This window comes from Anolis carolinensis, chromosome 6 (genome assembly GCF_035594765.1).
Source record: "Anolis carolinensis isolate JA03-04 chromosome 6, rAnoCar3.1.pri, whole genome shotgun sequence".
Lineage (NCBI taxonomy): Eukaryota > Metazoa > Chordata > Lepidosauria > Squamata > Dactyloidae > Anolis > Anolis carolinensis.
The window spans coordinates 4,389,821-4,461,909 of record NC_085846.1 but is presented as its reverse complement, the minus strand read 5'-3'; the positions used below and the strand labels follow the sequence as shown (position 1 = coordinate 4,461,909).

The 72,089-nt window shown below is 43.1% G+C and overlaps 3 protein-coding genes across 3 annotated transcripts in view; all 3 read left to right on the top strand.

Annotated features, from left to right (window-relative positions):
- Positions 1-23,937: 23,937 nt before the first annotated feature.
- Positions 23,938-45,996, top strand: LOC103281951 (asialoglycoprotein receptor 1). The gene is made up of 10 exons (XM_062957043.1): positions 23,938-24,238; positions 26,404-26,498; positions 34,928-35,053; positions 36,437-36,532; positions 37,277-37,348; positions 42,949-43,041; positions 43,264-43,415; positions 43,505-43,611; positions 45,084-45,282; positions 45,416-45,996. Exons 2-9 carry the CDS (start codon positions 26,429-26,431, stop codon positions 45,232-45,234), a joined length of 867 nt encoding a protein of 288 aa, XP_062813113.1. The 5' UTR covers positions 23,938-24,238; positions 26,404-26,428; the 3' UTR covers positions 45,235-45,282; positions 45,416-45,996.
- A 10,631-nt stretch (positions 45,997-56,627) lies between these two features.
- kctd11 (potassium channel tetramerization domain containing 11) lies at positions 56,628-67,091 on the top strand. Its single transcript, XM_062984645.1, has 3 exons — positions 56,628-56,925; positions 61,430-62,498; positions 64,693-67,091. The coding sequence occupies exon 2, from the start codon at positions 61,451-61,453 to the stop codon at positions 62,423-62,425; it is 975 nt and encodes a 324-aa protein (XP_062840715.1). The 5' UTR covers positions 56,628-56,925; positions 61,430-61,450; the 3' UTR covers positions 62,426-62,498; positions 64,693-67,091.
- Positions 67,092-71,470: 4,379 nt separating this feature from the next.
- The window catches only part of tmem95 (transmembrane protein 95), a 12,657-nt gene continuing 12,038 nt past the window's right edge, over positions 71,471-72,089 (top strand). Inside the window, exon 1 of the mRNA XM_062957734.1 lies at positions 71,471-71,745. Within this exon, the coding sequence (XP_062813804.1) occupies positions 71,502-71,745 (244 nt within the window). The 5' untranslated portion in view covers positions 71,471-71,501. The remainder of the gene's footprint in view (positions 71,746-72,089) is intronic.

The window sequence follows — 72,089 nt, the reverse complement described above, 5'->3', positions numbered from 1 at the left end:
TATCCAGATGCTTTCAAGCTGGTTTCCCGGATTACAGTCTTGCATTTCTTCTGCAACGTAACTGTTTTTGACATATAAAGCTACTCCCCCTCCTCTCCCCTTTGTTCTATTTATGTGAAAGAGGTTATAGCCCTCAATGGTTAAATTCCAGTGATGGGAGTCATCCCACCAGGTTTCAGTGATGCCTATGACATCGTATGTGTGGTGCTGTGCTAGGAGTTGGAGTTCGTCTTGCTTATTTCCCATGCTCTGAGCATTAGTGTAAAGACATGTAAGCCCCTGTGACCTCCCCTCGAACTGTTTATTTGGGATTATTGTGCTCTCTGTACTTGGTCCTTGCTGTGTTTGTGCAGCCCTCCTTTTAGCCTTTCGGCGGTTCCCTGTGGTCGTGGGTAATATAGTGTTCGCCAGGCTGTTGTTCCCCTCCCCCAGTGGATTTAGTTTAAAGTGCGCCTGATGAGGTTTGTGAGTCTGTGTGCAAAAAGATGTTTTCCTACTTGTGTGAGATGCACCCCATCGCTTGCCAGTAGTCCATCCTCTTGGAAGAGTAGACCATGGTCAAGGAAGCCAAAATGCTCCTCTTGACACCATTTTCTGAGCCAGTTATTGACCTGTACTATTTTTCCGGCCCTTGTAGAGCCATGTCCTACAACGGGGAGGAGGGATGAAAAGATCACATGTACATTATACAGTTTTAGCTTTGTTCCCAGAGCTCGAAAATCATTTGTGATCTTTTGAAAAGTATGCCTAGCGGTGTCATTGGTACCTACATGAATCAACATAAGGTGGGGAGGGTGATGGGGCTTTAGGAGCCTGCTGAGCCTCTGAGTGATATGGTGTATTTTTGCCCCCGGGAGGCAGCATGTTTCTCGAGCCATCCCATCCGGTCTGGAAATGATGGCTTCCGTTCCTCTAAGGAGGGAGTCACCTACTACCAAGACCTGTTTCCTTTGAGGATTGACAGGGTCCCTTTTGTGCAAGACAGTGTGTATGTCCCCTGAAGAGTGTTCCTGTTGAAGTGAATCATGTAGGTGTAAAGTGTTGTCCTCCTCCTCAACATCCCCAGTGCATTCATCAATGACAATCCATTGAGATACATCCGAGAGCCCATTACTCTCCCAAGGATGTTCCTGTTGCTCCTGGTCTATGATTGGGGATGGAGCATTTGCATGATTACATAAGTGTGACTGTGGTGATGCACTGTCCCCGTCAGGGCTATCCCCTGCGCATTGATCCAGGATGGTCCACTGAGTGGTATCTAAGAAACTGTGGTCCTCCACAAGATGTGTTTCCTGATTGTATGTTAATGATGTAAGAATTTCAAATCTGTTGTGTAAATGCAGCTGAGCAGAGGAGTTCTGCGGAGGCTGCCTGGTCCTGCGTCTCCTTCTATGGGTGACCTCCTTCCAAGCCTGAGGGTTGTCTACCTTTGAGTTGATCTCCCCATAAGGTTCCTGATCATGGTCTTGGTGGTGTTGGTGTGATGCAGGCTGCTGATCTACAGCAGCGTGTTGTGCAGTGTCCAAGAAGAGCTCGAGTGCCTGAATGTCCTTAAGGGTCTTAATACGGTGCTCGAGCTGTTGGATCCTCTGCTCCATCAGAGTCATCTGTTTGCATTTGGAGCAGATGTAGTTGTCTAGTTTTTGTGTGAAAAAGCGGAACATGCGACAGCTGGTGCATGTGATGGGAATGTTTTGCTTTTGTTGCATCTCTTGGTGAGCGTGGTGGCCAAGTGGGATCTTTGTACAGTTAAGTAATATGCACGCACTTTATGTGCAGACTGCAACAAACCACGTCTTTGTGTATTTGTTTATGTTGCTTTGTTTCCTGTATGTACTGCAAAGGATAGGTAGTAAAGGTGCCTTTTCTTAGCCAAATCTTAGCCAAATCCTACCTGAAGCCAGGGAGCAAAAATGTCCTCCTGCTGCCTCTGCTTCTGCGAGAACCAACTGCCCTTCTGGGATCAGGCTCTGGCAGAAACTCACACTGGCAAATAAAGCTTTCCCAGAAACTCAATTAACAGGGGACAATGCCTGCTGTCAATCAACTTAAGTACCTGGCTCTCTTTCAACACACAGTCACACAACAGTTAGACTTTGACCACAGGAGCCAAGCCCAAACTCAGTTTAAAATCTTAGCCAAATCTTAGCCAAATCCTACCTGAAGCCAGGGAGCAAAAATGTCCTCCTGCTTCCTCTGCTTCTGCGAGAACCAACTGCCCTTCTGGGATCAGGCTCTGGCAGAAACTCACACTGGCAAATAAAGCTTTCCCAGAAACTCAATTAACAGGGGACAATGCCTGCTGTCAATCAACTTAAGTACCTGGCTCTCTTTCAACACACAGTCACACAACAGTTAGACTTTGACCACAGGAGCCAAGCCCAAACTCAGTTTAAAATCTTAGCCAAATCTTAGCCAAATCCTACCTGAAGCCAGGGAGCAAAAATGTCCTCCTGCTTCCTCTGCTTCTGCGAGAACCAACTGCCCTTCTGGGATCAGGCTCTGGCAGAAACTCACACTGGCAAATAAAGCTTTCCCAGAAACTCAATTAACAGGGGACAATGCCTGCTGTCAATCAACTTAAGTACCTGGCTCTCTTTCAACACACAGTCACACAACAGTTAGACTTTGACCACAGGAGCCAAGCCCAAACTCAGTTTAAAATCTTAGCCAAATCTTAGCCAAATCCTACCTGAAGCCAGGGAGCAAAAATGTCCTCCTGCTTCCTCTGCTTCTGCGAGAACCAACTGCCCTTCTGGGATCAGGCTCTGGCAGAAACTCACACTGGCAAATAAAGCTTTCCCAGAAACTCAATTAACAGGGGACAATGCCTGCTGTCAATCAACTTAAGTACCTGGCTCTCTTTCAACACACAGTCACACAACAGTTAGACTTTGACCACAGGAGCCAAGCCCAAACTCAGTTTAAAATCTTAGCCAAATCTTAGCCAAATCCTACCTGAAGCCAGGGAGCAAAAATGTCCTCCTGCTTCCTCTGCTTCTGCGAGAACCAACTGCCCTTCTGGGATCAGGCTCTGGCAGAAACTCACACTGGCAAATAAAGCTTTCCCAGAAACTCAATTAACAGGGGACAATGCCTGCTGTCAATCAACTTAAGTACCTGGCTCTCTTTCAACACACAGTCACACAACAGTTAGACTTTGACCACAGGAGCCAAGCCCAAACTCAGTTTAAAATCTTAGCCAAATCTTAGCCAAATCCTACCTGAAGCCAGGGAGCAAAAATGTCCTCCTGCTTCCTCTGCTTCTGCGAGAACCAACTGCCCTTCTGGGATCAGGCTCTGGCAGAAACTCACACTGGCAAATAAAGCTTTCCCAGAAACTCAATTAACAGGGGACAATGCCTGCTGTCAATCAACTTAAGTACCTGGCTCTCTTTCAACACACAGTCACACAACAGTTAGACTTTGACCACAGGAGCCAAGCCCAAACTCAGTTTAAAATCTTAGCCAAATCTTAGCCAAATCCTACCTGAAGCCAGGGAGCAAAAATGTCCTCCTGCTTCCTCTGCTTCTGCGAGAACCAACTGCCCTTCTGGGATCAGGCTCTGGCAGAAACTCACACTGGCAAATAAAGCTTTCCCAGAAACTCAATTAACAGGGGACAATGCCTGCTGTCAATCAACTTAAGTACCTGGCTCTCTTTCAACACACAGTCACACAACAGTTAGACTTTGACCACAGGAGCCAAGCCCAAACTCAGTTTAAAATCTTAGCCAAATCTTAGCCAAATCCTACCTGAAGCCAGGGAGCAAAAATGTCCTCCTGCTTCCTCTGCTTCTGCGATAGATGATAGACAGACACACTGATTGATTGATTGATTGATTGATTGATTGATTGGCTGATTGATTCCTAGAGTTGGAAGAGACTCCAAGGGTGATCCAGTTCAACCTTTAATAGATAGATGATAGACAGACACACTGATTGATTGATTGATTGATTGATTAGTTGGCTGATTGATTCCTAGAGTTGGAAGAGACTCCAAGGGTGATCCAGTTCAACCTTTAATAGATAGATGATAGACAGACAGACTGACTGATTGATTGATTAGTTGGCTAATTAATTCCTAGAGTTGGAAGAGGCTCCAAGGGTCATCCAATCCGTCCTCAACCTCTGTAGATAGATAGATAGATAGATAGATAGATAGATAGATAGATAGACTCATAGCATTGAAAGAGACCCAAGGGCTATCCAGTCCAAATCCCCAAGACAGACAGACAGACAGACAGACAAGGATAGTGTTGGAAGAGACCCCAAGGACCATCTGGTCTGACCCCATTCCATGCGAATTGTATGCAATTGAAGTATATCATGTTCCCCTGTTTTAACTTCTCCACCATTTCCTTTATTCTTTTGGGGGGGGGGGGGCGGTCTCCTATGCAAGGTATACCCTCATATTGGTACAGTAGAGTCTCACTTATCCAATGTTCTGGATTATCCAACGCATTTTTGTAGTCAATGTTTTCAAAACATCGTGATTTTTTGGTACTAAATTCGTAAATACAGTAATTACTACATAGCATTACTGCGTATTGAACTACTTTTTCTGTCAAATTTGTTGTATACCATGATGTTTTGGTGCTTAATTTGTAAAATCATAACCTAATTTGATGTGTAATAGGCTTTTCCTTAATCCCTCCTTATTATCCAACATATTCACTTATCCAACATTCTGCCGGCCCGTTTATGTTGGATAAGCGAGATTCTACTGTACTTCCACCATAAAAACCCATTGAAAAGAATGCTGTTTGCTTTTATCCTTGGTTTGGTGCATCCATATGAAGTCTCCCCAACAGATACGTGGGAGTTGCAGTTTGGTAAAGCACCGGGCCTCTTTGGCAGAACAGGATAAAACCTTGTGAAACTACAAATCCCAGGGTGCCATAGTGCTGAGCCGTAGCAGTTAAACTACATTTATTCTATAGTGTAAATGGCACCCTGGACTTGCAATGGAAACGAGGCCATTTTCTGTGTCTGGAAAAGGACAAGGAACTGGGTCTCGGCAGAATGTGGGCCACAGACGGCACGGCCGCCTCCCTCCCTCCCCAGACCATCTCCCTTTTAATTAGCTCTTCCCTTACTTCCAATTAGCACTTTCTTTTTAATTAGCACCACCTGCGCCCTGGGGTTTCTTCCTGCCCAGAGCTTGCCAAAGGCACTTTTTTTGGGGACAGGCTTTTTCGTTGGTGATTGGGCAGCCCAGCCTCCAGATCAGAATAATTTGGGATTTGGGTTCTAATCTTGCAGGGACTTGGTATTGCTTTGGGTAGCCACCCGAGTTCGTGCACGGCAGTAAGTCGAAGAAGGAGGGTGTGCAAAAGGAAGATGGAAAGGGCAGCATCCCAATCCTAGGTCAAGAGGACTCCTGAGCATGTCAAGAAGGCCTCTGTTGCAAAGGCAGAGTGGACACACTGCTCCATTTCCCTGCTCATGTGTCTTTATGTGCTTCCTTTTCTTTGGATAGTTTAATGTTTCTGTGACTTCATTTTCATGGGCTCTGATGTGCAACTGATTACACTATTCAACAAAATTCCTGCCCCAGGCTTTGAAGCTGCAAGGCCATTCAATGCTAATCAAGGTGGCCAATTGCAACATCCACCATTGCCTCAAGCAGACAAGAGTTCTTTCTCCCACCCAGGACATTATTCCACAGATGTATAAACCCCACTTGCCTTGTTTCCAACAGACCTCCCAACCTCTGCCATAGATGTGGGCGAAACGTCAGGAGAGAATGCTTCAAGAACATGGCCATACAGCCTGGAAAACTCACCGCAACCCTATGTTGAAATGGATGAGACTCTATCTATGAGTTATTCATTGAGAATCTACAACAACCCCACTTGCATAGTTTCCAACAGACCTCACAACCTCTGAGGATGCCTGCCATAGATGTGGGCGAAACGTCAGGAGAGAATGCTTCTGGAACATAACCAGACAGCCCGGAAAACTCACAGCAACCCTATGTTGAAATAGATGATATTCTATGAGATATTAATTGAAAAACTATAGCAACATGTGCTGCAGGATGTCCCTCCCACACAAAACAAAGTTTTGGGAGTTTAATAAAGTTTTTCCATGTTTTTATGATAGAACCAATTAGGAAATGACATTTATAACCCAGGAGCAAAAATCATGTTACATAGTGTTAGTTGAAATATATATATATATATATATATATAGAGAGAGAGAGAGAGAGAGAGAGCCTGAGGCTGTTGGGAATGGTGGGAGTTGAAGTCCAAAACACCTGGAGGGCCAAAGTTTGCCCAGGCCTGTTTCAAATGATAGGTTTAATATTAGGAAAGGAAGACTTCCTCTATCTCCATTAGGAAAGTTGTCTTCTTTGGCGCCTGTAAATTCAGGATGTTGTTGCGTGCAGCTACTTTGTGCTTGGTGTTCATGCACTGTTTCCTATGTGTTAGTGTTCGATCTAAGGTGACACCAAGGTATTTAGGATGAAAACAGCGTTCGAGCTCTTGGTCTTCCCAAGTAACTTTCAGATTGGAAAGCACACTCTTGTGTCTTGGCAGGGTTGGGCTTCAGGTGGTTCTCTTTGTAGTCGCTGGAGAGATCTTTCAAGGCATTAGTGAGTTGGTTTTCAACTGTTTCAAAATCTTTCGCTTGTGTTGTTAGGCCAAGGCGGGGGTCCTCAAACTTTTTAAGTGGAGGGCCGGTTCATGGTCCCTCAGGCTGTTGAGGGGCCGAATTATCGTTTGGAAAAAAATACGAACAAATTCCTATGCACACTGCACATGTCTTATTTGTAGTGCAAAACAAAAAAAACCAACAACAACTATTTATTTATTTGCTACATTTATACCCCACCCTCTCTCACCCCGAAGGGGACTTAGAGCGGCTTACAAGTTGTATGTACATGCAATATATAATATTATTGGCATAGCACAATATTAGCATTATATATTACTATATTGTCCTATACCACTATACCGTAATATTATTAGTAATATTACATCTATATATATAAAAGAGTGATGGCATCAGGGCAGCGGACAAAACAACAAAACTACAGGCCCCCCAACCTCGAAATTTGACAACACAACCCATCATCCACGGCTCTAGGTTGATACAACAAAAAGTAAAAGAAAAATAAAGTCCTAATTACAGGGAGAGGAATAATCGTTTTTATCCAATTGCTGCCAGTTAGAAGGCTAAGCTCCACCCACTTGGTCTCCTAGCAACCTACTCAGCCCAGGGGACAGGCACAGTTAGGCCTCACTTAGGCCTCTTCCACAGATTATCAGATTTTAACTGGATTATATGGCAGTGTAGACTCAAGGCCCTTCCACACAGCTATATAACCCATTTAGAATCTTATATTATCTGCTTTGAACTGGATTATCTTGACTCCACACTGCCATATAATCCACTTCAGTGTGCATACTAAACATAAAGACAACCATACAACAGACATTCAATACCACCACTACCTCAACAATTTCTCACCAACACCACCAGACAACACCACAGCAACGCGTGGCCGGGCACAGCTAGTTTAATATATAATATATAATTAATATTATTATATCGTATAATTATTAGTATTATATTGTATTACATTATAATATTAGTATCAATATTATATGTATACACAATATATTCAATTATTACCATAGCACAGTATTAGTAAATGAAAGAACAATACAATATTTAAAAATAAAAACACTTTTAACCAACATATATGTCAAGGACAGAACGCCACAAGATTCAAAGTAACAGAGTTTATTAGATTACAGAACTCAAAAATGCCCGTAAAACACAAGGGCCAGGCAGTTTTTGCCTTTAGGAGCAAAAAGGGGCAAAAGTAAATGTTCAAAAGATAAACCGGATTAAACCGGAGTTTAATCCGGGTAAAAACAAACTGCTTGCTTCAGCCTGGGTATAAACGAAACGAAAGCCAAGGAACAAAAGATACAAAGAATGCAACTAATTGGCAGCAGATTCCTCTCTGCTGCCAACACTGTGCTTAGAGTAACTTGCGTCGCTCCCCCACACACACAGCAGACAGGATCTCCAACACGAGTAAATCAGCCAAGGATTGTAGCAGTTGAGTAGACCAGTTCCGTTCCGTAGATCAAAGCCAGAAGCAGACGTTTGTAGTTTTTCCAAGTCCAAGAAGGGGGGGAAGACAAGCCGTGGTCAGTTCAGTCCGAGTTCTCAAAGCAGGAGATGGCGTCCGTCAAGAAGACGACGGAAGGTCAAGCTAATAAGAGTAAGCACAGGTTTGCACAAACAAATGCCCACACAATCCCTCCCGCCGTCTGACCCTGGATTCCAATCAACTTACGTCACAGCACAGGAAAGCACACAAGTCTTCAGGGAAGCGTCCCACACACACACGGATCCCAAGCGTTTGCCCAGATTACCTTGCCCAACGCAATTTGCAATTGCTCTCAAGCCCCATTTTATGCCAGTTACAAATCTTCATCACTGTCAGCTGTCCTCCTTAACCCGGGCGTTTCCTCATCACTTTCCTCGTCAGAGCTGGAACACTTCTGACTACGCCCAACAGCATCTCCAGCTGTGGATCCCGTCCCATCCCTCCAGCTAAACCATGGGTCTAATCCTGAAGGTCCCCATTCATCTTCTGTCCCATCATGGCCAGTGGCACCCACTTCCTCCCTTACCCGAGTCCAATCCATCTCATCCTCCTCTGAGCTAACCAGCCCCTCCTCCATTCTCTCCGTAAACCCTTCGAAAGACTCCTCGTCAGATGGTGCTGCAAATATGTCTCGCAGTCTTTTTCTCTCTCGCTCCTCGAGAGTATCTGACTCTCGAGGAGTCTTACGCCCACGTCTGTCAGTAACAGAGCCATGAGGCTCAATCATAACACTATCCCCTCTCACAAAGGCCTCCTCCCCCGATGGCGGAGAAGTGGCAGTGATACCCTCCGCTATAGCACCACGACGACTAGAGGTATCAAGTTTCAACAGCGAACGATGAAAGACTGGATGGACCTTTAAACTAGACGGTAAACGCAAACGAAACGCAACAGAAGAAATCTTTTTAACGATAGGAAAGGGACCCAAATACCGAGGCGCAAACTTTCCCCCAGCCTGTTTAATATGTTTGGAAGATAACCACACCAAATCCCCTTCTTCCAACTCCTCCCCTGCCTGCCTGTGGCGGTCAGCCTGAGTCTTCTGCGTTGCCTTAGCTTCCAACAGTAAGCGACGGGCAACATCATGCAATGCAGCCATTTCCGAAGAGCGGTACACAGGGTCCGAAGAGACCACATTGGTCGACGGCGCCACACCTCCCCGTGGGTGAAAACCATAAGTTAGCTCAAATGGCGTATGCTGACTAGACGTGTGCACCGCATTGTTGTAAGCAAATTCCGCCACCGGTAACCACTTTACCCAAGCCGTGGGTTGATCTAAACAAAAACAACGCAGATACTGCTCTAAGAGCCCATTAACCCGTTCCGACTGTCCATCCGTTTGCGGATGGAAAGCTGAAGACACGTTTAACTTAGTCCCCAAACACTCATGGAAGTGTTTCCAAAAGCGTGACACAAATTGCGGAGCCCTATCTGAAATAATCACCTCGGGTGCTCCGTGCAAACGATAGATGTGCTTTGTAAATAGTAAGGCCAACGTAGGGGCCGCCGGAATGGTTGAACAAGGAATAAAATGAGCCAGTTTACTAAATAAATCCACCACCACCCAAATACAAGTATAACCCCCAGACTTAGGCAAATCTGAAATAAAATCCATGGAAATGATTTGCCATGGCCTCTCCGGAACAGGTAAAGACGATAACAACCCTCTAGGGCGCCCAACAGGCGTCTTACTCTGCTGACAAACGGCGCAGCTGTCACAAAAGCGCAGAATGTCTTGCCGCATCTTTGGCCACCAGTAGCTCCTGGTGATAAGCTGTACGGTCTTGAACCTGCCAAAGTGCCCAGCCATGGGTTCGTCATGGTGGGCTCTAATCACCTCCAACCTGAGGGTCCCTACTGGTACGTAAACCTGCCCCCTACGCACCAATACCCCGTCTTGATCCTGGAGATGCGGCAGTATGGTACGGTTACCTGCAGAGAGCAGCATCAGTTGCTCCTGAGTCCACACATCATCCTTCTGAGCCTCAAGGATCTGGTCATGTAACCCAAGCTCATTATCTACAACACACAGAGAGGCAGTAGGCAAGATGGTCTGACATACTACCTGCTCATTGGTCTTAAATTCCGGCTTGCGGGATAAAGCATCGGCCCGCAAGTTTGCCTTCCCCTCCACGAACTGCACCTTGAAGTTAAACCTGGAGAAAAACAAAGCCCAGCGGATTTGACGCTGGTTTAACTTCTTTGCTGTTTGCAAGTGCTCTAAGTTCTTGTGATCAGATCTGACCACGATCTGGTGCCGTGCCCCTTCAAGCCAGTGCCGCCACACCTCAAACGCCACCTTAATCGCCAACAACTCCTTCTCCCATATGGTATAGTTCTGCTCGAAGGGTGTTAGTTGCCGCGAGTAAAATCCACAGGGACGCAAGGTCCCTGAGGAATCCTTCTGAGACAATACAGCCCCCAACGCGTAGCTAGAAGCGTCCGCTTCTACCACGAACGGTCTGTCAACATCAGGATGGGTTAGTATGTTGTCCGATTGAAAACTAGACTTTAGTTGTAGAAACGCCTCGTGAGCTTCCCGCCCCCACACAAATGGCTGTTTCTTGCGCAGAAGCTGCGTCAAAGGTACCGTGAGCTTTGCAAAATTCGGAATAAACTCCCGGTAGTAATTAGCGAAACCCAAGAACCTTTGTACATCCTTCTTAGTCTTCAGCTCCTGCCATGAGTTGACGGCGTCAACCTTATGTGGGTCCATTTTAAGTTCCCTACCTGACACTACATGACCTAGGAACTCCACTTCAGGCACATGAAAGACGCACTTGGAAGCCTTGGCGAAAAGCCCATTAGCCCGCAGTCGGTGCAGAACCTGCTTGACATGTTGACGATGTTCTTTCTCGTCCTTAGAAAAAATCAAGATATCATCCAAATAAATCACTAAAAATTGGTCAATTAGGTCCCTGAACACATCGTTCATGAACCTCTGGAATACCGCAGGAGCATTACAAAGCCCAAAAGGCATGACTCGGAACTCGTGGCATCCGAAACACGTGTTAAATGCCGTCTTCCATTCATCCCCTTCCCGTATACGGATTAAGTTATAGGCCCCCCGCAGGTCAAGCTTGGTAAAGACCTTAGCCCCTTGCACCCTTGATAACAGTTCCGAGATTAAAGGCAGCGGGTACCTATCCCGAATGGTGTATTTGTTTAGGATCCGATAATCGCAGACCAACCTAAGTTCCCCAGTCTTTTTGGCTACAAAGAATACCGGTGCCGCAGTTGGAGAACTAGATGGGCGAATAAACCCCTTGGCTAAATTTTCATCTAGAAACTCCCGCAAAGCTTGCCTTTCCGGTACAGTCAAGGCATACAGCCTCCCTGCTGGCAGTTTCGCACCTTCTGCCAACTTGATGGCGCAATCATATGGCCTGTGCGGTGGTAATTTGTCCGCTTCTCTTTTACAAAATACATCAGAGAACTCCCCATACTCAGCAGGCACTCCCTCCATATCAGAATGAGTAACATTTAGAGTGCAACAATCCTGCCTCTTTAAGATCACTTTACGTGTTGCCCAATCTACATGTGGGTTTACTACAGCTAGCCAATCCATCCCCAGGATCACATCATATCTAGGCAAGCTCGTAATATCCCACACAAACGTTCCCGTTACTCCCTGCACCTCCCACGTTACTGCTGAGGTTTCATGGTTAACCACCCCAGTCTCCAGCAGTCTCCCATCTGCTCCTTCCACCCACACGTCGCATGCCTTGCGCACTCTAGGAATGCCATGCTTCTTAGCAAACTCAATATCTACATAGGAGACCGTAGCCCCTGAGTCCAGCAGTGCCAAAGTAGAAACAAGTTCCCTTCCCCCAACAGATAATGTAATGGGTACGAAAACATGCTTCCTCCCCTCAGTTGACTGCTTGAGGAGCCCTAGTGCGTTGGACTCACGTCGCACTAGGGCTGGCCTTTTCCCGAAAGCTGGGAAGGTTTCACATTACAATTTTTGGCAAAATGCCCAGCATTCCCACAGTACAAACACAAGCCCAGCTGCCTCCTACGGCTCTTTTCCTCTGTAGACAGCTTTTTAAAGACCCCAAGCTCCATGGGCTCTTCCCCCATCACCACAGGTGCCCTGGTTACATGCATGGGTGGCGCACACATTGCTTTTGAGTGTTTACGAGCCTCGAACCTTGCGTCTAAACGCAGCACCTTAGCTACTAAGGCGTCCCAGCTTTCAGCCGGCTCCAAGCGTGCTAATTCATCCTGGAGCATATCACTTAACCCGGCAGTAAATAAAAGCATGAATGCATTTTCCCCCCAATCCAGCTGGTGGCGATACAGGTTAAACTTATTTAAGTAATCCAAAACAGTCCCCTTTCCCTGTTTCAACCGATACAGAGCCCACCCAGCGTTCTCCGTGCGGAGAGGATCCCCAAAAGTATCAGTTAACAACTTTTTGAAATTATTCAAATTGTCCTTGACTGGGTCATTTCCCAAAATTAAATTAGTGGCCCATTGTCCTGCGGGACCGGTCAACAAACTCAAAATAAAGGCCACCTTGCTAGTGTCTGTAGGAAAAGCATGAGCACTGAGCTGAGAAAAATAAAGCTCCACTTGTGCCAAAAAGGTTGGCAACTTGCACCTGGTTCCGTCAAAGCGTTCAGGAGTCAAAACATGTCCTTTCACAGCCTGAGCTGTTTGGATAACGGTAAAAGCCGTTTGCAATTGGTCTACTTTGGCCCTTAACTCATCCATCGTCTTCCTGACGGGTTTATTGCTGCAATAAACTTTTTATAGGCGTTGGGCAATCTGTCAAGGACAGAACGCCACAAGATTCAAAGTAACAGAGTTTATTAGATTACAGAACTCAAAAATGCCCGTAAAACACAAGGGCCAGGCAGTTTTTGCCTTTAGGAGCAAAAAGGGGCAAAAGTAAATGTTCAAAAGATAAACCGGATTAAACCGGAGTTTAATCCGGGTAAAAACAAACTGCTTGCTTCAGCCTGGGTATAAACGAAACGAAAGCCAAGGAACAAAAGATACAAAGAATGCAACTAATTGGCAGCAGATTCCTCTCTGCTGCCAACACTGTGCTTAGAGTAACTTGCGTCGCTCCCCCACACACACAGCAGACAGGATCTCCAACACGAGTAAATCAGCCAAGGATTGTAGCAGTTGAGTAGACCAGTTCCGTTCCGTAGATCAAAGCCAGAAGCAGACGTTTGTAGTTTTTCCAAGTCCAAGAAGGGGGGGAAGACAAGCCGTGGTCAGTTCAGTCCGAGTTCTCAAAGCAGGAGATGGCGTCCGTCAAGAAGACGACGGAAGGTCAAGCTAATAAGAGTAAGCACAGGTTTGCACAAACAAATGCCCACACAATCCCTCCCGCCGTCTGACCCTGGATTCCAATCAACTTACGTCACAGCACAGGAAAGCACACAAGTCTTCAGGGAAGCGTCCCACACACACACGGATCCCAAGCGTTTGCCCAGATTACCTTGCCCAACGCAATTTGCAATTGCTCTCAAGCCCCATTTTATGCCAGTTACAAATCTTCATCACTGTCAGCTGTCCTCCTTAACCCGGGCGTTTCCTCATCACTTTCCTCGTCAGAGCTGGAACACCTCTGACTACGCCCAACAGCATCTCCAGCTGTGGATCCCGTCCCATCCCTCCAGCTAAACCATGGGTCTAATCCTGAAGGTCCCCATTCATCTTCTGTCCCATCATGGCCAGTGGCACCCACTTCCTCCCTTACCCGAGTCCAATCCATCTCATCCTCCTCTGAGCTAACCAGCCCCTCCTCCATTCTCTCCGTAAACCCTTCGAAAGACTCCTCGTCAGATGGTGCTGCAAATATGTCTCGCAGTCTTTTTCTCTCTCGCTCCTCGAGAGTATCTGACTCTCGAGGAGTCTTACGCCCACGTCTGTCAGTAACAGAGCCATGAGGCTCAATCATAACAATATACCTATCAGGATTTCAATGGGAAGTCTGGGCCTGCTTCTGGCCAATGAGACAGTCAAGTTAAGTAGGATTGTTGGTATTGTGTGCCTTCAAGTCATTTCAGGCTTTGGGTGAGGTGAAGTCTAAAACTAAGAGCGGGGGCCAGGTCAATGACCTTGGAGGGCCGCATCCGGCCCCCAGGCCTTAGTTTGGGGACCCCTGGGCCAAGGTCATCAGCATATATGAAGCTCTTTGTGAATGGTGGTTGTGGCTGATGGTTCGTGAAGATGTTAAACAAGGTCGGTGCAAGAACGCTGCCTTGGGATAAACCATTCTTTTGCCTCCTCCATCTGCTTTTCCGGCCCTGAAACTCCACATAGAAGCAGAGGCGGTCCAACCATAAGGCGAACTAGGCACTTGCCTGTGGCGCCATCGTCCCAGGGGCGCCATCGTCCTGGGAGGAGGACACCACTCTCCACCTCCTTCTCTTTTGGGCCTCCCGGTGCCCGTGCTGGGCTTTCCGGCCGGCGCAGACCCACCTTCGCACCACGGGAGCCCACCTTTGGGGCCTTCAGAGATTGTGAGGTCTGTGGGAACTTGGAAGCTAGGTATGTGGGGTTTATATATCTGTAGAAGGTCCAGGGTGGGAGAAAGAACTTTTCTTTGAAGCAGGTGTGAATGTTGTAACTAATCACCTTGATTAGCATTTAATGGCCCTGTGGCTTCAAGGCCTGGCTTCTTCTTGCCTGGGAGAATCTTTTTTTGGGAGGTGTTAGCTGTCCCTGATTGTTTACTGTCTGGATTTCTTCTGTTTTCAGAGTGTTGTTCTTTATTTATTGTCCTGATTTTAGAGGTTTTTTTTAATACTGAGGGCTATCTGGGTTATCTAAATCCACACTGCCCTATATCCCTGTTCAAGGTTTAGTGCTAAATTCGCAAATATAGTAATTCCTACATAACATTACCATGTATTGAACTGCTTTTTCTATTGATTTGTTGTGAAACATGATGTTTTGGTGCTTAATTTGTCAAATCATAATGTAATTTGATGTTTAATAGGCTTTTCCTTTATCTTTCCTTATTATCCAACATTTTCGCTTATCCAACGCTTTTATTTTTCAGTGATTGCTTTGGGGGGGGGGGGGGGCGCCAAAATTCTGTTCGCCTACACTTGAAAAATACCTAGGGCCGGCTCTGCATAGAAGCTGCGGTTTTCCAGCAGGGTCTGGACAGTTTTTGTAAAGTCAAAGTCCCATGTGACACTTATCCTGGTTGAAGTCCATCTCATAAAGTCCATCTCATCAGTGAAGGTCATTCTGGATCCTGGTCCCGTCCGTTAGGATATGGTCTCTCCCTCCCAGTCTGGTGTTGCCTTCAGATGGAATTAGCCTGCTCTCTATTCCATCCTCCATCCAAGCCATTGACAAAGCTTCAACACCTCGCTTGATCCTGACTCCCCCGCGCAGGTGTTATCAGAACATGACGGGAACGATACATGAATTAAACATGACGGGAGAGAAAGGTTATGCTTTGTCAGCTCTGACGGTTTCTATCCATTGAGTTTTGAGGGGGTGGCGGCGGCCCTGAATTCTAATTTCATGCCAGGAATACGCCCGTCTCCATTAAACCAGCTTCTCCTGGCAGCTTCCTGCAAAATCTTGGAAACCAAAAAGAGGAGGAAGATCACACTAGGTCACACGATTTTTGTTCCTGGGTCATAAATGTCAAAAAAAACCTCCAAAATCAGGACAGTAAATAAAAAAAAACACTCCGAAAACAGGGGAATTCCTGGCATGAAACAATCAGGGCCAGCTAGCACCTCCCAACAAATTTTATTTGTTTATTTATTTATTTGCAGTATTTATATACTCAGGGCCAGGGGTCCCCAAACTAAGGCCCGGGGGGCCGGATGCAGCCCTCCAAGGTCATTGACCTGGCCCCCGCCCTCAGTTTTCGACTTAGGCTCACCCAAAGTCTGGAATGACTTGAAGGCACACAACAACAACAATCCTAATTAACTTGACTATCTCTTTGGGCAGGAGCAGACCCACACTTCCCAATGAAATCCTGATAGGTTTGCAGTATGTTGGTTAAAATTGTTTTTATTTTTAAATATTATATTGTTCTTTCATTTACTAGTATTGTGCTATGGTAAATAATATGATATATTGTGTATACATATAATACAGTAGAGTCTCACTAATCCAAGCTAAATGGGCCGGCAGAAGCTTGGATAAGCGAATATCTTGGATAATAAGGACTGATCAAGGAAAAGCCTATTAAACATCAAATTAGGTTATGATTTTACAAATTAAGCACCAAAACTTCATGTTATACAACAAATTTGACAGAAAAAGTAGTTCAATACGCAGTAATGTTATGTTGTAATTACTGTATTTACGAATTTAGCACCAAAATATCACGATATATTGGAAACATTGACTACAAAAATGGCTTGGATTATCCAGAGGCTTGGATAAGCGAGGCTTGGATTAGTGAGACTCTACTGTATTGATAATAATATTATAATGTAATACAATATAATATTTATTTATTTATTACAGTATTTCTACCCTGCCCTTCTGACTCAATAGGGGACTCAGGACAGGTAATAATAATTATACAATATAATAATATTGTATAATATAATAATATTAATTATATATTATATATCAAATGTATAGTATAGTACCAGATAATAATATATAATGCTAATATTGTGCTATGCTAATAACATAATATATTGTATGTACATACAACTTGTAAGCCGCTCTGAGTCCCCTTCAGGGTGAGAGAGGGTGGAGTATAAATGTAGTAAATTAATTAATTAATTAATTAATTAATTAATGTTGTTGGGGTTTTGTTCTTTGTTTTTGCATTACAAATAAGACATGTGCAGTGTACATAGGGATTTGTTCGTATTTTTTTTTCAAATGATAATTTGGCCTTTCAGCAATTTGAGGGACCCCTGCTCAGGGCGGATCACATTGTACACATATAAGGCAAACATTCAATGCCATATAACATAGAACAGAGACCGACGCAGAGGCAATTTAAACCTTTTCCAGCTTCCAGCTTTTTTGAGGGTATGCTTGATTTCGACCACAGGGGGAGCAACTGCTTCATCATCCACTGCAACGGCCACTTCCTCATTCCAACGGCAGCTGGATGATTTTTATGGTGTCGGTAAATTAGCCTCCCCACATATAAGTGGTACCTAAATTTCCTACTTGATAGATGCAACTATCTTCCAGGATGCTTAGGTCAGCGATGAGCAGGAGTTATATTTTATTTTTAATCGTCGGGTGCTCCTCCCGACAGGGGCTGGCCTCGAATTCATGACCTCTTGGTCAGAGTAATTTATTGCAGCTGGCTGCCAACTAGCCTGCGCCACAGCCCGGCCCCCAGGATTCCCCCAGGGAGGAAGCACCCAGGCTTTGAAGCTATAAGGCCATTCAATGCTAATCAAGGTAGCCAATGACAACATTCACACTTGCCTCAAACAGACAAGAGTTCTTTCTTTCTCCCACCCTGGATATCATTCCATGGATATATAATCAAGGTGGCCAAGTGCAACAAACAGACAAGAGTTCTTTCTCCCAACCTGGGCATTATTCCACAGATATATAAATCCCACTTGCCTAGTTTCCAGCAGACCTCGCAACCTCTGAGGATGCCTGCCATAAATGTGGGTGAAACATCAGGAGACAATGCTTCTGAAACATAGCCATACAGCCCAGAAAAACTCACAGCAACCCAATTCAATCTAGTTTGTGGCAGCCACAAAAACAAAGTTTCTGGAGTAGAACAGCTACTTTTAAAGTAAGCAAGCACTGCAGAATTAAACATGAAATAATACTTTCAAACCAGAAACAGATTTTTTCTCCATATTTTGTTACATAGTATAATAATAGAAGAATTGTTGTATGCCTTCAAATCAGTGCTGACTGATGGCAAATCGATTGTAGCATCTTCCTGGCAAGATTTGCTCAGAAGCAGTTTGCCCTTGCTTTTTTTATGAGGCTGAGAGAGTGTGACTCCGTCAATGGAGCTTCGAATCTCGCTCTCCCCAAATCCTAGTCCAGTGATGGCCAACCTATGACACGCGTGTCAGCACTGACACGCCTAGCCATTTTTGCTGACACGCTGCCGCATGCAGATTGATTGGATGACTAATGTCTTTTGTGGCCAAATTTGGTGTGATTTGGTCCAGTGGTTTTGTTGTTTACTCCATGGGTATTATGCACATCTATATATATAAAAGAGTGATGGCATCATGGCGACCCACAAAACAACAAAACTACAGGCCCCTCAACCCCAAAATTTGACAACACAACCCATCATCCACGCCTCTAGGTTGATACAACAAAAAGAAAGAAAAATAAAGTCCTAATTAGAGGGAGAGCAATCATCGTTTTTATCCAATTGCTGCCAGTTTAGAGGACTAATCTCTGCCCACTTGGTCTCCTAGCAACCAACTCAGCCAAGGGACAGCCAGGGTTCAGTTAGGGGACAGGCAGATTTAGGCCTCACTTAGGCTTCTTCCACAGATTATCTAATTTGCACTGGATTATATGGCAGTGTAGACTCAAGGCCCTTCCACACAGCTATATAACCCATTTATAATCTTATATTATCTACTTTGCACTGGATTATCTTGACTCCACGCTACCATATAATCCACTTCAGTGTACATTTTATACAGCTGTGAAAAAGGGGCCTCATATAATCCAGTTCTAAGCAGATAATATAAGATTATCAATATACAGTAGAGTCTCACTTATCCCAACATAAACAGGCCGGCAGGATAAGTGAATATGTTGGATAATAAGAAGGGATTCAGGAAAAACCGATTAAAGGCAGCAGGTTTGAATTGGGGGAGCGGAGAGAGCCCCCACTGTTAGCCCCAGCTTCTGCCAACCCAGAAGTTCAAAAACATGCAAATGTGAGTGCATCAATAGGCACTACTCCGGTGGGAAGGTAACGCCACTCCATGCAGTCATCCCACATGACCTTGGAGGAGTCTACGGACAACGCCGGCTCTTCGGCTTAGAAATGGAGATGAGCACCAACCCCCAGAGTCGGACACGACTGGACTTAACGTCAGGGAAAAACGTTTACCTTTTACCTTAACTACCACCAATTCCTCACTACTTTATTTCCCAGAACACCAGACTTCGACACAGCAACGCGTGGCCGGGCACAGCTAGTTACATATATATATATATATATATATATATATATATATATATATATATATATAATCATTCTATTATTATTCTATTATTATTGTAGTATATTATTATATTATTACTATTATATTATTATTATATTATTCATTATTCATGACTACATTGAAACTACAATAGAGAGAAATCAGCATGGAAACTGCAAGAGGTACCATAGATTGTTGTACATGGAAATAATGATAGTAAGTAGTTTTTGATTTATTAAATACAGTTATATATTACAATTATATATTTTTGCTATTTAAACTATATATATTGTGAAATTATGTTTTTTTTCTCTCGAAGTGACACACCATCCAAGTCATGCTAGGTTTTTTTGGTGAATTTTGACACACCAAGTGCAAAAGGTTGCCCATCATTGTCCTAGTCCATCATCTGCCCCTTCCAAGGGTGTTCATGGCAAGACATCTTCACCCGAGGTTCGCCACGATTGCCTTCCTCTGAAGCTGAGAAAGTGTGACTCGACCAAAGTCACCCAATGGCTGAGTGGAGATTTGAACCCTGGTCTCCAGAGTTCAGCATTCATTCCCCACTGACCTCCTTGGCACCTCTTCACGTCTGCACCCATGATTCATGATTCCCAAGAAAGCCCTTGTTGGGATGCTCTTCTGCAAGGGAAGCCTTTGGGACTGACAAAGGGGAATAAAAACACTTTGCTCCAGGAGTAAAATAGCCCTGTGTGGACAAGTACGGTGGTTTCAGGGAAAGGGATAGGCTTGGAGGAAGCTGATTGTGATGCCAGAAGTCCCATAAAACTGGGGAAGGGAAACTCTTGCGGGACTGACTGGCCACACTTTGCCATTATATGTAACTATGTAACTATGTCTATGTAACTGAACTGTTTTTAGCCTGGTTAGGATGTTGTTTTATTATGTTTGCTGTGTTTTGTAAACATATTGGAAACCGCCCTGAGTCCTCTCAAAGAGATAGAGCGGTATATAAATAAAGTTTTATTATATTATTATTATTATTATTATTATTATTATTATTATTATTATCTCACTTATCCAACGTAAACGGGCCAGCCGAACGTTGAATAAGCGAATATGTTGGATAATAAGGAGGGATTAAGGAAAAGCCTATTACACATCAAATTAGGTTATGATTTTACAAATTAAGCACCAAAACATCATGTTATACAACAAATTTGACAGAAAAAGTAGTTCAATACGCAGTAATGCTATGTAGTAATTACTGTATTTACGAATTTAGCACCAAAATATCACGATGTATTGAAAACATTGACTACAAAAATGTGTTGGATAATCCAGAACGTTGGATAAGCGTTGGATAAGTGAGACTCTACTGTATTACTAATTATTATTATTATTATTATTGTATGACACAGCAAACAAGATAGATATGCTGGATTTCGTATCACAAAATCACAAGTCGAACTCTTCCCAAGTGTCTAGGACTGTGTGATATATTTTCGGATGATGCGTCCAGATCCCAGTAGGGTGGCCTTTTGCAGTTGACAGATCGTAATTTTGTCAATGTCTATTGTTTCCAAATGCCGGCTGAGATCTTTTGGCACGGCACCCAGTGTGCCCGTCACCACCGGGACCACCTGTACTGGTTTCTGCCAGAGTCTTTGAAGTTCAATCTTGAGGTCCTGAGAGCGGCTGAGTTTTTCCTGTTGTTTTTCGTCAATGCGACTGTCACCTGGGATGGCAACATCAATGATCCAAACCTTTTTCTTTTCCACAACTGTGATGTCTGGTGTGTTGTGTTCCTGAACTTTGTCAGTCTGGATTGGGAAGTCCCTCAGTATCTTTGCGTGCTCATTTTCCAATACTTTTGCAAGTTTGTGATCCCACCAGTTCTTTCCTGCTGGGAGGTGGTACTTGAGGTATAAGTTCCAATGAATCATTTGGGCCACATAGTTGTTCGCTTGCTCGCTTGCGCAATGATGTAAGGCACGCAGTGTGCCTTACGTCACCACGCGAGCAAGCAAGTGAAATCTTGCGCATGCGCAGAAGAGTCCCATTGGCCATTTTGGGCGATGGGACTCATGCACATGCGCAGGGGTTCACCTGCTCACTTGCACGGCACGTAAGGCACCCAATCTGCCCGTCCGCGTGAGCGATGGAAGCCCTGCGCACAGGAGTCCCATCATGCCGGCGTGCGCTCAGGCATGTGCGCTCTCCAGGAGGCTGCCGCCTGCCACTGCCACCGCCACCTTCAGGTCAGCAACCCTTGGCTGTTCGAATTTGGGGAGCAGGGTGAGCTCCCGCTGTTAGCCCCAGCTTCTGCCAACCTTGTACCGTGTTTCCCCGAAAATAAGACAGTGTCTTATATTAATTTTTGCTCCCAAAGATGCTCTAGGTCTTATTTTCAGGGGATGTCTTATTTTTCCATGAAGAAGAATTCACATTTATTGTTGAACAAAAAAATGAACATTTATTATATACTGTACAGTAGTTGTCATCATAAACTAGCATAACCAGACAAACTGAATCCTATCAAGAATTTCTTGTTACTACCTTTATTTCCATGTACAATAATCTATGGTACCTACATTGACCGATCCTGCATGCTCTGGTGTTCTGTTCAGCGGGCCTGCTTCCAAACAAAAACTTTGCTAGGTCTTACTTTCGGGGGAGGCCTTATATTTAGCAATTCATCAAAACCTCTATTAGGTCTTATTTTCTGGGGATGTCTTATTTTAGGGGAAACAGGGTAGTTCAGTGGTAGTGTTTTTTGGGGGGCACCAAAATTTCTGTTCGCCTACACTTGAAAATTACCTTGGACCGGCTCTGCAGAAGAGCAAACCGGATGAAGAAGATTGGAGGTTAGTTCAAAAACAACTGAAACCAAGGTTGCATCTACACTGTCGGATTAATGCGGGAGTCATAGTTTTCCAGTATCTTTGGCCTTCTCTGCCCAAGAGTTCTGGTGCCTCACCAAACGACTACCAATGCAGAATAACTTCCGCATCTGTATGCTCTCAAGTGACTTGGGGAAACCCTGATATTTGCAGAAATACAACAAATGTTTAGGAAGAAGCCACGGAGGAAGGGACAGGGATATCCAAAACACATAGTACTGTACTAGAAAACCACAAAATGGGTGGGGCAGTTGTGTATTCTTGAGACGATATCTCCCAGAATCCCCAGGCTAGGAGGGAAGATGCCCCCAAACCTATTGGAAGGTTCATCTATTCATATACAACCATGTCGATGTTCTAATAATTTGGAAGGAGATGCTTTTCTTTTTCATGGGTCCAAATAACAATACATTTAAAAGATAGACAGATAGATAGATAGATAGATAGATAGATAGATAGATAGATAGATAGATAGATAGATAGATAGAGATAGACAGAGATATGCTGGCTATGCAAGCAAGCATTCAAAGAATAAGTTTCATTGGCTTTGACTCGGTCTGGACTAAGGTTTATGTACAAGGTTTTGTGGATGAATGGCTCAAGTATTTGGTATTACAGTAGAGTCTCACTAATCCAAGCCTCACTTATCCAAGCCTCTGGATAATCCAAGCCATTTTTGTAGTCAATGTTTTCAAAATATCGTGATATTTTGGTGCTAAATTCGTAAATACAGTAATTACAACATAACATTACTGCGTATTAAACTACTTTTTCTGTCAAATTTGTTGTAAAACATGATGTTTTGGTGCTTAACTTGTAAAATCATAACCTAATTTGATGTTTAATAGGCTTTTCCTTAATCCCTCCTTATTATCCAAGATATTCACTTATCCAAGCTTCTGCCGGCCCGTTTAGCTTGGATAAGTGAGACTCTACTGTATTTTAAATCTGTTTGTAATTGCTTGTGTCTTATTCTTTTGTATTGTTGTATATTGGCATCGAATTCTGCCAGTTTTGTAAGCCACCCTGAGTCCCTTCGGATGAGAAAGGTGGGACAGAAATGATGGAAATAAATAAATAATAAAATAAATTGGGGCCGGGCTGTGGCGCAGGCTGGTAAACAGCTGCTGCAATAAATCACTCTGATCATGAGGTCATGAGTTCGAGGCCAGCCCGTGGCGGGGTGAGCACCCGTCAATTAAAAATCAAATATAGCCCCTGCTCGTTGCTGACCTAGCAACCTGAAAGATAGTTGCATCTATTAAGTAGGAAATAAGGTACCACTCATAAAAGTGGGGAGGCAAGTTTAACTAATTTACAACATTGGAATGAGGAAGTGCGGTCAGAGTGGATGATGAAGCAGCTGCTCCCCCCTGTGGCCAGAAACGAACATCCCCTCAGGAGAAGGTTAAATTGCCTCTGCGTCTGTCTCTGTCTCGGTTCTATGTGTATATGGGCATGGAATGTTTGCCCTGTATGTACATAATGTGATCTGCCCTGAGTCCCCTTCGGGGTGAGAAAGAAGGGCGGAATATAAATATTGTAAATAAATAAATAAATAAATATGTATACACAAACACACACACGGAGGGCCCAAGTTGGCCCATGCCTGCTCTATATCTTCTGTTATGTAATAGAACAAGATGCTTTCTCCTTTGCTTTCTCTTCTGCTTCTTATGTCAAGGAGGAAAAATAAAAATGCTGATCTTTCCTGTGCAAGAAAATAAAAATAAAACCACTGCTCTGCACAATTTATATCCGTTTTCTTTTTTCTGGACCGTTTCTTTATAACTTGGGGAAGCCCTTTTGCAAAAGGAAGGAGGGTGGGCCTCTGTGCCATTTATCACAGCGGAAAGGAGGGCATTCATTCCCATCCGGATAGACTACAAATCCCGGTTGTGCATTTGAGTGGACGGTTTACGCGTGGCCTGGAGCGAGAGGAGCCTGTTGACAGTACAAAGGTCATTGGGGCGGAAGAGCGGCAAAGGGTCAACGGACGACGGACCATCAAGTGTCCCCCTAAATCCGGTGCCCAAAACACAAGGCCTTGCCCACTTCCAGCCAGTGATTCGAACCCACTCCTTTGCACCACTGACCCATTGGCCCACCTGGACATTAAGGTGAGTGGCAAAGCCATGCCGGAGAAAGGCCTATGTTACACTATGCAATACGATTTTTGTTCCTGGGTTATAAATATCTCCTAATTGGTTCTACCATAAAAACATGGGAAAAGTTTATAAAACTACAAAAAAAAAATGGAGTTGCTCAAAGTTTTCTGGGCTGTATGACCATGTTCCAGAGGCATTATCTCTCCTGATGTTTTTTTAAATACTCTTTATATTTCATCCTGTTGTAATGTTTATATACAGTAGAGTCTCACTTATCCAACGTTCTGGATTATCCAACACATTTTTGTAGTCAATGTTTTCAATTCATTGTGATATTTTGGTGCTAAATTTGTAAATACAGTAATTACTACATAGCATTACTGTGTATTGAACTACTTTTTCTGTCAAATTTGTTGTATAACATGATGTTTTGGTGCTTAATTTGTAAAATCAGAACCTAATTTGATGTTTAATAGTCTTTTTCTTAATCTCTCCTTATTATCCAACATATTCGCTTATCCAACATTCTGCCGGCCCGTTTACGTTGGATAAGCGAGACTCTACTGTATTGCTATATTTTAAATTGCGTTGTCAAAGGCTTTTGTGGCCAGAAGCTCTGGGCTGCTGTGAGTTTTCCAGGCTGTCTGGCCATGTTCCAGAAGCATTCTCTCCTGATGTTTCGCCCACATTTGTGGCATGCATTCTCAGCAATTGTGAGATCTTTTGGAAACTTACCAAGTGGGGTTTATACAGTATATCTGTGGAATATACAGGCAAGTGGGAATGTTGCAATTGGCCAGCTTGGTTAGCATTGAATAGCCTTGCAGCTTCAAAGCCTGGCTGTTTCCTGCTTGGGGGAATCCTAGCTTCAAAGCCAGGCTGCTTCCTGCCTGGGGGAGTCCTGTGTTAGCTGGCCCTGATTGCTTCCTGTCTGGAATTCCCCTGTTTTCTGAGTGTTGCTCTTTATTTACTGAACTGATTTTAAGAGTTTTTTAATACTGGTAGCCAGATTTTATTCCTTTTCATTATTTTCTCCTTCTTTCTGTTGAAATTGTCCACATGCTTGTGGATTTCAATGGCTTCTCTGTGTAGTCTGACGTGGTGGTTGTCAGAGTGGTCCAGCATTTCTGTGTTCTCAAATAATATCCTTTGTCCAGGTTGGTTCATCAATGCCAATCAAGCTGGTCAATGACAACATTTCCACTTGTGTCAAACAGACAAGAGTTCTTTCTCCCACCCTGGACATTATTCCACAGATACACAAACCCCACTTGTCCCGTTTCCAACAGACCTCACAACCTCTGAGGATGCCTGCCATAGATGTGGGTGAAACGTCAGGAGAGAATGCTTCTGGAACATGGCCATCCAGCTGGAAAACTCATAGCAACACAGTGATTCTGGCCATGAAAGCTTTCGACAACACAATATAAATTATTATTTATGTTACTTTATATTTATATTATTGGTTAATAATATATATCCTATATATAATGTATAAGATATATATGTTCCTAAATAATATATAATATAAAGTAAATGCATTAAAATAGGGATATTTAAGATTTTCACACCTTTATATTCTTATCTTAATTTAAAGGGAGTCAAAGCAGCTAACAGCAAACATGACACATTGAAAATAGAGTAAATCAATTAAAATGTAGTTTTGATGATATTTTAAAATTTTGTGCTCCACAACATAAAAGGTGTAATTGCTTTTTTAAATTTTGATACCCACCTTTTACTGTATTGTGTATAATTATATTTATTTATATACCACTTTTTTCCTCTTAAAGAGACGCAATGCATTAAAACATGTTATTGGCTTTAATTCTTCATTTTGAGATAGTTCTAATCCAATTTTAATGTTCATAGTCTTTATGTTCTTTTAACACTGTATTGTGTTGGTTTTATTGCTATTCACAGCTTTTGCGTCTCTCTAAGAGGAAAATATAGATATAATTGGGTGAAAGCCTTTCATTCAATTATATCTAAGAGCAGATGACGCATTCATGATCCAATGGCATTCCTTTTAAAGTTCGGACTGCAGTCGGGAGCAGATCTGTTCACTCTGTAAACACCAGAACCATTTACTTATATTAATAGCTAGTAGGCAGAGCTAAAGTTGGTCATTTTCTTTAACCTCGTTGCCTCTTTCTATGTCTTTGGTGTCTCTGCAGGCGCTGGACCCTCTTCTGTGTCGCAATGATCCAAGACTATCAGGACCTCACCTCCCTCGACGTGGAGGACGAAGGCGGGAAACCCATCCAGAAAGGTCTGTGGCCAAAGGAGAATAGTCCGTTACGAGGAGAAAGGACTCAGTTCTGAGGAGAAAGTAGTTGAGAGGAGAATGTAGTTAGTTCTGAGAAGTTAGTTCTGAGGAGAAACTCGTTGTGAGGAGAAAGTATTTAGCTCTGAGGAGAAAGTAATTAGTTCCTAGGAGGAATTAGTCAGTTCTGAGGAGAAACCGGTTTGAGGAAACGGTTTTTAGGCAAAACAGTTTGGAGGAGAAAGTATTTGGTTCTGAGGAGACACTAGTCAGTTCTGAGGAGAAATGGTTTTTTTTTTTTTTTTTTAATAGTTTTTTTATTGAGTATTGGGAATACATTAAAAAAAAGAGAGAAGGAGATAAAAAAAAAAAAAAAGAGCGAGATCAACAAACAAACCCACATTATGTTCCGTTTAGCATACATAGTAGTCCATCTGTACTTATTTTTCTTTACATTGAAAGTAGGAGAACATAAGTGGAACAGGAAAGTAGGAAAATAAGATGGGGGTGAAGCCCTATATATAAACAACCACAAGACAAAACAAACCTAAACAAGGCAAAACAAACCTAAACAGAGCAAGGGGAGAAGTAAGAAAGGAAAAAGAAAAAAGAAAAAAAAAGAAAAAAAAAAAAAGAAAAAAAGAAGAAGAAACAGTTATCCCACAAAGGTGGGAGGGAAGAATTGTCCGCTTCCGATCTTTTGCATCGAGGTTAAAAAAAAAAGAAAAATAAAGACCAAATGTTCATCTGAAGATGTACATGTCTTGTCTTTAATACCCCCGCCCAATTAGTCATATTGATCTTGTTTTTAGAAATTTGGGTTTCTTCCTTTGTTATTTAATATGTTTTTTCAGTAGAGTCCAGTCGGCTGATTTTTTTGGTATTCCTTGGTTCCTTTTGAGGTATTGCGTTAAAGTGTCCATATTCATAATGTCTAGCAATTTCAAAAGCCAGTCTTCTATCTGGGGTATTTCTTTCAGTTTCCAATTTTTGGCATAGATCATTCTAGCTGCTGTCACCATATAATTGAATAGTATGTCTTTGCTTAGCTCCATTTCAAAATCTGCCATTCCTAAAAGAAAGTATTCTGGTTTCATTTGGAATTTTATTCCTAATATTTCCTGAATTTTCCCATGAATTTTTGTCCAAAACTTTTTTGCAATTTTACAAGACCACCACATATGGAAAAAGGATCCCTCCTGAGTTTCGCACTTCCAGCAGTTGTTTTGTAGATTTTTATAACATCTTGCCAATTTTTGTGGTGTGAGGTACCAGCGATACATCATTTTATACCAATTTTCTTTTATTTCATATGCATATGTGTACTTTAGTCTTTTGTTCCAATTTCTTTCCCAATCCTCCATTTTTATTGGATGACCTATGTTGGAGGCCCATTTAGTCATACAGTCCTTTACCATTTCTGTTTCCGTCGACCATTCTAATAGAACTTTATATATCCTTGCCATTTCTTTCTTTTCTAAATGAATTGTCTTGTCCCAAAAGGATTCTTTCTCCTTGAAGCCTATTATTTTGTCTTTGTTGAAAGATTCTTTAAGTTGCCTGTATTGGAACCAGGATACATTCTTAAATGTTTTATTTATTTCTTCTTGGTTCTTTAGAGTATAATTACCGTTTACTTTTTGTAACACATCTTTGTACGTCGGCCATTTTTCCCAGGCTAGTTCTCTTCTTTGAATCGCTTCTAACGGTGATACCCATAGAGGTATTTTCTGGTGCATTCTATTTTTATATTTTTCCCACGTTTTGATGAGGGCTGACCTTATGAAGTGATTTCCGAAGCCCTTTTCAATTCTTTTCCTATCGTACCACAGATACGAATGCCAGCCCCCTCTAAGGTCGAATCCCTCTAATGTCAAGATCTTCGTCTTCTTTAGGTTGGCCCAGTCCTTGATCCATACCAAAGTAGAGGCTTCGTAGTATAGTTTTAAGTCGGGTAAGCCGAATCCTCCTCTTTTTTTCTCATCCGTTAAATTTAAAAATTTTATTCTTGGCTTTTTGCCTTGCCAGATGAATTTGGCGAGGTCTTTGTTCCAGTTCTTGAATAGTTGTGGACTTCTTAGTATTGGAATTGTTTGGAAAAGAAATAACATTTTGGGGAGTATGTTCATTTTGATAGTTGCTATTCTACCCATTAGGGATAAATTTAGATATCTCCATTTTTCCATCTCCTTTTTTAATTCTTTCCATTTTGTTTCGTAATTGTTCTTCAGCAGTTGGGCATTCTTCGCTGTTAGGGTTATCCCTAAGTACTTAATTTTGTTGGTAACCTGGAGGCCTGTTAATTCTTTGATTTTTTCTTGACCTTTTTTGGAGACATTCTTAGTCAATATCATAGTCTTTTTTTTGTTTATCCGCAGCCCTGAGACCTTTCCATATTCTTCTATTTTTGTCATCCATCTCTCTATATTCTCCTGTGGATTTTCTATAATGCAAATCAAATCATCAGCGAAGGCACGGACTTTAAATTCATCTTTTCTGATCTTCGTTCCTGTCAGGGTTTTGTCGTTTCTTATGTTGTTCAGAAGTGTCTCTAAGCATAATATAAATAGCAGGGGTGAAAGAGGGCATCCCTGCCTTGTCCCCTTGTTAATTTTAAAGTTTCTTGTCTCCCTTCCGTTGATTATTATTTTGGCCTCCTGATGGTCATATATTGTCTTTATTGCATTCGTGAAGTGGTGGCCCATATCTAATTCCTTAATTAAGAGCATCAAGTAATCCCAATTCACACTGTCGAAGGCCTTTTCCGCGTCTAAGGCCAACAGGGCACATTCTTTTTGGATGTTCTTTTCATAGTATTCGATAATATCGACGATTATTCTAACGTTGTCCCTTAGATGTCTTTTAGGTAAGAATCCTGTCTGGTCTTCTCTAATCCAGTCATTCAAGAAAATTTTTAATCGGTCCGCCAATATATTTGCGAAAAGTTTATAGTCTAAGTTTAGTAGTGAAATTGGTCTAAAGTTTCTTACATCCGTTATATCCGAATTGTCTTTAGGGATCATTATAATGTTAGCCATCTTCCATGAGTCCGGGATTTTTTGGATAGTCAGAGCTTGATTCATCAGTCTCTTTAGGTAAGGTAGTAGTTCTTCCTTATAAACCTTGTAAAATGTTGCCGTGAAGCCGTCCGGGCCAGGTGCTTTGGTTGTATCAGCTTTCTTAATAGCGGTGATGATTTCTTGGTCTGATATCTCTTTATTTAGTTCTTCTCTGTATCGATCTGCTATTTTCGGCAATCTTTGTAAGTTCAAAAATTGTTGAATGTCTTCTCTCTTGATCTGATCTCTAGAGTAGAGTTTTTTGTAAAATTTGGTGAATTGGGTACTGATATCCTCATCCGTTGTATAAATCTTGTCTTCTGCAGCCAGTTTAATAATATGTTGGTTTTGTCTCTTTTTCTTTATTTTTCTTGCAAGCCATTTGCCCGGTTTATTAGCGTTTTCAAAATGGTATTGTCTGATGAATTTAAGTTCCTTCGCTAATTGTTCTGTTTCTAGAAAAGTTCTTTGTTTATGAAGTTTTTCCAGCTCTGTTTTACTTTTTCCATCCTTGGGGATCTTTTTCAGTAATTCTTCAAACTTCTTGATTTCATTCATTGTTCTGTTCATTTCTTCATTCCTTTTTTTATTTCTTATCACATTCTGTTTAATAAAATGCCCTCTCATTACTGCTTTGGCCGCATCCCATACCGTTTGAATTGAGGTTTGGGGGATATCGTTTATAGCAAAGTATTCTTTAAGGATTTCTCTATTCTTATTTATATCTTCTTCTTCCTTTAATAGATTATCGTTCAGGCGCCACTTCCTTTGTCTCGAGGTTGGGTATAGTATTGTTTCAATTGGGCAATGGTCCGAGTGAGTTCTTGGTAATATTTTGATTCTTGCAATTTTTGTTGTCAATGTGTTTGTAGTCAGCACCATATCTATCCTGGACCAGCTTTGGTGTCGGTCCGAGTAAAATGTGTAGTCTTTTTCTAACCCGTGGTGAATTCTCCAGGAGTCTTGCAGATTGAAATCTTGTAAGAAATTTATGAATGAGGTCGGAAGTTTGCCAGAATTTTTGTCTCTGTATTTTTTGGAGTCGTTTTTCTTGTCCTTTGTACAGTCCATTACTCCGTTGAAGTCTCCCATTATCATTAAGTCATCGAAGTGTTCTTTGGATATTAAATCTTTTAATTCCTCCACAAAGTCGATTTTGGGGCCGTTCGGTGCGTAAATGTTGCATATCAATATTCTTTGGTTCTCAACTGTAATTTGGATTCCAATTATTCTTCCAGCTTTGTCCTTGAACGCCAATTGAGCCGGTATTTTTGGGTTGACATAAATAACTACACCTTTTTTCTTTTCTGGGGCGCAGGCATAAAATTCTTTTCCAATATTTTTCTGGACCAAATGCGCCACATGTTTTTGTGCGATGTGTGTTTCTTGGAGGGCTACTATATCGTAGTTGCCTTTTCTTATTTGGTTAAAGATCCTTTTTCTTTTATTGGGTGAGTTAATCCCATTAACATTATTTGAGAAGCATCTTATTTCCTTCTTCATCTTCAACTTCCTTAAGTACCTCCAGATTCGTCTTTGCCAAACCAAAGTGTATATCTTCTTTTTCCGGTGATTCTGTCCTGATTCTCTTCTTATCTTTTGCGCCTTTATGTTCCATTGGTTCAGGTTCCATCTCTCTTTTCAATTTTTTGTAAAAGTCCTTTGCTTTCTCTTCAGTGGTCAACCAGTATTTTTCCTCCTTGTAAGATACCATGATCCCTTCCGTTCTTTCCCATCTGAACCTGATTTGATGCTTCTTTAGCTCTTCTGTCAAGAACAAATACTTCCGTCTCTTCGTCAGTGTTGACATTGGGTATTCTTTTAAGATAGCTATTTTCTTTCCTTTATAAAGTACTGGGTTCAAATTGTTACGTTTCAAAATGTCGTCTCTAATTCTCCTTCTTCCAAATTGTACGATGACATCTCTGGCGACTTTGTTTCTTTTGGAAAAATTTGTTGTAATCCTATATGCTCTATCAATGTTCTCGTCTGCTTCTTCTTCTGTAATCTGTAATAAATCCGCTGTTATTTTGGTTATTATCTGTCTTATGTTTTCTTTGTTTTCTTCTTGTATATTTCTAAATCTTAGTTGGAATTCTAATTCTCTTTGTTCTAATAGTTCTTGTTTAATTTCCAGTTTTTGGCTCTTGACTTCTAAGTTATCCATCTTTGTTTGTAGTCTTCCTTGAGTTTTCTCTATCTTAGATTTATCGCTTTTTATTTCCTGGATTTCTTGTCTGAGAGTATCCACTTCTTTTTTCATCTCCCCAATTTCGTTGGTAATTTCGTTTTTGGCTGCGGCAAGTTGTTCAGTAAAGTCTTTCCTTAGTGTTAGTATCTGTTCGTCTGATAGTTTCTGGTAGGCGTCTTGTTTCTCGGAGATTTTCTGGATTTCTCTCATTAAATCTTTTAGTGTGACTTCCTCCGGGAGGGAGTTTCTTCTTGACATGTTTATCGTGCCAAACGCAGGTGCAGTTGTTCTTTTTTCCTCCTGCTTATTCTTGTATGCGGCCATCTTTTGGTTGGCTGCTACTCGGAAAAAGGTCAAAAACATAAATGTCTGTACAAAAAAAAAAGTTGGTATTGTTATTTACAGTGTTATTATTGTTGGCGGCTACTCGGGAAAAGGTCAAAAATGTAAATGTCTCTATAAAAAAAAGAGAAGGAAAAAAAGAGAAAAGAAAGAAAAGGAAAAAAGAAAAAGAAAAAAGAAATATTGATATTATTATTTACAGTATTATTATTGTTGCTAATATTTTGTAGTCGCCGATGGTTGATCTTTGGTATTGAAATCTATTTGAATATAGTTCCTGTATATCTCCTTATAATAACTTATAACTATAATATATAGTTCCTTTTCTTTATGTTTAGCTGTTTACAAAAGTTAACCCACAAAACAAAACAAAAAAAACAAGAAAAATAAACGAACAAACAAACAAACAAACAAACAAAACAAAAAAAAGAAAAAAGGAGAAAGACGTGTATATATATATATATATTTCTTTCTTTTTCTTCTTAATTAACCTTTATGTGTATAGGACACTATCTGTCTGGTAATTGTGTTGCCTTATGTTACGTAAGTCTTATTGGCAAAATCTATATTCAAATCAGTTTCCTTATCATCTATGGTTCTGGACCCAGTTTTCACCATCCACAAATCTCTCTTTCCCCCAGTCTTCTTTTTCAGCGTTTCCGTTCACTGTACCCACTCTATAGTCCTTCTGAAGCTTGCCCCTTTGTCTTACGATCCAGGATGGGACCCTTTCTGCTGACCCGGTTCCTCTCTGTCTGTGATTCTCCTCTTTCCCGCCGTCTCTCCGTACGTCGCTTCCGCCCTTTTGAGGATAGGTTCCGTCTCCGTCACGTCCCTTCCGCTCTTCTTCTTTTCTGCTATCTTAGATCCCCCCTCTTTTTTTTTTTGGATGGAATATGTGTCCGTCTCCCTTTGTGTTCTCCCTTTCGGCTTCCCTTTTCTCTCTTGGAGAGTTCCCCCTCCTTTCTGTTCTTCCTGCACGTCCCGTCTCTCCCTCTCTCTACCTTTCCTCGGCGTCTGGGTCCTGATTCGCCTGTATCTCGTGGGCGGATTCTTTGTAGCCGGATTTGTTTACACAAAGCTTCCCCGTAGTCAAAACAATGTCTCTTTCAAGGTTAGTCCGTTTCTTTCTTTGATTATTATTTTTTTTTTTTTTGAATGCAATGGCGTCTCCTTCTGTTTACCCCAGAATAAGCATTAAGTATTACTGAATGACATTGAATATTATTGATTCCATTTAATTTACAAAATTAATTTTACTTTTCCGTAAGTTCATTAGCTATATTTTATGTATTTTCTGCGAATCAGTTTCTAGTTTGATTAGTTGCAAGATTAATTCACAAATAAACGTTCCTTGCCTTCCGGAGCGCTGCTCCCTGGGCTGCTTTTCTCCGTAGTTTTCTTAGTCCAAGCGGTTTTTGGAGGGGGGGTGTAGATTGGTGCCTCGATGCTTGAGATCTCTCGCCAGGCTTACATTTCGTTGAGCTGCATAGCTCTTCCTTTCGTCTGTTTAAAAATGCGGTGCCGGCAGGCTGTTATCCTGAGATCCCCAGCCGGAGTCTCAGTTCTCCTTTCCGCGATCTGCTCGCCCTGCGGCTGCCTGTGCCGGGCCCGGGGGGCTCCCTTCCCTTGAGGGGAAGGGAAAGCCCGCTCGGCCGTCGGTTTGGCAACCTGTGGGCTCAGCAATCCTTCTGGCTTCGATCCACCAGTAAGGTCGGAGCTATCGCTCTTCGGGACCGCTGGAAAGGACAGGCACTCCGAGAGAGATCAGAGAGCCCCACCAGCCGCCATGCTCACCACACCGGAAGTGAGGAGAAATGGTTTTGAGGAGAAAGTAGTCTGTTCTGAGGAGAAATTAGTCAGTTCTGAGGAGAAACAAGTCAGTTCTGAGGCGAAAGTAGTCAGTTCTGAGGAGAAGTTAGTCATTTAGAAGCAAGTCATTTCTGAGGGAAAACAGTTTTGAGGAGAAAGTTGTCAGTTGCAAGGAGAAACAAGTCAGTTCTGAGGAGACACAAGTCAGTTCTAAGGTGAAAGTAGTCAGTTCTGAGGAGAAACTAGTCATTTCTAAAGAGAAGCAAGTCATTTCTGAGGGAAAACAGTTTTGAGGAGAAAGTTGGCAGTTGCAAGGAGAAACAAGTCAGTTCCGAGGAGAAACCGTTCTGAGGAGAAAGTAGTCAGTTCTGAATAAAAAGTATTTAGTTCAGAGGAGAAACAAGTCAGTTCTGAGGAGGAAGTAGTCTGTTCTGAGGAGAAAGTATTTAGTTCTGAGGAGGAAATAGTTCTGAGGAGAAACAAGTCACTTCTGAGGAGGAAATAGTCAGTTCTGAGGGAAAGTAAATTCTGAGGGAAGCCAATATGACAGGCTGATCTAAGCCGGGTCCTGACTCAAGACAGCTCCTGTCCTGAGGAGAAACAAGTCAGTTCTCAGACTAAACAAGTCAGTTTTGAGGAGGAAATAGTCAGTTCTGAGAGAAAGTCAATTCTGAGGGAAGCCAATATGACAGGCTGGTCCAAGCCGGGTCCTGACACAAGACAGTTCCTGTCCTGAGGGGAAACAAGTCAGTTCTGAGGAGGAAATAGTCAGTTCTGAGGGAAAGTCAATTCTGAAGGAAGCCAATGTGACAGGCTGGTCCAAGCCGGGTCCTGATGCAAGACAGCTCCTGTCCTGAGGAGAAACAAGTCAGTTCTGAGGGAGGGAAGGAAGGCCAGAGGTCAAGTCCAAAGGTGAGTCAGGCCAAGTTGGTCCAAGGGTAACAGGCCAACTTTTGAGGGAAGGAAGACGGGGAAAGAAGCACTGGTGCGGTGGTGCATCCCTGACCTTTGTTGCCTCCATTATCCCTCAGTGCCCGCAAGGCTTCCTCTGAGCCCGACGCTGGGCCACCGCCTCTGCCCCAGCCGCCGCCTGGTCCTGGTCCTGCTGGGCTTCTCCGGCGTCCTTCTCCTGGCTGTCATCGTCTTTGGCGCCAAAGGTGAGCAGCACAGGGAAGCCACCACTCAAGCGTCCAAGCGTCCAGTCTCCATTTGAAAAGCACAAGAAGATATTCAAAGATGGTGGTGATATCTCTTTCACCATCATCTCTCCTCCAAGTTCAGTATACCCAGCTCCTTCAAATGTTCCTTGGCTTCTCTTGCTGGGTGCAGAATATCAGCAAAGTTTGGGAAAGTTCATTTTTTGTATGATAATTCCCAGAATCCTTAATGGTGCCCCATCACTTTATTGCTTTGAACTAGTCAAACTCATTGAGAAAAATCTCATTTTGGGATAGCAACTCCCAGAAACCCCAGCTAGCACCCGGAGCCTGGCCAACAATGAGGCTTTTTCTGTTGATTTCTTGTAAAACATGATGTTTTGGTGCTTAATTTGTAAAATCTTAATGTAATTTGATGTTTAATAGGCTTTTCCTCAATCCCTCCTTATAATCCAACATTTTCACTTATCCAACGCTTTTATTTTTCAGTGATTGGTTGGGGGAAGGGGGGCGTCAAAATTCTGTTCGCCTACACTTGAAAATTACCTAGGGCCGGCTCTGCTAGCACCTAACTGAAAGGTTTTGGGGAGTGGCCATCACTTCATTGCTTTGATTTGGTCATACTCAGGTCTTGAGAAAGTTACTTGTTTTCATGACAGCGATCACAATCCCTAGCTAGAAGGTTTATGGATGCTGTCATCCAAAAAGGTCTCCAGAATCGCAATCCAATGCAATGCTGCAAAATGGGGACCAGCAAGTTGCACATAGGTAGTGAATGCTTCACTTCTTCACTGCACTTTATTTCTTAATTAGTCACTCTCCACCAGAGTGCTCCGAGCGACTTACAATTTAAAATATCATTCCACAATAAAAAAACATTCAACATAAAAACATTCAACAGTGACTATTTGGCAAATTAGATCTGATTTACTTAAATGCACAACCAAACAGCCAAGTCTTGAGCGCTTTTACAAAAGGTCGCAACTCGGACATTGCTCTAACATATGGAGGCCATGAGTTCCACAGAATTGGAGCACAGGTCAAAAAGGCTCTATGCTTTGTAGCTTCCAGGTGTAGGGCCCAGTACATATAGGAGATTTTCCTGGGAGGATCGAGGTGACCACTGATGGAAAAAAGGAATGAGGCGGTCCCTAAGATATAATGGTCCTTGGCCATTTCGATCTCTAAATGTCAGGATCAGTATCTTGTAAGAGATCTGATGTTCTATTGGTAGCCAATGCAGTTGTTTCAGAATTGGTGTAATATGGGATCTTATAGATGATCCTGCTAGCAGCCTAGCCGCCGCATTTTGGACCATTCGAATCTTCTGGGTTTTTGTCTTCGGTTTACTTCCCTTTTCCCTCCCTCTTTCTTTTCTCCCAGGTAGCAGTTATCGCTGGCAGATAAGCAGCTTAAAGCAGACCCTTCAAAGCATCAATGGATCAATGACGGAAGAAATCGCTGGCCTACAGAGCAAAGGTGAGGGAAGGAGATCAAGCGAGAATATCCGTAGTTATCAAGGGCAGAGACGACCCTCCGTTCTGCATCCATGAATCCAACCATCCGTGTCTTGAAAATATTCCAGACCTTGATTGTGCCATATGAGGGACACCACTGTTCCTACTGGCTGTTAGGAATTTATTTATTATTTATTTATTTACAGTATTTATATTCCACCCTTCTCACCCCGAAGGGGACTCAGGGTGGATTACAATGAACACATATATGGCAAACATTCAATGCCAACAGACAAACAACATATATAGACAGACACAGAGGCATTTAACTTTTTTTTTCAGCTTCACGATTCCGGCCACAGGAGGAGCTGTTGCTTCACTGTCCACTAGTGGCTATACTTCCTCATTCCTTTCCTCGTGTTTTGCTGGCAGTTTTTTTATGATGTTGTAAATTAGTTAAATTAGCCTCCCGCATAAAGTGTATCTAAATTTCCCTACTTGACAGATGCAACTGTCTTTCGGGGCTGCATAGGTCAACAGCAAGCCGGGCTATTTAATGGTCAGGGGCTTAACCCGACCCGGGCTTTGAACTCATGACCTCTCGTCAGTAGTGATTTATTGCAGCTGGTTACTAGCCAGCTGCGCCACAGCCCGGCCCAATTGTGGAAGTTGGAGTGCAAAACACCTGGAGGAAGGGCTGAAGTTGGCCTAGGCCTGATCTAGCCCAACCTACTCTGTTCAACGAACCCTACTTTGTGCCTTTCAGAAAAGGATACAGATGCAAAAGTTACACAGTTAGAAGGGACGGTGAAACAGCTGGCGGAGGAAGGAGAAGCAGGTGAGTCCGCCGAGATGCACAACCATTCCCTTGTGCGCATTGCTATGAGATCCACTCTGACTTACGATGACAATCTTCACTGGGTTGTTGTATGTTTTCCGGGCTGTCTGTCCATGTTCCAGAAGTATTCTCTCCTGACGTTTCGCCCACATCTATGGCAGGCATCCCCAGAGGTTGTGAGATATATGGAGAAACCAAGCAAGGAAGGTTTATATATCTGTGGAGGTTCCTGGGTGGGGGGAAGAACTCTTGTCTGTTGGAGGCCAGTGTGAATGTTGTAATTTATCACCTTTGTTAGCACTAAATGGCCTTCCCAGCCTCGCATCCTGGCCTGGGGAATACTTTGTTCAGAGTCGTTTCATGGACACAGAAATGGTCGACCACTCCAACAACTATCATGTCAGATGACACAGAGAAGCCATTGAAATCCACAAGCATGTGGACAACTCCAACAGAAAGGAGGAAACCATGAAAATGAACAAAATCTGGCTACCAGTATTAAAAAAAACTCCAAAATCAGAACAGTAAATAAGAATCAACACTCTGATCCAAGTCCTGCTCCCGCTCTATTCTATTCTGCCTTGGTAAGACCACACTTGGAATCATACTGTGTCCCGTTCTGGGCACCACAATTGAAGGTACAGTAGAATCTCACTTATCCAAGACTCGCTTATCCAACGTTCTGGATTATTCAGGATTATTCTGGATTATTATTTTTGTAGTCGATGTTTTCAATAAATCGTGATATTTTGGTGCTAAATTCATAAATGCAGAAATTGCTACATAGCATCATTTTGTATTGAACTACGAAGTGCATTAAAGCACTGAGCTGGAGACCAAAAGGTCCCAGGTTCAAACCCCGGGACCAGTGTGAGCACCCGCTGTTAGCTCCAGCTCCTGCCAACCTAGCAGTTCGAAAACATGCCAATGTGAGTAGATCAATAGGTACCGCTCCGGCGGGAAGGTAACGGCGCTCCATGCAGTCATACCAGTGGCCACATGACCTTGGAGGTGTCTACGGACAACGCCGGCTCTTTAGCTTAGAAATGGAGATGAGAGTCAGTCACAACTGGACTTAACGTCAGGGGAAACCTTTACCTTTTTAACCTAATTTGATTTTTAATAGGCTTTTCCTTAATCCCTCCTTATTATCCAACATATTTGCTTATCCAACGTTCTCCCGGCCCGTTTATGTTGGATAAGTGAGACTCTACTGTAAATGTTGACAAACTGGAATGTGTCCAGAGGAGGGCGACTCAAAGGATGAAGGATCTGGAAAACAATCCCTATGAGGAGCCGCTGAAAGAGTTGGGCATATTTAGCCTGCAGAAGCGAAGACTGAGAGGAGACAGGATGAGGGCCTTGGATCAAGATGTGAGAGACGGGAAGTCATTGGGAGGAGGGAACAAGCTTCCTTTCGGCTGCCCTGGAGATGATGACGCCAAACAATGACTTCAAACAACAGGAAAGAAAGGAGATTCTTCCAAATGTCAGAGTAATTTGCAGCGCAGCAGTAGTTGGAGTCAGTGGAACGAGAACAAAGTGACATCCAGAGACTTTGGTAAAACTATATACAAGTTTTTCCTGAAAGCAGTAATAAAGACAGACTTGAAGACAATGGACACAGGACTCTCACTCTAGGCAAACAGAACAGAACTGATGCAATCAGCAATGCACACACACTTGTGTCTGGATACTCCCCAGTTCCAGCCACACATCAAGGTCATCACAGCTTCTTAGTACAGTAGAGTCTCACTTATCCAACACTCGCTTATCCAACGTTCTGGATTATCCAACGCATTTTTGTAGTCAATGTTTTCAATTTATCATAATATTTTGGTGCTAAATTCGTAAATACAGTAATTACAACATAACATTACTGCGTATTGAACTACTTTTTCTATCAAATTTGTTGTCTAACATGATGTTTTGGTGCTTAATTTGCAAAATCATAACCTATTTTGATGTTTAATAGGCTTTTTCTTAATCTCTCCTTATTATCCAACATATTCGCTTATCCAACGTTCTGCCGGCCCGTTTATGTTGGATAAGTGAGACTCTACTGTAACTTAACTCTTTCCAGACTATAGTACACTCTGGATGATGCAATCAGTATGCAATACAAACCAAAACACAAATTTCATTTAAACACTATCTATACACAAATCCCACATTAACAGATTCCACCTGAACATCATGAAGAACTTCCTTACTGTAAGGAGAGCTGTTCAGCAGTGGAACTCTCTGCCCCAGAGTGTGGTGGAGGCTTCTTCTTTGGAGGCTTTTAAGCAAAGGCTGAATGGCCATCTGTTGGGGTTTCTTTGAAGGCAATTTTCCTGCTTCTTGGCAGAAAGGGATTGGACTGGAAGGCCCACAAGGTCTCCTCCAACTCTAGGATTCTATGATTCTAAGTCACACTTTCTCAGCCTCTGAGGAAGCGATGCCAAAGTTTCTCTGAACAAATCTTAGTGTGTGAAAAGGCCACTGTTGGTCGGGAATGACTTCAAGGCAGGCAACAATCTTTGATTTAGGGCTGTTTTTGGGGCGGCGTGGGCCAAAAAAATCCCACAGTTCAAATGCAAAGCCAAACAGCCACAATTCCCTGCGTTTAGGGCGTGTGTTGCCGAGTGTGTCAAGTCAGGCATTCCTCCTAATACCACACGTGGGTGGTCTTCTGCTGATCGGCTTCAGTGCAAAACAAGACCTCCCACCAGAGCATTTTCTGCATTTTGGGGAGATTCCTTCACTATTTAGAAAAAAGGAAATAACTTGACAAAGAGAAGAAAAAGAAGGAGGGAAAGAGAGTCCAGAGGGACAGATACATAAGTAGGTAGGCAGGTAGACATACAAACATTTTTAAATATCTCTCTGTCCATCTGTACTGCTTTCAATATCCTTCTCCACAAATTATCAGTTAGATCAGGGGTCCCCAAACTAAGGCCCGGGGGCCGGATACGGCCCATCGAATCTATTTATCCGGCCCCCACGGCACAAGGGCAGAAGGGGGGTTAGACTAAATGACCCAAGGGGTCTCTTCTTCTCTTACAACCATTATTATTATTATTATTATTATTATTATTATTATTATTATTATTATTATTATATTGTATGACACAGCAAACAAGATAGATATGCTGGATTTCGTATCACAAAATCACATTATTATTATTATTATTATTATTATTATTATTATTATTATTATTAACATTGAGGCTGGGTGGCCATCTGTCAGGGGTGCTTCGCTTGTGCTTTTGGTGCACAAAGGCAAAAGGGGGTTGGACTTAATGGCCCAAGGGGTCTCTTCCAACACTCTTTATTTATTATTAATAATAATAATAATAAACATTGAGGCTGGGTGGCCATCTGTCAGGGGTGCTTTTTTTGTGCTTTCGGTGCACAAAGGCAGAAGGGGATTGGACTCAATGGCCCAAAGGGTCTCTTCCAACACTCTTTTTTATTGTTGTTGTTGTTGTTATTATTTATTATTATTATTGCTCAGTGGCCAACTATAGTCCGGCCCTCCAATGGTCCGGAGGATCGTGAACCGGCCCCCTGTTTAATAAATTTGGGGAGCCCTGAGTTAGATAGTAATATTAAACATTAATATTAGACATAGATATAAAAATGTATGTAGACACATTGGGGTATCATTTTAGAGAAATAAGGTAGGGATCATATATCTATATATATAAAAGGGTAATGAAATTTCGGCCTAGGACCAAACAACAAAACTACACATCCCAGAAACACTAAACTTGGCAGCACAACCCCTCATCCATGCCTCTGCGTTCATACAACAAAAAGAAAAGAAAAAGAAAGTCCTAATTAGAGGAAGAGGAATCATTGTTTTTATCCAATTGCTGCCAGTTAGAAGGCTAAGCTCCGTCAGGTATTTCCCATACCACCATACTTCGCCACAGCAACACGTGGCCGGGCACAGCTAGTATCTATATATATATAAAAAAATGTAATGTGCGTTTTACTATGGAGTAAACAACAAAACCACTGAACCCAATCACACCAAATTTGGCCACAAAAGACATAGTCATCCAAAATATGTCTTTCAAACAAAAAAACCTAGAAAAATAAAGTCCAAATTAGAGGACCAGGAAAAGCTGTTTTTCCCCTTGCTGCCAGTTAGTAGGGCAGTCCCCGCCCACTTTGTCTCCTAGCAACCCCCTCAGCCACAATGGTGCCCACAATGCTGCCTCTGCACTCAGGCCTCTTCCACACTGCCTATAAAATACAGATTGTCTGATTTGAACAGGATTATATGGCAGTGTAGACTCAAGGCCCTTCCACACAGCTATAGAACCCAGAATGCCAAGGCAGATAATCCACAGTATCTGCTTTGAACTGGATTATCTTGAGTCCACACTGCCATAAAATCCAGTTCAGTGTGGATTTTATACAGTTGTGTAGAAGGGGCCTCATATAATCCAGTTCAAAGCATATAATATAAGATTATAAATATAAAATATAAAAAATTACTATGGTATAATAAAGCAGAACAATATAATCTCTAAAATCATGACAACACTTTGAAAACAGGAGAATTCCAGAAAAGAAACAACCAGGGCCAGCTAACACCTCCTAACAAACCCATTAAGTGCTGATCAAGGTGACTAATTGCAACATTCATACCTGCCTCTACAAGCAAAAAACCATATAGGATGATACCACAGCAACATGTAGCCGGACACAGCTGAAATGGCAGACAAAGGCTTGAGGCAATGAGACAAAGAGAGTTCCGGAGGTTGTAGAAAAAATGACTTTTATTCTCAGTGGCCAGTGAGAATACAGCAATAAAGAAAAAGACCTTCCCCTGTCATCAGGAAAGCGAAGGTACTGGAACAAAGAATCACAGGTTCTTATATACCCCTTTTCCTCCATCTACTGCATCACACAGGTATTGTCAATCACCAAATAGTGTCAAAAAAAACTCTTACTGGGCACTTAACTAAAAGCTATCTTGGCATTTTCCTAAAATATAGACTACTTTCAAGACCCCTGACCCTCCATTAGCCTTATCTTTGGAATCCCCATCTCATCCATTAGGGGTTCTCATTAATTAAGGAGAATCCTTGTTATCTTAGCTGTCAGAGATCTATTAGCATTCCCCTCATGGTGCCAGGTCTTATCTTGACATCCCAAAAAGCCTTAATTTGTCTTTTGTCCATTAGCTTATCTATTCTTGTTGACACTTAACATATGTCTCTGGCACTTGAGTGAACTTTGGTCTGCTAGGGGTAGACAGTTATTTTGCTGAGCAGAGTGTATTTTTAAGGCTAGCACACAATCTGCTGGTGATTACATATTTTCCTATAGCTATTTCTTTAACATGATTACATTCAATATATGGTTTCCAATACAAGTATTATATTTTCCCAATACACCTTCATCACAGCATATAAAACAAACTCATATTTATGCATGCACATTGTCTTTTCTGCTACAAAATAGGCTACAAAACGCCCCCAAAAGATCCCACTGAAGATCTTGGTCCCACAACTGATGGGTTTTTACCCCCTCCTTTTAGCCAAACAGCTCTTTTATCTTCACCCTTTTCTCATTAAATATAAAAAATGTTTGCTTCCCAGTTCAGACTCGACTCAATGGCCAGGTGAAGGAGCTGCAGAAGAACGTCAGGAACATGAATTGTGACCTGGAGAACTTTAAAAAGAACCGAACAGGTGAGGAGAGATGGAGAGATGGACACCCCTTGATAGCCTTATTGCAGGTATGGGCCAACTTGGGCCCTCCAGGTGTTTTGGACTTCAACTCCCACCATTCCTAGCAGCCTACCGGCTGCTAGGAATGGTGGGAGTTGAAGTCCAAAACACCTGGAGGGCCCAAGTTGGCCCATACCTGCCTTATTGAATTGCTTTTGCCTTTACTGTCTTATATCCCCCCAGACAACCCAGACGGCTGCTGTCCCAAAGGCTGGGCTTCCTTCCGGAAAAGCTGTTACTGGGAATCCAGGGTTGGAAAACCCTGGCAAGAGGCCAAAGCGGAATGCGAAGCCAGGTACGCCCACCTGGTGATCATCAGCTCCTACGAGGAACAGGTAAGTGGCCTGGCCTTGCTCACCTGGCAACAACATAGATCGTTTGAGAGGCTGCCACTTTGCATCACTTGGGTCTTTTTTCATGCCAGCAATTCGTGGCCACACGGGTGAGACCGAGTTACACGTGGATCGGCTTGACCGACACCAGCGGGACGTGGAAATGGGTGGACGGGAGTTCCTACACCGTTCGGCAAGAGTGAGTTGACCCTTCTGGGATGCTAAGCCCAGCCTTTTTTGCACTCAGGTTGCAACACTGGGCACGTCTGAAGCTTTGGGCCATATAACAGTGTTTTAGAGAGACTTTCCAAGCCACAAGGTCCTGACATTCTGATGTCAGCAGCAGCAGGAGATCAACAGTTGCAAACCAATTCCCCAGGTCCTTGCAAACTCAGAAGACTCACACACACACACAGAAACCTGTTCGAACCAGTTCTCCAGCAGCAGGACAGCAACAGTTTTAAACCAATTATCCAGGTCCTTCCAATCTCAGAAGATCTGCACACACACACACACGCACACAAACAGAGAAACCTGTTTGAACCAGTTCTCAAGGAGCAGGACAGCAACAGTTGCAAACCAATTCCCCAGGGCCTTGCAAACTCGGAAGAATCTCTCTCTCTCTCTCTCTCACACACACACACACACACACACACACAGAAACCTGTTTGAACCAGTTCTCCAGCAGCAGGACAGCAACAATTGCAAACCAGTTCCCCAGGTCCTTGCAAACCCAGAAGACTCTCTCTCTATCTCTCTCTCTCTCTCTCTCTCTCTCTCTCTCTCACACACACACACACACACACACACACACACACAGAAACCTGTTCGAACCAGTTCTCCAGCAGCAGGACAGCAACAATTGCAAACCAATTCCCCAGGTCCTTGCAAACTCAGAAGACTCTCTCACACACACACACACACAGAAACCTGTTCGAACCAGCTCTCCAGCAGCAGGACAGCAACAGTTGCAAACCAATTGCCTAGGTCCTTGTAAACTCAGCCAATCGGTTTCATGCATTTGATTTTCCAGTTAACACACATATAGCATCTTTGCAAACTGTGACAAGCTGGAGGAGAGCCACATAATATGATCTGGTGGGTCGGATGTGGCCCACGGGCCTTGAGCTTGGCCCATGTGACTCACACACACACACACACACACACACACACAGAGAGAGAGAGAGAGAGAGACCTGTTCAGACCGGTTCTGCAGCAGCAGGACAGCAACAGTTGCAAACCAATTCCCCAGGTCCTTGCAAACTCAGCCAATTGGCTCCACACCTTTGATTTTCCAGTTAACACACATATAGCATCTTTGCAAATCACGACAAGCTGGAGGAGAGGCACATAATATGTTCTGGCGGGCCGGATGTGGCCCGTGAGCCTAGAAGTTGGCCCATATGACACACACACACACAGAAACCTGTTCAGACTGGTTCTCCAGCAGCAGGACAGCAACAGTTGCAAACCAGTTCCTCAGGTCCTTGTAAACTGAGCCAATCGGCTTCATGCATTTGATTTTCCAGTTAACACACATATAGCATCTTTGCAAACCATAACAAGTTGGAGGAGAGCCACATAATATCATCTGGCGGGCTGGATGTGGTCCACTGGCCTTGAGCTTGGCCCACGTGGTGTAGGCACAGCCCTGATGCTTTCCTCCCGCAGGGATTGGTGTGAGAACCAGCCGGACAACTGGTACGACCACAACCTTGGCGGCGGAGAGGACTGCGCCCACCTCCACCGGAACGGCTGCTGGAACGACGACCACTGCACACGGCTGTACGGATGGGTTTGCGAGATGGAAGAGACGGAATAAGCCCCACATTGCCATCAATGTGCGTCTCGAATTATGAAGGAGAGACCCCTAAGTCACCCCTGCATGGGCCAACTTCGGCCCTCCCTCCAGGCGTTTTGGACTTCAACTCCCACAATTCCTAACCGCCGGTAGGCGGTTAGGAATTGTGGGAGTTGAAGTCCAAAACGCCTGGAGGGCGGGCCGAAGTTGGCCCATGCTTGGCTTCAGTCTCAATTTGAACCCATTTATTGTGTTACTTCTATCACTCTCCTCTTTGATTCCCAGAATTTGGAGCCATGCATTTTTTGGACTATAACTCTCAGAATCCCCTAGCAGTCTACAGATGTATTATTAAGTTCGAGAGAGAGGCAATGCCTTAAAAACTTCCTGGCCGATACTATTCACCTTTGCCGTCCTTTACCGATACAGGTTGAGCCTCCCTTATCCGTATTTTGGATTGCTTGTTTGATATTTGCACATACATAATAATACGCCTTAGAGTCGGAACCCAACATTCCTATGCATGGAATATCTACTCGCCTTCTATACACAGCCTGAAGGTCATTTTCTACACAATCTGTTGCGTAATTTTGTACAGGAATCGACATTTGTGTGCATCGAACTACCTGAAAGCAAAAATTCAGCATGGATTTTGGAGGATACTCAACCTATATTGGGTTGCTTTGTTATACACTACATTGTACCAATTTATACTGTATCAGTGAATGCTGAATTCCTGTGATACATCACATTCTGAATAAATTATCTTTTCAGTCGAGACAATATTTTTGAAATATTTTGGAAGAAATTATAATATTTTTTTTTTGTGGTTTACATTCAGCGGCTGCAACAAGGATGAAGAAAGCCATGTGCAGAAAGCCAATTCCTTCTGCCATATGATCCAGTTCAAAGCAGATAATCAGGATACAGAAACTGGATTATATGGCAGTGTAGACGGGACCTTAGGAAACCACAAGCTGAATGCGAGCCAACAATGTGATGCTTTAGCGAAAAAGACCAATACGATTCTAGACTGCGTCAATCAGAGTCAGGTGTCCAGACTGAAAATAAGATATATGCCTTTGAAGGTCTCTTTGCTTAGCTACGGTCTTATGAGACCATCTAGATGGCTTTTGAAAGTCTCTTTGCTTAGTTATGACCTTATGAGATCATCTAGATGGCTTTTGGAGGTCACTTTCCTTACCTATGGTCTTATGAAACCATCTAGAAGGTCTTTGAGGGTCCCTTTCCTTATCTATGGTCTTCTGATGGCCTTATGAGATCATCTAGATGGCCTTTGGGGCCAACCTTCCTTACCAATGTCTTTGGGGGTCTTTGCTTACTTATGGTCTTATAAGATCGTCTAGAGCAGGGGTCCGCAAACTAAGGCCCTCCAAGGTCATTGACCTGGCTTCTGTCCTAAACTTTAGGCTTAGGGTTGACCTAAGTCTGAAACGACTTGAAGGCACACAACAACAATCCTAATTTTGGACTGTTTCATCATAGTCCGGCTCCCCAACAGTCTGAGGGACTGTTAATCGGCTCTCTACTTAAAAAGTTTGAGGACCCTTGTACTATACTATAGCAAACATTACTATAAGGGTTGTCCAGAGCTGGAATAGATTGCCTGGGACAGTGGAAGCCTAAGACTAGATGGGCATCATTGAGAATTGTGCCTTTCTGCATGGCTGGGAGTTGGACTAGATGGCCTCAAGGGACCCTTCAAGCCCCAAGACTCCATACAGACCCCAGCATCCCTCACCCTTGGCCAGGAGCTGCTGGGGCTTCCAGTGGAACAAGATCTGGAGCAAAAGCACGTCTCCATTCCTGGACTGAAGCCACTACGGTGATGCCACCAGGCGTGCCGCGGCATGGCATCAGAAGCCCGTGTCAGAGTTAAGCCTGTAGGTGTTTGCTGCTAATTATAGCCCCTCGTTAATGACGAGAGCCCTTCCCAGCCACCCACCTCCGCAGGCGGGTCCTGAGGATGGCATCCGGCGTGTGAGCAACCGGTGCAACCAGCTCAGCCCCAAAGACAGCTCCAATTATGGCAACTCATAGTATAAGCCAGGCATGGGCCAACTTTGGCCCTCCGGGTGTTTTGGACTCCAACTCCCACAATTCCTAACAGCCGGTAGGCTGTTAGGAATTGTGGGAGTTGGAGTCCAAAACACCCGGAGGGCCGAAGTTGGCCCATGCCTGGTATAGCCAGAACGGGGTTGGACTGGATGACCTTTGGGTGCCCCTTCCAATTCTCTGATTCCATGATTCTATAGTCTTTGCCTGTTTTCAGGGCCAGGCAGGTGGAAAAGGAGGTGAGAAATCCCATCAGGTCATATCCGGAAGAAAGGCCTCAGGTGACTCACACCTTTGACCTGGCTTGAACCGTCAATTATCCTCCCCAAAAAATGCATCCTGCCACTCCTGCAAACGTGTGGCTTCAAATGAACGTGGGGATTCATGTGTGTCATAAACCCATCTGGTCCTGGGATGGTTTTGTAGACCCTTGAGCATTTTCTCAGACTCATCTTATTGGGGGAACCCTAAAAGAAGGGTCTATTTTTCCTCATTTCAAGGCTGTGTCTTTAAAAAATTTAAATACTGTATATACTCGAGTATAAGCCTAGCTTTTCAGCCCTTTTTTTAGGACTGAAAAAGCCCCTCTCGGCTTATACTCGGGTGAGGGTCCTGGTTGGCTTATATTTGGGTCAGCTTATACTCGAGAATATAGGGTATATTTATTATTTTTCTCTATTATTATTGGTATTATTACATTTATTATTTTACTCTATTTATTATCATTATTATTATTATTATATGTATTATTTTACTCTATTATTATTTACATTGAAGAAGATGAGAATAATGATTTGATCAGAGCTTGACAGTCTTATCTTATATTTGAGCTTGATGTAAATATTCAAACACATTTAACCTACTGATGCCTCAATGAATGTAATTTTATTGGTACTGTATCTATTTTTATTTCTGAAATTTACCACCCTCGGCTTATACAGGAGTCAATGTATTCCCAGTTTTTTTGTGGTAAAATGAGGTGCCTCGGCTTATATTCAGGTTGGCTTATACTCGAGTATATACGGTAAATACATTTTTCAAAATCAGGAGATTTCTGCTTTAGGGTTTCCTCATTTTAAGGCAAATTCCCAAAGAGTTTGGTCCAGATTTGGGAAAGGACAGTCCGTATTAATCCACTGCGCACTTTTTCAATTGTTGGGACCTCTAAAGGTCATCTAGTCTGACCCCTGAAGCACCCACACTGTGTAGAATGAAGGCAGTTCGACACCACTTTGGCTCAATGCTATGGGATACTGGGATCTGTGGTTTGGTGCGGCCCTTGTGCTCTTTTGGCATAGATGCCTTTGTAAAACTACAACTCCCAGATTCCCCTAGAATGAATGCAGTTCGACACCACTTTGGTTCAATACTATGGGATACTGGGATATGTGGTTTGGTAAGGCCTCGTGCTCTTTTGGCATAGATGCCTTTGTAAAACTACAACTCCCAGAATCCCCTAGAATGAAGGCAGTTCGGCACCACTTTGGTTCAATGCTATGGGATACTGGGATATGTGGTTTGGTAAGGCCCTTGTGCTCTTTTGGCATAGATGCCCTTGTAAAACTACAACTCCCAGATTCCCCTAGAATGAATGCAGTTCGACACCACTTTGGTTCAATACTATGGGATACTGGGATCTGTGGTTTGGTGAGGCCCTTGTGCTCTTTTGGCATAGATGCCTTTGTAAAACTACAACTCCCAGATTCCCCTAGAATGAAGGCAGCTCGATACAACTTTGGTTCAATACTATGGGATACTGGGATATGTGGTTTGGTGAAGCCCTTGTGCTCCTTTGCCATAGATGCCCTTGTAAAACTATAACTCCCAGGATCCCTAAAGCACATAAACAAGGTATGCTTTTTGGAATTATTTAGCAAAATGATTGAATCCGTGGATGCCGAATCCGTGGAGGGCCGACGACATAATCTCCCCTATGTGCTACAACAGCCCTACAAGGTAGGCCAGGCCGAGAGAAAGAGAGAGCCATGCCTGAATTCTGCATTCAGACCTGCCTACGTGCCGCTGGAAACGAAACCGAGATCTTCCAGACGTCCGATGCTTATATTTGCAAACTCCGCTCTTTCTTTTTATGTTGCTGTCACCACAGATCCAGTTTGTTTTGTTTCCTTACCTGGGAGACGGGGCTGGTCCGTGACTAATTAACCCCCGCTTTTTAATTGCAAAGCTAAGATTGGAATGTTGGCTTAAAAGGAGGAGGAAAGGCTGGGCCGTGACAGCACAGCAGCGGAAAGATCATAACAAAGCAAAAGGGGTGTTGCATCAGTTGCACTGGTGGCCTTCCACAATCCCCATGGCTATATTAGCTAAGGAGGATGGGAGATGCAGTCGATTCGTATCTGATAGGCCGCCACAAGCGGCACACATCTGGTTTGACTTAATGGTTTGACTTAATGTCGGACTACAGCTCCCATCATCCTCACTTGCAAGTCAAGGCTATGAGTCAAAGGAGGATGAGTTGTTTTGGACTACAGCTCCTATCATCCTCACACTTGCTGGTCAAGACTTTGAGTTAAAGGAGGCTGAATGTTGTTGGACTACAACTCCCACCATCCTTGCAGGTCAATGCTTTGAGTTAAAGGAGGGTGGATCATGTTGGACTACAACTCCCATCATCCTCACACTTGCAGGTCAAGGCTTTGAGTTAAAGGAGGCTGGATGTTGTTGGACTACAACTCCCACCATCCTTGCAGGTCAATGCTTTGAGTTAAAGGAGGGTGGATCATGTTGGACTACAACTCCCATCATCCTCACACTTGCAGGTCAAGGCTTTGAGTTAAAGGAGGCTGGATGTTGTTGTACTACAACTCCCATCATCCTTGAACTTGCTGGTTAGGCATTGAGTTAAAGGAGGCTGGATGTTGTTGGACTACAACTCCCATCATCCTTACACTTGCTAGTCAAAGGGATGCTGGGTGATGCAGTTATACAAAATCCAAGGGACCACACAATTGGATGGAGGATTTTGGTTTTTTAGGCCTACAGATCTTTTGACTTATGTGGACAATGGAAATTGTAGTATGAAAAAGGTCACTTTCCCATGTTTTCCCACCAAATTAGAATCAATGTCCAATCTTATCCGGCTTCTTCCTTGCTCCTGACCCTATTTGACGCCAAAAGCAACTTCTAAACAGTGGGTTGCTGTGAGTGTTCCGGGCTGTATGGCCATGTTCCAGAAGCATTCTCTCCTGATGTTTCACCCACATCTGTGGCAGGCATCCTCAGAGGTTGTGAGGTCTGTTGGAAACTTGGCAAGTGAGGTTTATTATATCTCTGTGGAATGATGTCATGGGTGGGAGAAAGAAAGAACTCTTGCCTGCCTGAGGTAAGTGAATGTTGCAATTGACTAGCTTGATTAGTACTGAATAGCCTGGCAGCTTCAAGGCCTGGCTGTTCCCTGCCTGGGGGGATCCTTTGTTGGGAGGAGTTTTCTTTTCTGTTGAAATTGTCCACATGCTTCGGGATCCAAGGAGATGCTTTCCGGGCAAGCGAGGCCAGAGTTCAAGTCTCCCGGCCTGCTTCCATCTCTCAAAACTCACTTCCTTTGGGCGTATAAGAAAAAAAATATGGGACTCCATGCCACCGGCTTGGCAAAGCAAGATCGCAAGGAGATATTTGAAGAATGTGGAAAAGCCCGACTGGATTCGGTCGCACTGGATTCCAGCCCAGGCAGAAACCATGATCTGATGTGTCTTTGCTTTTTTTCCATCCACCGCCGCTTGTCTCTCTGATGAAAAGCCTCCGGCGAGAAGCAAGTTGCTGCTGAATCTCATCTTCACGGGACATCAAATGCTGCTGAGGAAGCAGAAGCAAATGAGGCGAAACCGATGAGCCGATGAAAGGGCTGCAAATCCCAAAATAGTAAATACCCATCACTTGGGGAATTCTGGGAGTCGCAGTGCAGGAAAAGGAAAGTTCCCAAGTCCCTGCTTGAACCAACCTGCCTGCCTTTTCCTTCCTTCCTTCCTTCCTTCCTTCCTTCCTTCCTTCCTTCCTTCCTTCTGCCTCTGTTGGAAATCATCCTGGACTACACAAGTCTCATTTCTAGATAGGTAGTGGATAGAATAGAATTATCCTCTCTATAATCCCATGCATGCCCAGATAGGCTTTGCTGTTTTCTCTCTTCTATCCTGTTTTCATCCACTCCCTTCCCTTGTTGTTTTAGCAATGTGATCTCTGCAGGGATGAGGTTACATCCTCTACGTAGATTGGAATTTTTATTGTCCCAAAAGAGAAGGTATAGACCAGGGGTCCCCAAACTAAGGCCCGGGGGCCGGATGCGGCCCATCAAAGCCATTTATCCGGCCCCCACAGCACAAGGGCAGAAGGGGTTGGGCTAAATGACCCAAGGGGTCTCTTCTTCTCTTACAGCCATTATTATTATTATTATTATTATTGACACAACGACGTTGTATGACACAGCAAACAAGATAGATATGCTGGATTTCGTTTCACAAAATCACAAGTCGAACACTTCCCAAGTGTCTAGGACTGTGTGATGTATTTTCGGATGATGCGTGCAGATCCTAGTAAGGTGGCCTTTTGCAGTTGGCAGATCGTAATTTTGTCAATGTCTATTCTTTCCAAATGCCGGCTGAGATCTTTTGGCACGGCACCCAGTGTGCCCATCACCACTGGGACCACCTGCACTGGTTTCTGCCAGAGTCTTTGAAGTTCAATCTTGAGGTCCTGATAGCGGCTGAGTTTTTCCTGTTGTTTTTCTTCAATGCGACTGTCACCTGGGATGGCAACATCAATGATCCAAACTTTGTTCTTTTCCACAACTGTGATGTCTGGTGTGTTGTGTTCCAGAACTTTGTCAGTCTGGATTCGGAAGTCCCACAGTATCTTTGCGTGTTCATTTTCCACAACCTTTGCAGGTTTGTGATCCCACCAGTTCTTAACTGCAGGGAGGTGATACTTGAGGCATAGGTTCCAATGAATCATTTGGGCCACATAGTTGTGCCTCTGTTTGTAGTCTGTCTGTGCAATTTTCTTACAGCAGCTGAGGATATGATCAATGGTTTCATCGTTTTCCTTGCACAGCCACCTTGACGTGGTGGGGGGGGCTTAACTGCTCCAATGATGACTGAGGGCTGTGCTGGCGGTAGTGTAACTACCGGTAGGTCCAACCAAGCCAGAGAGGCCTCAGCTGAGGAGCAGAACTAAGAGCACCTAACCCATTAGCATTATGGAGAAACAAACCCAAACGAAGTCTATACTGGCTCGGTCGTCGCCCAGGATAAAAAGGACCGCGGTGGATGCTGCTGATTCTGGACATCCATTGACAAGTGGGCTACGGAATCATCAAACCCCAAATGAACAGTCACAGAAGCGGCAGAAATACACAATGCCAGAAAATTGCACAATTATTATTATTATTATTATTATTATTATTATTATTATTATTATTAACAACATTGAGGCTGGGTGGCCATCTGTCAGGGGTGCTTTGCTTGTGCTTTTGGTGCACAAAGGCAGAAAGGGATTGCACTAAATGGCTCAAGGGGTCTCTTTCAACCCTCTTTATTATTATTATTATTATTATTATTATTATTATGATTATTATTATTATTATTAACATTGAGTCTGGGTGGCCATCTGTCAGGGATACTTTGCTAGTGCTTTTGGTGCACAAAGACAGAAGGGGGTTGGACTAAATGGCACAAGGGGTCTCTTCTAACCCTCTTTATTATTATTATTATTATTATTATTAACATTGATTCTGGGTGGCCATCTGTCAGGGGTGCTTTGTTTGTGCTTTCGGTGCACAACGGCAGAGGGGGATTGGACTCAATGGCCCAAAGGGTCTCTTCCAACCCTCTTTTTGTTGTTGTTGTTATTATTGTTGTTATTATTATTATTATTATTTATTGCTCGGTGGCCAACTATAGTTCGGCCCTCCAACGGTCCGAAGGATCGTGAACTGGCCCCCTGTTTAAAAAGTTTGGGGATCCCTGGTATAGACCATGTGGTTGTCACCATTCTTCCTCCTTTGTCTTTTCACCAAGAAGCACACATTTTGCCACTCTCTTAGGCAAAATGTAACTATCTAGATATCTTTGTTATTTTTACCTGCTTACCTACCTTAGAAGCTAGCTTAGACAGCTAGTTAGCTCCAAACCCTTTACTATCTACAATGGATTTCTTTTTACCTCAATAAATACCTTAATAATAATAATAATAATAATAATAATAATAATAATAATGTAATAATAATAATAATAATAATAATAATAATAATAATAATAATAATATCAGGACCTCAAGATTGAACTTCAAAGACTCTGGCAGAAACCAGTGCAGGTGGTCCCGGTGGTGATGGGCACATTGGGTGCCGTGCCAAAAGATCTCAGCCGGCATTTGGAAACAATAGACATTGACAAAATTACGATCTGCCAACTGCAAAAGGCCACCCTGCTGGGATCTGCACGCATCATCCGAAAATACATCACACAGTCCTAGACACTTGGGAAGTGTTCGACTTGTGGTTTTGTGAAACGAAATCCAGCATGTCTAATTTGTTTGCTGTGTCATACAACATCGTTGTGTCAATAATAATAATAATAATAATAATATTTTTATACCCCACCCCATCTCCCCGAGGGGACTCGGGGCGGCTTACATGGGGCCAAGCCCAGGCAATAGGCAATATAAAACTCAGCAATAGAATCATAGAATCATAGAATAGTAGAGTTGGAAGAGACCTCATGGGCCATCCAGTCCAACCCCATCCTGCCAAGAAGCAGGAAATCGCATTCAAAGCACCCCCGACAGATGGCCATCCAGCCTCTGCTTAAAAGCCTCCAAAGAAGGAGCCTCCACCACAGCCCGGGGGAGAGAGTTCCACTGGTGAACAGCCCTTCTCACAGTGAGGAAGTTCTTCCTGATGTTCAGGTGGAATCTCCTTTCTTTCCTGTAGTTTGAAGCCCTTGTTCCATTGTGTCCTAGTCTGCAGGGCAGCAGAAAACAAGCTTGCTCCCTCCTCCCTATGACTTCCCCTTACATATTTGTACATGGCTATCATGTCATGACCCTTTGAGTTGTCCTTCTCTGGACACATTCCAGCTTAGAGACAACATCTCCTTCAATTGCGATGCCCAGAACTGGACACACTGTGATTCCAGGTAAAGGGGTCTGAACAAGGCGGAATAGAATAGAACGGGAGCAGGACTTCCCTGGATCTAGACACTAGGCTCCTCTTGATGCAGGCCAAAATCCTATTGACTTTTTTCACTGCCATGTCACATTCATCTGAAGCATACATGGGCCAACTTGGGCCCTCCCTCCGGGTGTTTTGGACTGCAAGTCCCACCATTCCTCACAGCCTCAGGCCCCTTCCTTTTGCCCCTCAGCCGCTTATGCGGCTGAGGGGCAAAAGGAAGGGACCTGAGGCTGTGAGGAATGGTGGGACTTGCAGTCCAAAACACCCGGAGGGCCCAACGTGGCCCATGCCTTACTTAGAGGGAAGCTAAATACACTGCTTTAGTTCATATTATCAATATTATGATTAAAATGAAATAATAATAATAATAATAATAATAATAATAATAATAATAATAGTACAGTAGAGTCTTACTTATCCAACACTCACTTATCCAACGTTCTGGATTATCCAACGCATTTTTGTAGTCGATGTTTTCAATAAATCATGGTATTTTGGTGCTAAATTCGTAAATACAGTAATTACTACATAGCATTATTTCGTATCGAATTACTTTTTCTGTCAAATTTGTTGCATAACATGGTTTGGGTGCTTAATTTGTAAAATCATAATCTAACTTGATGTTTAATAGGCTTTCCCTTAATCCCTCCTTATTATCCAACATATTTGCTTATCCAACGTTCTGCCGGCCCATTTATGTTGGATAAGTGAGACTCTACTGTAGTAGTATTAGTAGTAGAAGTAGCAGACATAATCATCATCATCATCATAACCATGGAGGTAGTTCTTCCCGCTTTCCTTTCACAACAGCCTTGCCCTGTAGGCCTGTCTGGCTTCCTTGAGTCAGTTCCAGAGGTGAGAATGCATCCACACTGCAGTATAAATGCAGTTTGATATCAGTTTAAGTGCCAATTTAATGGATTTATGGGAGTTGTACTTTCACCAAAGCTTCAGCCTCCTCTGCCAAAGAATGCAGGGCTCTCACCAAACTGTTAAAGTGGGGTCAAACTGCATGAAGTCCCTGCACAGTGTAGATCAGGGGTCCCCAAACTAAGGCCCGGGGGCCAGATGTGGCCCTCCAAGGTCATTTACCTGGCCCCCGCCCTCATTTATAATATAATATTTTATATCCGTTTTAATAATATAATATATTATATATACATATGATATTGATAATATTATCATGTTATACAATGTAATACTAATAATAATACCATATAATAATGTTAATTACATGTTATATATTACATATAATATTACAGTATAGTAATGCTATGTTAATAATATAATATATTGTATGTACATACAGCTGCTCTGAGTCCCCTTCGGGGTGAGAAGGGCGGGATATAAATGTAGAAAATAAATGTAGTACAGTAGAGTCTCACTTATCCAACATAAACAGGCCGGCAGAATGTTGGATAAGCGAATATGTTGGATAATAAGGAGGCATTAAGGAAAAGCCTATTAAACATCAAATTAGGTTATGATTTTACACGTTAAGCACCAAAACATCATGTTAGACAACAAATTTGGCAGAAAAAGTAGTTCAATAAGCAGTAATGCTATGTAGTAATTACTGTATTTATGAATTTAGCACCAAAATATCACAATATATTGAAAACATTGACTACAAAAATGTGTTGGATAATCCAGAACGTTGGATAAGCGAGTGTTGGATAAGTGAGACTCTACTGTAAATGAATAAATAAATAATTTTAGACTTAGGCTCCCCCAAAGTCTGAAATGACTTGAAGACTCACAACAACAACAATCCTAATTAACTTGACTATCTCATTGGCCAGAAGCAGGCCCACACTTCCTATTGAAATCCTGATAGGTTTATGTTGGTTAAAATTGTTTTCATTTTTAAATATTTTATTGTTCTTTCATTGTTATTGTTGTTGCTGTTTTGCATTACAAATAAGACATGTGCAGCGTGCATAGGGATTTGTTCGTATTTTTTTTCCAAATGATAATTTGGCCCCTCAACAGTCTGAAGGATTGTGGACTGGCCCTCTGCTTAAAAAGTTTGAGGACCTCTGGTGTAGATAGGTAGGCGCGGCCCTTGCTTGGCCTTCCCTCTCTTTCCTGGGACCCGAGAAACGCCTCTCGCCCGCCTCCGCGGCCCCGGTCCCTCCCCTATAAAGGCCGGCCAGACGCCTCCCGCCCCTCCGCCGCCGCCGCCTCCAGAAGCTAAGCAACGCCGGGCCAGACTTCCCCTTCCTGCGCCGCCCTCGCGGAGGTAATCGGCCGGGCCCTGCGGCTTCCCCGCGGACGGGAGACCGGGACCCCTGTCGGGCAGACGGGGTTAGTGTCGGACTCGGAGGCAGGCCGGGACCCCCGGTGGAAAGCCGGCTTCACTCTCGAAAGGAGACCGGGACCCCTGGCGGAGAGACGGCGCCTCTGTTGGGAGCAGACCGGGAGCCCTGGTGGGGAGACTGCTTCTCTAAGAGGTAGATGGGAAACCCTTTGCTGGGTAGATCAGCTGGAAGTCTCCCTTGGTAGAACATCTCCCATGGTAGACCATCTAGAAGTCTCCCTTGATGGACCATATCCCATGGTAGACCATCTCCCATAGTAGACCATCTCCCATGGTGGACCAACTGGAAGTCTCCCTTGGTAGACCAGCTGGAAGTCTCCCTTGGTAGACCATCTCCCATGGTAGACCGGCTGGAAGTCTTCCTTGGTAGATCATCTTCCATGGTAGACCAGCTAGAAGTCTCCCTTGATGGACCATATCCCATGGTAGACCATCTCCCATAGTAGACCATCTCCCATGGTGGACCGACTGGAAGTCTCCCTTGGTAGACTGGCTGGAAGTCCTCCTTGGTAGTCCAGCTGGAAGTCTTCCTTGGTAGATCATATTCCATGGTAGACCATCTAGAAGTCTCCCTTGATGGACCATATCCCATGGTAGACCGGCTGGAAGTCTTCCTTGGTAGATCATCTTCCATGGTAGACCAGCTAGAAGTCTCCCTTGATGGACCATATCCCATGGTAGACCATCTCCCATAGTAGACCATCTCCCATGGTGGACCGACTGGAAGTCTCCCTTGGTAGACTGGCTGGAAGTCCTCCTTGGTAGACCAGCTGGAAGTCTCCCTTGGTAGACCATCTCCCATGGTAGACCGGCTGGAAGTCTTCCTTGGTAGATCATCTTCCATGGTAGACCAGCTAGAAGTCTCCCTTCATGGACCATATCCCATGGTAGACCATCTCCCATAGTAGACCATCTCCCATGGTGGACCGACTGGAAGTCTCCCTTGGTAGACTGGCTGGAAGTCCTCCTTGGTAGACCAGCTGGAAGTCTCCCTTGGTAGACCATCTCCCATGGTAGACCGGCTGGAAGTCTTCCTTGGTAGATCATCTTCCATGGTAGACCAGCTAGAAGTCTCCCTTGATGGACCATATCCCATGGTAGACCATCTCCCATAGTAGACCATCTCCCATGGTGGACCGACTGGAAGTCTCCCTTGGTAGACTGGCTGGAAGTCCTCCTTGGTAGACCAGCTGGAAGTCTCCCTTGGTAGACCATCTCCCATGGTAGACCGGCTGGAAGTCTTCCTTGGTAGATCATCTTCCATGGTAGACCAGCTAGAAGTCTCCCTTCATGGACCATATCCCATGGTGGACCATCTCCCATAGTAGACCATCTCCCATGGTAGACCAGCTAGCAGTCTTCCTTGGTAGACCAGCTGGAAGTCTCCCTTGGTATACTATCTCCCGTGGTACACTGGCTGGAAGTTTCCCTTGGTAGAACATCTCCCATGGTAGACCGGCTGGAAGTCTCCCTTGGTAGACCGGCTGGAAGTCTCCCTTGATGGACCATATCCCATGTTAGACCATCTCCCATAGTACACCATCTCTCATGGTAGACCAGCTAGCAGTCTTCCTTGGTAGACCGGCTGGAAGTCTTCCTTGGTGGACCATCTCCCATGGTAGACCGGCTGGAAGTCTTCCTTGGTGGACCATCTCCCATGGTAGACCGGCTGGAAGTCTCCCTTGGTAGACCAGCTGGAAGTCTCCCTTGATGGACCATATCCCATGTTAGACCATCTCCCATAGTACACCATCTCTCATGGTAGACCAGCTAGCAGTCTTCCTTGGTAGACCGGCTGGAAGTCTTCCTTGGTGGACCATCTCCCATGGTAGACCGGCTGGAAGTCTCCCTTGGTAGACCAGCTGGAAGTCTCCCTTGATGGACCATATCCCATGTTAGACCATCTCCCATAGTACACCATCTCCCATGGTAGACCAGCTAGCAGTCTTCCTTGGTAGACCGGCTGGAAGTCTTCCTTGGTGGACCATCTCCCATGGTAGACCAGCTAGAGGTCTCCCTTGGTGGACCATCTCCCATGGTAGACAGGCTAGAAGTCTCCCATGGTAGACCATCTCCCATGGTAGACCGGCTTTGCTTCCTTCTTGGAGGGTAGACCAGACCTGCCTCTCTCTAGCTGGTTGACCAGATAGATAGCATTTCTTGGAGGGCGATAATGACTGGCTCAGCCTCTTTGGCAAGTTGACTAGAAGCCCTGGCAGGGAGTTCCACTGAGTCCTTTCTCTCCAGGTAGAGCAGGACCCCTGCTCCATAGACTAGCTGTATTTCTCTCACACAGGTTGACCAGACCCCCTCCTTGTCTTTCCTAGTAGACCACACCCCTCTCTTGGAGGTAAACAACAACCATAAAAGGTAGACCAGATTCCTCTCTTTCATTCAGTTAGACCAGGGTCAACTGGACTGCCCCTCGCAGGTAGGTTGGACCCCTTTCTTGCTTCAGGTAGACCAGGACCCCCACCAGGTAGCTTCTGGGGCCTCCTTGGCCCTATGGATCAAAGCCACACCCTCCACTTTTGACCCTGTATGCCACTTCATTGTAAATACCCTAATATAGAAAGCGGAAGGGCTCCCTTGAGGTCATCTAGTCCAGCCCCTGCCCTGGTTGAACTATCCCAGGCATGGGCTATCCAGATCAACATGGACCCAACTTCCATAGTCCAGTGAATCCCCCCATTTTAAAAAAAAACTTTCCATTTTGGCCAGTGTTTTGGCCTTTAAAAATGAAGATAATTGCCCATAATCCGGGCACTTTAGCACCACTAATCCCCAGCTCTGTGGAATGTCTAGTTTCTTGCAAAAACCGAGCCCTGAACCACAAGCAGAAATGATGTAATGTCGTACTCCGTGTGCCCCAAATAGTTTATATTTATTATGAAATCCCGTTCATGTAAATTCCTTTGCTAGGCAGTACAAGTTTGGAAAACATTTCCCAGTTTTTCTTACTTGTTTACATTCAGTGAATGGGACGTATGTCACTTCTTTGACGGCAATCCGTTTGTCGGACTCCGTGATTGAAATATCAAAATAGCAGATCTGGGAAAAAGCATCAATTTATCACTGCCGAGTTTGGGGATGCTGGGAACTGCAGTCCCCAAAATGGGTCCTTTTCTTAAGTTTTACTTTATTAGAAAAGTCATCCACCCCATTGCTAAGTTGGGGGATAATAGGAATTGCAGTCCCCAAAATAGGTTCTTTTCTGAAGTCTTGGAAAAGTCATTTGTCTCACTGCTGAGCCGAGGGATGCTGGGAACTGTAGTCCCCCCAAAAAGCTCCTTTTCTGAAACTTTGCAGAAAGGCCATCTATCTCACTGCACGGTTTGGGGATGCTGGGAATTGTTGTCCTTTTTTTCAGCTGTGGGTTTGTGCTGGAGCCACCAATATTATCCAAAACAAAGCCATCTATGATGCCAATTTTTATTATTATTGACACAACGACAGTATGACACAGAAAACAAGATAGATATTATTATTATTATTATTATTATTATTATTATTATTATTATTATTATTATTTTATTATGACACAGCAATCAAGATAGATATGCTGGATTTCGTTTCACAAAATCACAAGTCGAACACTTCCCAAGTGTCTAGGACTGTGTGATGTATTTTCGGATTTTATTATTATTATTATTATTATTATTATTATTATTATTATTATTATTATTATTATTTTGTTATGACACAGCAATCAAGATAGATATGCTGGATTTCGTATCCCAAAATCACAAGTCCAACACTTCCCAAGTGTCTAGGACTGTGTGATGTATTTTTGGATGATACTCGCAGGTCCCAGTAGGGTGGCCTTTTGCAGTTGACAGATCCTAATTTTGTCAATGTCTATTGTTTCCAAATGCCGGCTGAGATCTTTTGGCACGGCACCCAGTGTGCCCATCACCACTGGGACCACCTGCACTGGTTTCTGCCAGAGTCGTTGCAGTTCAATCTTGAGGCCCTGATAGCGGCTGAGTTTTTCCTGTTGTTTTTCGTCAATGCGACTGTCACCTGGGATGGCAACGTCAATGATCCAAACCCTTTTCTTTTCCACAACTGTGATGTCTGGTGTGTTGTGTTCCAGAACTTTGTCAGTCTGGATTCGGAAGTCCCACAGTATCTTTGCGTGTTCATTTTCCACGACCTTTGCTGGTTTGTGATCCCACCAGTTCTTTGCTGCTGGGAGGTGGTACTTGAGGCATAAGTTCCAATGAATCATTTGGGCCACATAGTTGTGTCTCTGCTTGTAGTCTGTCTGTGCAATTTTCTTACAGCAGCTGAGGATATGATCAATGGTTTCGTTGGTTTCCTTGCAGAGTCTGCATTTTGGGTCATCAGCTGATTTTTCGATCTTTGCCTTAATTGCATTTGTTCTGTTGGATTATTATTATTATTATTATTATTTAATGTGTTGTCAAAGACTTTCATGACCAGAATCACTGGGTCGCTGTGAGTTTTCTGGGCTGTATGGCCATGCTCCAGAAGCATTCTCTCCTGACTTATATTTATTTATACCTCGCCTACCGGCTGTTAGGAATTGTGGGAGTTGAAGTCCAAAACACCTGGAAAGAGCACCAAAGTTGGCCCATGCATGCTCAATAACCCATCGATATTTTCCTAAACAGGGTAGAGGTCCCGATCCCACGATGCCGGGCAGCTGCGACTCGGTGGTCCGCCTAGGCGGCCTGGTGACCCTAAACGTGGGGGGCAAGCTGTACAGCACCACCTTGGAGACCCTGACCCGCTTCCCGGACTCCATGCTGGGTGCCATGTTCCGGGGCCCGCAGCCGGCGCTGACCGACAGCCGCGGCAACTACTTCATCGACCGCGACGGCAAGGCCTTCCGCCACGTCCTGAACTTCCTCCGCTTTGGGCGCCTGGACCTCCCCGAGGGCTACGCCGAGCTCTCCCTCTTGCGGGCCGAGGCCGACTTCTACCAGATCCGCCCGCTGCTCGAGGCCGTGCGGCAAGTCGAAATCGAGCGGTGGCGGCAAAGAACCAACGCCGTCTTGCACGCCGACGTCGACCTCCGCCACCGCCGGCTGCACTACAACGTCCGCCGCGGGCCGCAGAATTACGAGCTGGACTCTTGCTCCTTGGAAATCTTCACCGCCAACGTTTTCTGCACCGACCGACATTTTCTCGCCATTCTGCGCAGGCGATTGGGACAACAAACTGATGTCAACCAAGACCCCGAAAGGGTTCACATTGAATCAACGGATTCCAGGCCACCGAGTCAAGATTCGGTGGATGTCAAACCCGACTCAGAGCTTTGGAAGCAGCAACCAGACCGTTCAATCACCATTGATGAGTCAAGACTCATCCCAGACACTTCCATGGACGATGATGATGACATGATGTCAGGCTATTCGGGCAGCACCGTGTGCCACCATCTCAGCTTCGAATGGGCGCCCTGCCCGCCCCAGCTGCCGGCCACGGAATACGCCAAGCAAAAGCTCTGTCCGCTCGTTGTCTCCGGCGGCACAGAGATCAGGACTACCCACCAATTCCTGGAGGAGGTCCTGAAAGTGGCCCTGGCCCACGGCTTCCGGGTGGATTCCGTCTTCCCCGACCCGGCCGACATCCTCAATGCCCGCTCCTTGCGGTTCGTGCGGCATTGAAACTCTGCAACGCATTACAGAGCAAAAGTCTGGTGCAGAGAACATCAAACCACCTTGGATGCAAACAGAGAGGGTAAGGGCACCATCAGGGGCACACAAGGAATCCCATTAAAAGTAATTTCAAATTTACTGTCTATACTCGAGTATAAGCCAGGTTTTTCAACCCTTTTTTAGAACTTAAAAAGCCCCCTCGGCTTATACTCGGGTGAGGGTCCTGGTTGGCTTATATTTGGGTCAGCTTATACTCGAGAATATATGGTACATTTATTATTTTCCTCTATTATTATTGGTATTATTAGATGTATTATTTTACTCGAATTATTATTATTATTACATTTATTATTTTACTCTTATTATTATTGCTACAAATCCCGGGAGCGGAATGAGCGCCCACTGTTAGCCCCAGCTCCTGCCAACCTAGCAATTCAAAAACATGCCAATGTGAGTAGATCAATAGGTACCGCTCTGGCGGGAAGGTAACGGTGCTCCATGCAGTCATGCCAGTGGCCACATGAACTTGGAGGTGTCTACGGACAACGCCGGCTCTTCGGCTTAGAAATGGAGATGAGCACCAACCCCCAGAGTCGGTCACGACTGCACTTAATGTCAAGGGAAACCTTTACCTTTACCTTCTGATATTATTGTTAGTATTTATTATTTTACTCTATTTATTATTGTTATTACATTTATTAATTTACTTTAATTTAATTTATTTTATTATTATTATTAAAAGGATACATAAGCACATTTACATTGAAGAAGTTGAGAATAATGATTTAATCGAAGTCGGACAGTATTATCTTAAATTACAGTTTTATGTAAATATTCAAAAATGTAATTTTATTATGATCTGTTTTTATTTCTGAGATTTACCGCTCTCGGCTTATATTTGAGTCAACATTTTCCCAGTTTTTTGTGGTAAAATTAGGTGCCTCAGCTTATATTCGGGTCGGCTTATACTTGAGTATATACGATATATATATATATTCGGGTCGGCTTATACTTGAGTATATACGATATATATATATATATATATATATATATATATATATATATAACAAGTAACTTAATTATATGTAAGTAATTACTTTTCAAATTTAATGACTATATAGAACTATATATCTCATAAATATAATATAATAAATATAATATATATCTTAAGAAATCACAATGTAACTTAGTTACATGTAACTAATTGCTTTTAAAATGTAATTACTATATATATGATATAATATAGATATCTTAATAAATTACAAGTAACTTTATTGTATGTAACTAATTACTTTGCAGATTTAATGACTATACAGAACTTTATATATGTATAATTTATATAGCTCTCTTAATAAATTACAAGTAACTTAATTATATGTAACTAATTACTTTTCAAATTTAATGACTATACAGAACTATATATTTGAAATGAATATTATATAATAAATATTTTATATAGCTATCTCTTAATAAATTACAAGTAACCTAATTATATGTAATTTTCTACTTTTCAAATTTAATGACTATACAGAACTATATATATATATATATATATATATATATATATATTACATAATACAAGACATATTTTATATAGATATATATATCTTTAAATTACATGTAACTTAATTATATGTAACTAATTACTTTTGGAGTTATTTTTAACCACAGACAGTACCCCCAAGTTACAAACATCCCACTTACAAACTACTCATAGTTACAAAAAGGGGTGAGACAACAGGAAGTGAAAGAAATCTACAGCCAGTAAACTATTAGGAATTGTGGGAGTTGTAGTCCAAAATACCTGGAGGGCCAAAGTTGGCCCATGCCTGGTATAAGATGTGTCTTTTGTGACCTTGGGCAAAGTCACACTCTCTCGACTTCAGAGGGAGGCGAAAGTAAACATCTTAACTTCGAACCTTCGAAGGTAAACAGATTTGACCATAAAAACTCTGTAAGTGAGACAGCAAAACAGCTGCATTCCAGATCAGAAAAGTGACTCCCTTCTTTGGGACTGCCACTCCCATTATCCCTCAATTGGCATGAAATAAATCCTTTATCTATTCCAAAGCGCACAGAGAACCCATTGACAAGGGTTTGGGTCTTGATACTGGGTGGCACCTCTTTGGGAGCCAGAAGGCGGGCACACTCTCTCAGCCTTTGTGCTTTTATGGGATGATAAGGAAGTCATTGTTGCTTTTGTTAGTTGGGTTCAATAGAGCTCATGGTCTTTTCAACCCTCTTTTCTTTCCTTTCTCTTTCCTCCCTTCTTTTAGGTTCCCCAAATGGACCTTTCTCTCAATCAGATGGAAAAGCATCCGTGGATTGCATGGAGAGGATCAACACAGAGACGGGCATGATAGGCTGTATCCACACTGTAGAATTAATGCAGTTTGGCACCACTTTAACTGCTATGGGCTCCTGGGTGTTGTAGTTCTTTTTTTTTTTTTAATCATGTCAGAAGCGAAATGGGAACATACTGCAAGTCGCTTCTGGAGTGAGAGAATCGGCAGTCTACAAAGACGTTGCCCAGGGGATGCCCGGATGTGTCACCATCCTGCAGGAAGGCTTCTTTCATGTCCCTGCATGGAAGCTAGAGCTGACGGGTGGGAGCTCACCCCTGTCTGGCGGATTGAAACTGCCAACCTTCAGCTCAACCATCTACAAAGACATTGCCCAGGGCATGCTGAGATGTGTCACCATCCTGTGGGAGGCTTCTTTCATGTCCCTGCATGGGAAGCTAGAGCTGACGGATGGGAGCTCACCCCTGTCTGGCGGATTGAAACTGCCAACCTTCAGCTCAGCAGTCTACAAAGACATTGCCCAGGGCATGCCCAGATGTGTTACCATCCTGTGGGAGGCTTCTCTCATGTCCCTGCATGGGAAGCTAGAGCTGACGGGTGGGAGCTCACCCCTGTCTGGCGGATTGAAACTGCCAACCTTCAGCTCAGCAGTCTACAAAGACACTACCCCGGGCATGCTGAGATGTGTTACCATCCTGTGGGAGGCTTTTCTCATGTCCCTGTATGGGAAGCTAGAGCTGACAGATGGGAGCTCACCCTGTCTGGCGGATTGAAACTGCCAACCTTCAGCTCAGCAGTCTACAAAGACATTGCCCAGGGCATGCCCAGATGTGTTACCATCCTGTGGGAGGCTTCTCTCATGTCCCGGCATGGGAAGCTAGAGCTGACGGATGGGAGCTCACCCCTGTCTGGCGGATTGAAACTGCCAACCTTCAGCTCAGCAGTCTACAAAGACATTACCCAGGGAATGTCCAGATGTGTTACCATCCTGTGGGAGGCTTTTCTCATGTCCCTGCATGGGAAGCTAGGGCTGACGGATGGGAGCTCACCCCCGTCTGGCGGATTTGAACTGCCAACCTTCAGCTCAGCAGTTCAGCTGGCACAAGGGTTTAACCCATTGTGCCACCAAGGTGAAGCCATGTCACTCTTGAGCAGACTAGGCTCAAGCCCTTGTCGAACTACAACTCCCCAGATCCAAACTGCCTTTGTTCTACAGTGTAGATGTGCAGAAATGGGAATTACCTATTTATCTATTCGCATTTCTGCTTTTGACCTGCCAAGTGGGCTGGTGAGCTGGGGCTAACGGTGGGTGCTCACCCCGACCCCGGGGTCAAACTGCCGACCTTTTGATCGGCAGGATTTTTCTGCAGCACGGCGGTTTAGCCTGCTGCGCTAAGAAAGAAAGAGAAAGGAAGAAAAGAATAAAGAGAAAGAACGTGAAAGAGAGTAAAAGAAAGTAAGCACGAGAGTAAAAGAATGAGAAACAGAAAGAAAGAAAGAAAGAAAGAAAGAAAGAAAGAAAGAAAGAAAGAAAGAGCACAAGAAAGAGTGAGAGAAATGGAGTGAAAAAGAGGGAGAAAGAAGAAAAAGTGAAAGAGTAAAAGAAAGTAAGCATGAGAGTAAAAGAATGAAAAAGTGAAAGAGAGGAAGAAATAGTAAAGAAAGAGTGAGAGAATGAAAGAAAGAGAGTGAAAGAGTAAGAGAGAGGAAAAGAAAGAAAGAGGGAAAGAAAGAATAGAGTGAAAGAGTAAAAGAATGCAAGCATGAGAGTAAAAGAATGAAAGTGAAAGAGAGGAAGAAATAGTAAAAAAGAGTGAGAATGAAAGAAAGTGAAAGAGTAAGAGAGGGGAAAAGAAAGAAAGGGAATGAAAGAATAAAGAGAGTGAAAGAGTAAAAGAATGCAAGCATGAGAGTAAAAGAATGAAAGAGTGAAGGAGAGGAAGAAATAGTAAAAGAAGAGTGAGCGAGTAAGAGAGGGGAAAAGAAAGAAAGGGGATGAAAGAATAAAGAGAGTGAAAGAGTAAAAGGAAGCAAGCATGAGAGTAAAAGAATGAAAGAGTGAAAGAGAGGAGAAATAGTAAAGAAAGAGTGAGAGAATGAAAGAAAGAGAGTGAAAGAGTAAGGGGAAAAGAAAGAAAGGGAATGAAAGAATAAAGAGTGAAAGAGTAAAAGAATGAAAGAGTGAAGAAGAGGAAGAAATAGTAAAAAAGAGTGAGCGAATAAGAGAGGGGAAAAGAAAGAAAGGGAATGAAATAAAGAGAGTGAAAGAGTAAAAGGAAGCAAGCATGAGAGTAAAAGAATGAAAGAGAGGACGAAATAGTAAAGAGTGAGAGAATGAAAGAAAGAGAGTGAAAGAGTAAGAGGGGAAAAGAGGGAAAGAAAATCAAGAGAATGAAAGAGTAAAAGAAAGAAAGCATGAGAGTAAAAGAATGAAAGAGTGAAAGAGAGGACGAAATAGTAAAAAGTGAGAGAATGAAAGAAAGAGAGTGAAAGAGTAAGAGGGGGAAAGAATAAAGAGTGAAAGAGTAAAAGAGTGAGAGAAAGTGAAAGAGAGAGAAAAAGAAATAGAGTGAGAAAGTGAAATAGGGTGAGAAAGAGTGAAAAGGGGAGTGAAAGAGCAAGAAGGAGAAAGAAAAATAAAGGGAATGAGAGTGAAAGAAAAACTAAAAAGTGAGGGAAAGTGAAAGAGAGATAAGAAGGAAGAAGGAAAACAAGCAAGCAATAAACTAGAGATGGAAAGAAATGGCATTTTTTTCCCTATCTCTTGACTGGATGTTTTTGTAAACAGTTGTTTATGGCCCACTCTTCCTTTTCCGAGTGGGAAGAACTGGATTGGAAGATGATGTCAATCAAGCCCCTTTGCCCTCAAAATTGCAGAGAATGCATGACGTGAAATGCGCCAAAGGCCGTGCAAAAAATCCCAGGGTGAGAATTGCAAATGCGGCGCATCAGAAGTGTCCCGACTTGGTGAACGTCGTCAAAATAAAGCATCTGTTTTTGGAAAATAAGCCTGGACTCTGCATTATATCAGTGACTTGTGTTTGCAAACTTGGGCCCTCCAGGTGTTTTGGACTACAACTCCCACCATTCCTAACAGCCGGTAGGCTGTTAGGAATGGTGGGAGTTGTAGTCCAAAACACCTGGAGGGCCCAAGTTTGCCCGTGCCTGAGTTAAAACCACACAAACATATATATACTATATATATATATATATATATATATATATATATATATATATATATGGGTTGGACTACGTGACCTTTGGAGTCCCTTTGCCTCTGATGTCACACTGCTTATCTCTCTTCCATTTCCGTCTGGGTGTATATAAGCCACAGTTAATCTTCCCTTTGTTTTTATCTCACAACGCCTCCAGAAAAAGGGCCGGACCGGGTTAGGCTTGCCAAATTGCAAAGCTTGAGCCTCCAGTTTTCACAGATTATCTCCAGAATAGCTGGCTTGGGGATTCTGGGAGCAGCAGTCCATTAAAAAAAACACATTTCCCCACATTCTGGGAGTTATAGCTTGCAGCATTTGGGGAATAAAGGGAACAAGGTTAGACCACTGGGACCACCTTTACTGGCTTGTGCCGGAGTCTTTGCAGCTTGATCTTTAAATCCTCAAATTATTATTATTATTATTATTATTATTATTATTATTATTATTATTATTATTTTATTATGACACAGCAAAGAAGATAGACATGCTGGATTTCATATCACAAAATCACAAGTCAAACACTTCCCAAATGTCTAGGACTGTGTGATGTATTTTCGGATGATGATGATGATGATGATGATTATTATTATTATTATTGGAAACTCCATAGGGGTCCTTTATTATTATTATTTTTATTTTATTATTTATTATTTAATATTATTTTATTTTATTATTTATTATTATTATTATTATTGACACAAAGACATAGTATGACACAGCAAATGAGATTTATATGCTGGATAATAATAATAATAATTATTATTATTAATAATAATTAATAATTATTAATAATAATAATAATAATAATAATTATTATTGGAGGACTCCATAGGGGTCTATTATTATTATTATTATTATTATTATTATTATTATTATTATTATTATTATTGACACAAATACATAGTATGACAGCAAACGAGATCTATATGCTGGATTATTATTATTATTATTATTATTATTATTATTATTGACACAAAGACATAGTATGACACAGCAAACAAGATAGATATGCTGGATTATTATTATTATTATTTTATTATGACACAGCAAACAAGATAGACATGCTGGATTTCATATCACAAAATCACAAGTCAAACACTTCCCAAGTGTCTAGGACTGTGATGTATTTTCGGATGATGCGTGCAGATCCCAGCAGGGTGGCCTTTTGCAGTTGGCAGATCGTAATTTTGTCAATGTCTATTGTTTCCAAATGCCGGCTGAGATCTTTTGGCATGGCACCCAGTGTGCCCATCACCACCGGGACCACCTGCACTGGTTTCTGCCAGAGTCTTTGAAGTTCAATCTTGAGGTCCTGAGAGCGGCTGAGTTTTTCCTGTTGTTTTTCGTCAATGCGACTGTCACCTGGGATGGCGACATCAGTGATCCAAACCTTTTTCTTTTCCACAACTGTGATGTCTGGTGTGTTGTGTTCCAGAACTTTGTCAGTCTGGATTCGGAAGTCCCACAGTATCTTTGCGTGCTCATTTTCCAATACTTTTGCAGGTTTGTGATCCCACCAGTTCTTTGCTGCTGGGAGGTGGTCCATGAGGCATAAGTTCCAATGAATCGTTTGGGCCACATAGTTGTGCCTCTGTTTGTAGTCTGTCTGTGCGATTTTCTTACAGCAGCTGAAGATATGATCAACGGTTTCATCGGTTTCCTTGCACAGTCTGCATTTTGGGTCATCAGTTGATTTTTCATTATTATTATTATTATTATTATTATTATTATTATTATTATTATTATTGACACAAAGACATAGTATGACACACTGGACAAAATTCAGCACAAATGCTCAATACGCCCAAATATGAATACTGGTGGATTTCGGGGTGTTGATTTGGGAGTTGTAGTTGCTGGGATTTTTAGTTCACCTGCAATCAAAAAGCATTCTGAACTCCACCAATGATGGAATTGAACCAAACTTGACACCCAGAACACCCATGACCAACAGGAAATACTGGAAGGGTTTGGTGAGCATTGACCCCCGGGATGGAAAACGCTGATCTAACCCAACCTCTGCTTTAAAGCTTAATAGAAAAAGGCGTTCCATTTCCTGAGGACACCCATTTAGCTCTTATTAATTCCAATCCCTGCTTAGTATAATTTAAAACAGAGCTTTTTGTACTATAGCTCCCATAATCCACCAGCCAGCATATTCCCTGGCCTTGCTGGCTGGCTGTAGGAAGATTTTGGGGATTTGTAGTCCAGAAGAACGAAACTTAACTAAAGCAGCCTTGTAGCTGTAGCATTGGTTGGTTTATTGGCTCTATTTAATAATGTTATATGACCAAAGGCGGTCCAGTCTGCACATGCTCAGAGGCATTTCCTCCTGGATTATTCACTCGCTTTAGGCTTGGTGTAAGTATCGCAGGGTTGGTGGCTTCATATCTCGTTTTGGGGATGAATCATTTCTCAGTTTCGTTTCAATCAGCATTTACAACTTACTCACAATGGGATTTCCTTGGCAAGCTTTGCCCAGAAGGGGGCTCCCCTTTGCCTTCCTCTGAGGCTGAGAGAGTGTGACTCATCCAAGGTCATCCAATGGGTTTCTATGGCTGAGACAGGATTCGAATCCAGGTCTTCGGAATCATAGTCCTACATTGAAACCACCACCGAGACAGATACAGAAACGTGCATACAAACATATATTTATGTATGCACATAAACACATAATATATATGTATGTGTGTATTGCAACATGTATATAATGTATACAGATATTCATAGTTGGAAAAACATATATTTATGTATGCATATAAACACATAATACATTATAGAGTCTCACTTATCCAACATAAACGGGCCAGCAGAATGTTGGATAAGTGAATATGTTGGATAATGAGGGATCAAGGAAAAGTCTATTAAACATCAAATTAGGTTATGATTTTACATATTAAGCACCAAAACATCATGTTATACAACAAATTTGATAGAAAAAGTAGTTTAATACGCAGTAATGCTATGTAGTAATTACTGTATTTACGAATTTAGCACCAAAATATCATGATGTATTGAAAATATTGACTACAAAAATGCATTGGATAATCCAGAACGTTGGATAAGTGAAAATTGGATAAGTGAGACTCTACTGTATATATGTATGTGTGTATTGCAACATGTATATAATGTATACAGATATTCATAGTTGGAAAACATATATTTATGTATGCACATAAAAACATAATATATATGTATGTGTGTATTGCAACATATATATAATGCATACGAATATTTATGGTTGGAAAAAATGATGGAAGATGTTTCATCTTGAATCACCGAAAGAGGCACGAGTCAAGACTCGTTGCTTATATCATATTTTTCCATTCTTGTTTCCCACATAGATATGTATAAATATTTATGGAAGCGATTGCCAAGAAATATTTATGTATAAATATCTCTGGGATAAACAGAATGGAAAGTCAACAGATATGGAAGTCAATAGAATCCTGTTTGTATGTCATGACGACTGCTTAGAACCCGGGAATAAATGCATGCACGTTCTGGAACAAACCTAGAAAACTGTATTCCGGAAAGGTGGCAACCACCCACCTCTGATGATGTCCTATGGCTGGCTCTGTGCCGCCCCCCAATGTGGGGGTCTCCTTGCAATTTCTGGCCCCGATGCTCCTAATCCTGGCCCACTTTGGGGTCCCCCGGCAAGCAGAGGGCTGCCTGCATTGCGGGGCCGAGTTCAAGAACCTGCGGGCCCGCTACGTCCGCCTCTGCGCCCAGTTCCAGAAGCAACACCCCCGGGCCAACTGCACCAAATACCCCTGGGGAAGGAAGGCCGTCCAAGGCTTCGCTTTAGGTGGGGAGGGGTCCCCAAGGGGAAACTCAAGCCATATCAGATCTAGTCCAGGCATGGGCCCACTTCAGCCTTCCCTCCAGGCGTTTTGGACTGCAACTCCCACCATTCCTAACAGCCTCGGGCCCTTTCCTTTTCCCCCTCGGCTGCTTAAGCCCAGAAAACACACAACAATCCAGACAGAGAGATGATAGACAGATAGTAGACAGACAAGAGAGAGAGAGAAAGGTGATAGATAGACAGACAGATATAGATGATAAACAGGCAAGAGAGAGAGAGAAAGGAGATAGACAGATAGACAGACAGAAAGACAGATATAGATGATAAACAAGAGAGAGAGAGAGAGA

Coding starts and splice junctions, on each gene's coding strand:
- LOC103281951 (XM_062957043.1), top strand. CDS start 26,429: ATGATCCAAGACTATCAGGACCTCACCTCCCTCGACGTGGAGGACGAA. Junction 37,349..42,948: donor GGCGGAGGAAGGAGAAGCAG/GTGAGTCCGCCG, acceptor TTTGCTTCCCAG/TTCAGACTCGACTCAATGGC. Junction 43,042..43,263: donor CTTTAAAAAGAACCGAACAG/GTGAGGAGAGAT, acceptor ATATCCCCCCAG/ACAACCCAGACGGCTGCTGT.
- kctd11 (XM_062984645.1), top strand. CDS start 61,451: ATGCCGGGCAGCTGCGACTCGGTGGTCCGCCTAGGCGGCCTGGTGACC.